This window comes from Littorina saxatilis, linkage group LG12 (assembly GCF_037325665.1).
Source record: "Littorina saxatilis isolate snail1 linkage group LG12, US_GU_Lsax_2.0, whole genome shotgun sequence".
NCBI classification, from domain to species: Eukaryota; Metazoa; Mollusca; class Gastropoda; order Littorinimorpha; family Littorinidae; genus Littorina; species Littorina saxatilis.
Window position 1 is genome coordinate 54,941,287 of NC_090256.1, and position 67,204 is coordinate 55,008,490.

Sequence of the window (67,204 nt, forward strand, 5' to 3'; positions counted from 1 at the left end):
GGCTCCTAATATGGACCGGCTCCTAATATGAACCACCTTCTGTTCTGACAAACTAACGGCGCTAGAGCGCTCAAAACAATTTCATTCGCTTTATTCACCCTCTCTGGATAAGTTGCACATGTCAAAACTGTTGCAGAAATACAACCCCCAAAACTGTTAGGCTTTTTCGTTTTTTTTCACTTTTGGCAGCGTTCACTCTAAATTTGCCGTCTAAAACGGACTCGTTTCTGTCCACAGTCAAAGCTTTTATCACACAAAAAAGGCTATATATGACAGCTAAGACCGTATTTGTTACATTATAGCAGTGTTTACCCCGAGTTTCTCCTGCAAAGAAAAAATAATAGCTAAACCTCAAAGTATGTGTGAGTCCCCTAATATGGACCACCTTCAACAAATCGAAGAAAATAAAAGCTAAAGGCAATTTTAATTAATTCATTAAGAAGCTTGCTGAAAATAACCTATAACTAGCCCTCGAGATTTCAAAAAAATATAACAAATAGTCTTTTTTTGTGGAAGTTGATAATTTCACTTATTTTCACTCTGTTTTTGGATAAGCTTCTTCAGTTTGCTGGTGTACTTCAAATAATGCTCTCATCAACCCGAAACAGATAAATCTAAAGCATATTTGAATTAGTCTGACTTACACACTAAGTTGTAACATGTTATTTTGAAGTATAGAGGGCTTTTTACAGTGATTCGTGAAGGCCGCTTCACTGGTCCATATTAGGCGCCCAGGCTCCTAATATGGACCATTTGTGATTTTTTTCTGTATTTAATTTTTGCAGAATGTCTATCAAAGCTATTTCACTCTAATTAGGCCTAACGGTTAACCTAAGAGAGAAGGACTACCAAACACAAAATAAAACTTCTTCGCAAGAAAACAAGCTAGTTATCAGCATAAAACAAAAAGTGGTCCATATTAGGGGCCCTTCCCCTACAAATAAGTCAACTACATGCAACACACAAAACTGAACCAAAGTTCAGCAACGGCAGCGTTTCCTAACACCTTGCCAGACAAGGAAACTCAAGGCATCCTGTCAGGGAGAGAATGAGCCGAACTCATTTTGACCTGAGTTCAGGATGCTCTGTGTGTGTGCGCGTGCGGCGTAACAACGTGTGTGTGTGTGTGTGTGTGTGTGTGTGTGTGTATTTACGCTGTGTAATGCGTTTAAGCCTCGTGCTTGGAATGTGCTTGCGTTCGTTTGAGTATAGATTTGAATGTACTTGAATCCGACGTTTTTTGTCTGTCTCGGCTAATGTGTAGGCCTAACCACATATTTGAAATAGACGAATTCCAAAAATGACTGTCGGGTTTGTATGGGCTGTGAAAGCCCTTGTTTTTACGGAGACAAACAATCCACGGGCCAATCATTAGCGAAGGATGTGTCTGAAACACGTGGACAAGGAGCACGTGTAAATTATTATTCTTGCAAAACCAAGGCCAAGTGTATTCACTCTATCACAACCTTTACAAACCCGACAGAGTTATTTCCGAACATTGTCTATTCCACCTGCCTGGTGAAGACTTTGCAACGTGAAATTGTCAAAGGTAACAAAATATTGTTTGAGAAAATAGCTCCCACAAAATTAGCACAACACTTTCATTGAACAGTTCTGACAGCTTTTGTGTCATGAAAGCACACACACACACACACACACACACACACATGATCACGCGCACACACACTCACGCGCACACACACTCACGCGCATACACACACACACGCGACTGTAACGCACACACACACACACACACACGCTCAATTGCACTAACAAGCCTGTGGCGGAATTCTGAAAGAGAAGGTATAACATTTCGACAGAAATTTTTATTGGAAATCCTTTTAAATTAGCAAAGGCAAAATTCTACCTTATTATATACTGACGTCCAAAAGAAACGCGAAAAATATGATTTATTTTACAAATTTTTTTTTTCTGGATTAACAAAAGTTGCGTTATTTTTGGCAGCCAGTATATCAAGACCGATGTCTGAGGAAGGTGTATTGTGAATTTTACCGCATCAGCGCACTTGCAATCCACGTAAAGCCCGAGTTAGCTGAGACATTTTTCTTGTGCAGTTCAGCTGCACGTGCAAGAAAAGCACAAAAGCTGATCAGTGAGTGGTGTTCACTGTCACTAGAGGATAATAAAAAAACGCTCGCGCTGGACCCGAGTACTCTTCAGACTGGCTCGCTCAATAAATATAAATGTTTGGAATGTCTGTGGTGTGAATGTTGGTTTCTGACCAGAAATGCAGATCTATCTCAGGCCGATTCATAGATTCAACCTACAAACTGCGACCTCATCTGTGATCAGATATGTTTCGACAAGCATTAAACGGATGAAATTAACCACATGCAGTTTATTCTTCAGAAAAATGCACACAAAAAATGTGCATCCCATCCTGTTCTCTTCAACTCCTTTTTCCCCCGAACACTGCGTCAGTGGAACAAGCTCGACCCTAAGACCACAGTTGCTCCTTCACTGGAGTCCTTCCAAGCTGGTCTGGGTCGTACCCACGGACTTGCCTCGCTGACACAGTAACCCTGCAGCTCTTCGTGTAAATAGTTTTATACTTTTAACCATCTTCTCGGAGTTATTGGGTCACCCACCACCAGTAACCAATTACTCAGTACTCCGCCGCTGGACTACAGACGTTCGGATGAACCCAGCCCACATCAAGAAAGAAGAAGAAGAAGAAATGGGTTGGGTTCGGTGATTTGTACATAAACGTCTTCCTCGCGATAGATTTGCTAAGCTTATTATTTTGTCTTATGAAGCCGTCATCAACACGAACACAATGATTGCAGAAGCAAACTCTGTACCTACACGACCGAGACACAAGACTGATTATTTCACAGCTGCAATGAGAATAGAGAACAAAGACGTTTTGGGTAAGCTTAGTTACTCACGTCAGGTCTTCACTGACAAGCTAGGAACAGACGGAAAATTCCGAACAAAAGTAAATGACGTCAAAGTCTCTTTCGCTTTGCGTGTAACTTTGTCATGACGTATTTTTCTGTGACGCGTTCGGCTGTTCTATCAGGTCAATGGCTGCGTGTTGCCCCGCCGGTGTGAACTCCTCCTACGGCCAAGTCGTTTTTGTGGTTTATTTCGCATTTAAGTCCCAGGTAACATTATGAAGTTTTAATACGATCAATCGGACCTATTATCAAGTTAGTGTATCAACTTTTGAACGAACTGCGCCCAGTAGTTTCCCAGCAATAAGCTGTTAAGTGGAGAAAGACACACAGACACACACACACATACACAGACACACAATTAAAGTCTGCTGAGCCCTTGTACTAGCGTACTCGGGGAAAATGGCACAAAGTTACAGGTTTCATCAGTCCCTCATTCGACGCTATCACCATGCCAAGACTCACTTCTGCTGAACGCGAGACAGCCTTTGGACGTCTGGAGGCTGGGGACACGCCGGAAGCCGTGGCTGCGACTTTCCAATGTCACATATCCACCATTTATCGTCTCCTGCAGCGGTTTGTGATAACTGGCTCTACTGCTGATGCCGAGCGAAGCGGCAGACCCCGAGTGACGACGCCAAGGCAAGATCGGCACATTTTCCGCAGCCATGTTGCACATCCCTTCAGAACAGCTGCAGAAACAGCCAGAACTGTTATAGGGACACACCAGGCACCCATTTCTAGGCAAACGGCCAGCCGGCGACTGCGCTTCAGGGGGCTGAGGAACTGCCGTCCAGCCAGGGGACCCGTCCTCACCGAGCGCCATAGACAGGCACGCCTGCATTGGGCGCAAGGCCACCTCAATTAGAACAATGTTCGCTGGCAGAACGTGCTTTTCAGCTATGAAAGCCGTTTCTGCATTGACCATGCCGACGGGCGTATTCGGGTATGGAGAAGAAGTGGTTACCGCTATGCTGACAACTGTGTCGTGGAGAACAACGCCTGGGGTGGGCCCAGCCTCATGTTGTGGGGCGCCATCGGCCACAACCAGGTGCTAGATCCCGTCATCTTCCAAGGCCTGGGTCCTGGACCCGGCAACGGCGTAACAGCGCAGCGCTATATGGACCAAGTGCTGCACCCTCATGTGCTGCCATTTTTTCAAGCCCATGGAAACTGGGTTTTCCAGCACGACAACGCGCGCCCCCACACCGTCAGGGCCACTCAGGATCTCCTGCACCGCTCAGGCATCCAGGTGATGCCTTGGCCAGCGTTATCTCCTGACATGAACCCTATTGAGCAATTTTGGGACTTGCTCCAGACACAGCTCAACAGGGTGGTCCCAAGGCCCACAACTGTCGCTGATCTTGATCGGGCCGTCCGGCAGGCCTGGACCAACATTCCCAGGCAGGCCAGCAACACGTTGGTCCGCTCAATGCACCGCCGATGCCAGGCCGTCATCGATGCTAATGGGGGCCACACACGCTATTGACTGTTCTGTTAAGCGCTAATAACGCATCGTTTCCGCAACCTTACTGTGTTGTGGACCATAAGTCAGTGTTCTACTCTACCAAACATTGGACATTAATAATGAAATTTGAATTTTTGTACGATTTTTTTATTAGGCAATAAATGTCACTAGACACTGTTTTTCGCGTTTCTTTTGGACGTCAAAGAACAAGAACAAGAAAAACAACAACTAGCGTGAAGATGAAACTGATCAAGATGAGGAGCGGTCAGTCAATCGCTGCTCCGTGGCTATAGTCTGTGCTTGCGAAAAGTTGGCTGTTTGAATTGGATAAACACGGTAATTGAGACCCCGAATGCAAGGACCTCGGCACTTCTTGTGATGTAATGTTTCGCATGGACAATCAAATCGTCTATTAGCCCCCATATACTCATATTGCACTGTGGTAACAACAACGTGGGACAGTCCCTCCTTGCCCTCCCCTACCCCCCCCCCCCCTCGCCAGTAAGGTAAGTATAGTGGGAATTCGAATAATATGGAGAGCTCATTTTGTAGTTTTGGTATCTGCAGGTTGAAATGCATGCAGCTTGTCTGTTCACTGACACGCGTGCTCTTGCTGAACAGCTGTGTGTTCATGTTCAGAGTTGTATGTTCCTTAAAGGCTACTTACAGGAGAGGTGAATGGATTAGGATATTAAGAATTCATGGATTCACTAGCATGAACTAACTTTAAGTTGCCCTCTCCCCTCCTCTCCCCTCCCCCCTCCCCCCCCCCCCCCCCCCCCCCCCCCCCCCCGCCGTCAGCAGGCAACTTTGGAAGTTGTAACAAAAGGTCTCTCCTGCAAGCTTTTGCCTAGAGTGGCCTGTGGTTCAATTCACACACCCGGCATTTCATCGGGAATTGGGGATTCCGAGTGAGCAAAAGGCGATCTTCAAGGCGATAGTGTGACAATTTTTTCCACCAGTGTCTTCAGATTTGTTCCTTACAGTAACAAAAGGGACGTAAATGCGGCAGTAAATCTTGAATGCAGGCTGGTTGGGAGCCGTACTTGTTGATTCTGCTCAGCTCCTTGCTGTTTATTCGGAGGGTACCGGAAGTGACATCATGATAACAAATGGCTTCAAAATGTCCTCCCCCTGGTTGCGTGATGAAAGACACCTGGAAATACGAAATCCCTTTCCGACAAGACATTCCATCGAAGCGACCAAAATCGTTTTTATTGTACTGGTTCCAGTACTTCAGAATCTTGTCCTGTGCCCGGCTGTCCTCTTCTGTGCAGACATAACGGCTGCCTCTGGTGATATTTAATACGGTCAACTCTACACATTTTCCGCGCTGTTTTTGTGTCAGCTCGTTGATCGTAGCAAGGGCTGCTCGGGCCGCTTCCACCACGAGACGGTCTGACTGACTGACATTCTCCCAGTCTAAACAGGCGCACCAGTGAGGTGTCACCTCGGCGTCAACGCACGTGCGATCTTTGGAAATTTCCTTGAAGATACTGACGCCTCTGTGTCTGATGTCTGCCTGTCCAGAGCCGGTGTAGTTGAGGACTTCGAGGAAGGTCTCATGTACGTCGAAGGGCGTGGTCAGTCGGTGGACGTTGGTCTCCAGGCTCCGCATGATGTCGGGATGTTGGCGGCGAAACCAAGGGGGGAACCGGAAGGAAAAGTAGGGCATGCGCTCTTCTAGCTTCCCCTGGGCAGTTGCCCGGATATGGCCGAATCTAGCCCCGTGGTCGGACATGAGAATGAGTAGTGTAGAGTTGAGGTGCCCGCTCTCCTCTAAGCCTTCTAGGAAGCTCTTGACGTCTTCGTCTTGCGCCTGCATCTCGTTGTTGCCGTCGTGGCTTAGTTCTGTGTGGAAACCGAAGAAGAACTTGGGATAGTTCCTGTATGTGTCGAACAAATTGCGAAACCAACGCATGAAGTTGACGTGTCGAGGTGTGGAGCCCAAACACAACTTTTCATTTTTGCTGTACTCTTTCTCTGCGGCGAGGTAAAAGGGTCTCATGTAGTGATCGGTGGGCGGCTCCTTGAAACCAAGCATCCTGTAATGAAAGGTTCCTTCTTTCGACATATCCTCTGCCCAGGCCGTGACGTAGCCGTGGCGAGAAAAGTCCTTCCAGACCCAGGGGTGACCGTCCACCGTTGTGACCCCAGGGAAGCCCCTCCTAGCCTCCGGAAGTTCTTCCTCCATCTTGCCGGTCAGGATGGGGAGGAGGGCGGCGGGGGTTCCGTCCCCCACGATGTTGTATCCCTCCAGCTCCACCCCTCCCAGCGTGTGCACCAAATAGTCACGGGTCTGTGGCAAGTTTCGCAACCACGCCATGCGTGACATGGAGTCAAAGCCGTACATGAAGACGCTCAGGCCCAGGCCTTGGCTTGAAGTCTTCTTCCTGTCAGCGGCGTGCTTGTCAAGGCGTTCCTGCACGGCCTTGTACCGGGCCACAGCTGAATGAACGTTCTCATAATTCTTCCCGCTCTCTGTCTTGCAGCTGATGCTGAAGAAGTCGGCTTGCAAGGGTTGGCCATCTTGCATGACGCCTGGCACAGGATCACGGCGAACAGCAAAATCGCCGTCGCGAACGATGGGCTTGTAGGTACAGCTGATTTTTCCGTGCCGTTTTTGTGCACGGAGCGATATGTGGATCGAACCGTTGGTGACGTAGACCCAGTCCTCCCGGTCGGAGGGACACTTTATGGGTCCGACTTTCACCTGATACTCCATCATTTCTGGATCGTAGGGATTAAGGATGGGATGCAGGCATTTTCGGGGTTTTGGTGTTCGCCATAGCATTTTTGATGATCCTCCACGAACCTGAAACTCGAAATAGTTCTTCGCAATTGTATGACGAAGTGGAGTTGATGAATAAGGGAAGAGGTAGAGCAGGAGAAGGAGGAAGACGTACAAGTGAAACAAACCAAACAGGAGCGCAAACCAACGTCTTGGAATACGGTGGCAAGGAGACGTCTTGAGGACAATATCCGCTCTGGTAATATCGACTTTCCCCATTGATGTCTTTTGGCCTGGCATTCCTGTAAACGTGAGCGCACGTTGAGAAATCATCAATAAAAAAAATAAAAATCAGCAATTCCCTCTTTACCTGTCTAAGGCTTTCAATGCCACCCTGTCTCTCGTTCTGCTCTCGTCTCTCTTTTTCTATCTCTCTCACACACACACACACACACACACACCCACGTCCCGTGCAACAACGTCAACGATTATAACATTTTATACAACTCCTGTAATGCAACCGAGGAGTCGATTAAATCTAGTTGATTATTTGTAGACAAGTGAGAAATTAGAACGAACTACTTTACACCCAAAAATCACACGTGGATTATTCGAAGTTTGAATAAAGAGGGCTAAAAAATAATACTAGAATTTTTTTATTTTTTATTTTTTTATTTTTTTATCTTAGTTGCATGCAAGGCTGCTTCAACCCATCTTTTTTGCCTCTTTCGTCTTTTTTTTGTTTTTTTTGTTTGTTTGTTTGTTTTGGGCGGTGAGCATATCCTTCTTCATTGGCCTTTTTTTCTTCTTTTTTTTCAATGAAATTTTAATTTTGTTTTCTTTTACATTACAGGTTACATTTCCATTAAATTACTTTTTAATTCAACAACAATCTAACTAAGGACAATGGGAATAAACCTTTCGTAGCGCAAGTTCTTGTTGAAATACAATTTTCAATGGAATATGCGATTTAGTTTTCTTAGCTTTGCTAATGCACATTTTTGCTATCAATAAAACATGGTTAATTAACGCTGATTCCTTTTTTTTCTTTACATTTTTAAATCAACAGCCTAAATACCCGGTTGAAAAAAACAAAACCAAAAAAAAACACTTAAATTTACTTCTTTTGCCCTAATCTTTTCACCTCTATCATGGACAAATACCAATAATGGACAATTGTATTAAAATATTTTACAATTACCATTATTTTCAGTCTATATGTGTCGCAAATCTAACTCTGAATTAAACATGCACACAATTTCTATTGGTTTCCCGTATTTGAATTTTCCCACACACATTTTTGCCACAATAATAAGTACATTGATATAATTTACTAAATTGTTTGACATACCAGGTGTTTTCATGTATCCTAACAGTGCTGTTAGAACATCAATTTTTATAATAACATTATACTGCTGAAATACCTTATTGGTAATTCTTTCCCAAATTGGATGTATAGCAGAACATTCATAAAAGAAATGTTCCACAAATTCAATCTTATCAGGACAGAATGAGCATTTGTTATTCATTCTAATTCCCATTTTACACAGCAAAATATTAGTCGGATATATGTTATGCAGTATCTTCCAGTGCAATTCTCTCAGTCTTGATTCTTTAGATACATTCCTTACGATGAGCCAATGCCATTTAGTTATTTCTATATTAAACTTATGCATCCAGAAATTCAGACAACAAGGGTTGTGTTCAGTTTTACTTATTAAATGTAATCTATAAGAACGTGCTGTAAATAACTCTTTATGGTCGAAAAGCAGAACATTGTTTTCATTGGATTGCATGAGCATAATACGCCGGATATCTTTTCATAAACGAGGTAACAGCAGTCTTTACAACGTTATACTCTAACATCAGTGAAGGATAAGTACCCACTTTTACTTTAATCTGTTCTATGGATAACAGCCTGTTATTAACACATGTATCACCAACTAATGCGATCCCACATTTAGTCCATTTCTTAAAAAATAACACATTATTTCGATACATAATGTTTTTATTATTCCAGACTGTTACCAACAGTGGGTTCTCTATTTCTGTGTGGGTGTTATTCTCTGTCCAGACTTTTAGGGCCTCCTCCCAAAAAGGGGCTAAATTAACATGTTCTTTTTATATTTAGTCAAGTTTTGACTAAATATTTTAACATCGAGGGGGAATCGAAACGAGGGTCGTGGTGTATGTGTGTGTGTGTGTGTGTGTGTGCGTGTGTGTGTGTGTGTAGAGCGATTCAGACTAAACTACTGGACCAATCTTTATAAAATTTTACATGAGAGTTCCTGGGAATGATATCCCCGGACTTTTCTTTTCTTTTTTTCGATAAATGTCTTTGATGACGTCATATCCGGCTTTTTGTAAAAGTTGAGGCGGCACTGTCACACCCTTATTTTTCGATCAAATTGATTGAAATTTTGGCCAAGCAATCTTCGACGAAGGCCGGACTTCGGTATTGCATTTCAGCTTGGTGGCTTAAAAATTAATTAATGACTTTGGTCATCAAAAATCTGAAAATTGTAAAAAAAAATTTTTTTTAATAAAACGATCCAAATTTACGTTCATCTTATTCTTTATCATGTTCTGATTCCAAAAACATATACATATGTTATATTTGGATTAAAAACAAGCTCTGAAAATTAAAAATATAAAAATTATGATCAAAATTAAATTTCCGAAATCGTTTTAAAAACTATTTCATCTTATTCCTTGTCGGTTCCTGATTCCAAAAACATATTCATAGATATGATATGTTTGGATTAAAAACACGCTCAGAAAGTTAAAACGAAGAGAGGCACAGTAAAGCGTGCTATGAAGCACAGCGCAATCGCTATCGAGCCAAACAGGCTCGTCACTTTCACTGCCTTTTGCACTAGCGGCGGACTACGTTCAGTTTCCTTCTGTGAGTTCCACAGCTTGACTAAATGTAGTAATTTCGCCTTACGCGACTTGTTTAAATTGCTTCCATTTTACTTTGGCTTGAAAACAAGTCAGATCTCTACCCAGTTGAGAAAACTGCGCTATTGGAATGAATGACCATTTTTCCGTATCAGTAGCCGTATGCAGCTTTCTTATCCATTCCAGCAGAAACGATTGCTGCATAATGTTAATGTCGGGCATACACAACCCTCCTTTTTCAAAATTAGATTTTAACACACACCTTTTAACTTTTTCAAATGCTTTTTTGTTGGTAGTTTTTCTTTTCCGCAAAAAGTGGTACAACATTGTGGTAACTCTGTTTAACACCTTCTCTGATAAATTAATTACTCTCATTACGTAAACTAATTGTGGAACGAGAAAACTATTTATAATACAAATTTTGCCTAAATATCCAAGATTCCTTCTATGCCACGTGCTTATGACGCGGCTCATGTTTTCAATACGGCTTTCCCAATTTTCTGAGAGGTTTGATGCGGGTACATTATTACAGAAAAATATACCCAATAGCTTTATTTTGTTTTTTCAATTCAAGTCAAAGCATAACTCACCCCTCGCTATGCTCGATCCCAACCACATTGCTTCTGTCTTTCTTGTATTTATCTCAAGACCGGAGATACTTGCAAACTGTTTTAAAATGTCTAAAGCAAGTTTAATATCGTCTCTGTCTCGTAAAAACAGTGTCACGTCATCCGCATAGAGCGCTATTTTCAACAATGCATAGATATCTTCACTTTTATTAATTGGTATACCATGAACTCCGTTTTTCCCTCTCATTTTAATGGCTAATAATTCAATACCGAGTATGAAGGCAAAAGGAGAAAAACAGCATCCCTGTCTAATCCCGCCTTCTATCCTAATGTCTTCGCTAAGCCACCCACCGTATCCAATGCAGCTCCAGCTTTCTTTCATTAATATCTCTACCTATCTGACAAATTCGTTGCCAAACCCAAACTTGGAAAACACATACGTCATGTACTCTTGCGATATCGAATCAAAAGCTTTCTTAAAATCAACAGCAAGCATGGCTCCAGGTATATCATTTTGTTGAGCACTGTGTACCACGTCGTCAACCATTCTCAGTAGGGACGCTATGTCCCGCCCCTTTAAAAAAGCAACCTGGTCAGGCTGTATGATGCTGTCAACTACACTTTGCATTCTTAACGCTGAACATTTAGCCAACACTTTATAGTCAGCATTTGTTAACGTGATTGGCCTCCAGTTATTCAAATTTTCTCTTGGGAGTTCTTTTCCTTTGTGTATTAAGGTTATTACTCCTGCAGATTGAGAATATGATAGGTTCCCTTTCTGAAATGCATAATTATACGAATTCACAATAACATATTTCAATTTCACCCCAAAACATTTATAAAATTCCACCGTTAATCCATCTAATCCTGGCTCCGCACACTCGTGAATTACCAAGCAGCTGCAAATACCCACTCGTGGTTTATTTTTCAGTAATCAACTCGTGGTCATTGTTTAAGCTCTATATTAACAGCTATTGTGTTTTCAGCGTGACTGAGCACATGGGTATGTTTTTAGTTTCTTTCCTTACTCTGAATACTCTGCATAAAGAAATCACTGTTTCTGAATGTCAGTCTAATTCTAAAGGACTGTAAATCCAGTTACCATGCGCAGCACTACTTTAGGCCCCGTGGCCATAGACTTTCACGCCTCACGCCTCACGTGATAGAAAAATGAACCAACGTTATTTTTGTCGTGACGCGCCATACGACTTCACGCTTCATGCTTCACGCCTCACGTATCACGCGTGGAGAGGAAAGTAGGAAGGTTCATTTTTTTCAAGACGTGATATGAGGATGGAGATCTTATTGAGCTGGTTAGAGCGAGGCAACTACTTTGGGATCCTAGGCATCCTGATTATAAGGATGGAGATCTTATTGAGCTGGTTAGAGCGAGGCAACTACTGTGGGATCCTAGGCATCCTGATTATAAGGATGGAGATCTTATTGAGCTGGTTAGAGCGAGGCAACTACTTTGGGATCCTAGGCATCCTGATTATAAGGATAAGGATCTGACAACAAAACCAGGTGTGGGAAGATCTACATCAACTACTTCGACCGCCAAAAGGTTATTAGTTTTGATTGATTTTTGTTAATGAAAATCCAACAGACACAGACGTGGCAAACAAAATAGGCTATGGCCGAGAGCATACACTGATAATCGTCCAGACAAAAAATATGTAGTTATAACTTGACTTGTTTGCTCAGTTTAGTACTTTTTTCAATATAAATTCTGGTCGGGATATCTACACACGGTACTGTTTTCAGAAGAAACAAGTTCTCCCAGATCTGTTCCGACGCAAATCTACGGATACGGAGTAAACTTATCAAGTTATGTGTCACTGTGTGTATGTGCCGTTGTGTGTGTGTGTGTGTGTGTGTGTTTGTGTACGTGTGTGTGTGTGTGTGTGCGGGTCATTTCAATGACTAATGATGTCTCTTTCATGAGATTTTAAGTTAGTTTCCCATATCAATCAGCACAGTAGAACGGGATATGAGAATTAGACCTAAAAAAATCGAAGACTATAATCAACACAAGACCTTAAAAACTTGAGAAAACGATAGAGACATTTAAATGATACTAGCGGAGATTAAAAAAAAAATCCAAATACAAAGAGACTGCCGACGTTCCAAAATTCAGAATAAAAAAACAAGAAAGGTAGGCTGTTGGAATGTATTGTTTTGTCAATAACAAACGTTCCAACAACCTACAGACCTGGGAACCCCTGTTTTGCACTTGTACCGTAAAATCCCTAGCATAGGCCCACCCCCCCTGTGCACAGATTTAGGGCAAAATTGGGGGGTGGGCGTTTGCTAGGGATAGACCCCTTTGCACAAAGTAAGTTTTGTGCTCAATCGTGTAATTGAGTGAATACAAACCCCGAAAGCATGTAAGTTAGGTCGTGTGAGTAGAAGTGAAGGAAAAAAGAAAGAAAAATGACTTTGAGGCAAAGAAGGCCAACCGAGAGAGAGAGAGAGAGAGAGAGAGAGAGAGAGAGAGAGAGAGAGAGAGAGAGAGAGAGAGAGAGAGAGAGAGAGAGAGAAAAGGACTGGCTCTTCTGAAAACAACCCAAGCATAGTCATTCATATAAATTTATAAAGTAAAAAGAAAATCACCAGACCTTTGCAAGGACAAACAATAACAACACAATTCCGGGAAAAAGAAACTTGATGAAATGTCGAAATGTCAACACCAATGAAGCCCTTTCTTTCTGTACAGGGAAGAAATTACACGATCGTCTTTGGAAATGAAACGTTAACTGAACTTGGATTTTGTCTTCAAAAGGCCCAATCTTTCTGAGAAAGAAAAACCCACAAACTTAGGGAAAAAAAGAGAAGAGAAACTCGAAAAAACATGAACGATGGGTGGGAGTGAGGAGAGGGGACAAAGAATAAGAAAAAAGGAAAGAAACACGAAAAGGTAAAGAAGGGGAAAAAGATGACTTTTAGAACAGGCTGCACAAATCCTAGTGAAAGTGAGCCTATAGTCTCTTTGAAAAAAGCAGGGTGGGCGTTTGCTAGGTAGTTACCCCTGTGCACAACTTTTGGCCCAAAGTGGGGGGTGGGCGTTTGCTAGATGGTGGGCTTATGCTAGGGATTTTACGGTACAAGTTGTAGATCTAGCATTCTCAAAGAAACTTGGCGTATTTTCAGAAAAATTAGTGTACTCCACACATCATTCAAACCTCCCAAATACTGGATTGGTTTAAGTAAAGTTACGATTGTGAAGAAAAGTAGTCTATGAATTTGTTTGATCGTATTTATTTTCCACCGACCGTACTGATCGTATTTTAGACAATCAAGCGTAAAAAATACGCCGAAATCGTATGGGTTCCCAGGTCTGAACCTACCTTTCTTGTTAGCGGAGATAAAGCTTTAAAATAGGAATTTGCTTGTTTTTGATCATTTTTTACATTATCATTCCAAACAGAGCTTACACTTCTACAGGCATATCGTTACTTTCCGCGATTTTTTCCTTCGCCAGGAGTTCAGAAAATATACAAGGACAGCAGCTAAGGAGAAAGTTTAGATGAGGCACCAACAATATGACTATGTTTATGTGAGGGGCTCAGGGAGATTCCAAAAGTCGGCATTACCCAAAGACTGTAAAGCTTTACCTCTTCCTTGCAGAAAAATGGCCGGTACGCAGGGATTTCTGTACAATAATAATATTCCGCTGAAATCTTGAAGATGCGAAGACTGACGTCAGAATGTAGACTTTACGTAACAAAATGGTATGAACAGTCTTGGTTTACCAAACCATAACGGATGACGTACGGAATTGCCTCATACTCTATTCAAGTCTCTGATTGCCTCTGGGCTGGCAGAGAGTTCTTCCCATACCGTGTGTGTGTGTGTGTGTGTGTGTGTGTCACAGGAGCTTGTATCCAATCGCCGGTCGATCATTATTTACTCCTTATTCCATATATTTACTCCTTATACCATACAGTCTCCTTACTACTACTATTTTACTAATAAATAGTAGTAGTAAGGGTAAGCATGCAGCAGTAAATAATAAGCATGCAGGAGTAAATAATTATCGACCGGTGGTTGGATACAAGCTCCCGTGGTGTGTGTGTGTGTGTGTGTGACACACAGTGTGTGTGTGTGTATGTGTGTGAATAATTTAATGTAGAGCTAGTTCAATTTTCAGAGTTGAGTTTCGGGACGTTATACAGTGGAACCTGTCTAAAGAGACCACTAAAGGGACTGAGCAAAAGTGGTGTCTTTACGGACAGCTGGTGGTCTTTTTGGACAGGATCGCCATTTGGCAAACACCTCACTTCCCAAGAACACAAACACTTGTGTCTATAATAAATAATGCATTCTATAATAAACAATGCATTCTATAATAAATGATTTTTATAATAAAGAATGCATTATCTAATAAATAATGCATTATAAATAAAGAATGCATTATTTAATCAATAATGCATTTCATAATAACGATTGCATTATTTAAGTAAATAATCAATTGTTTAACAAATAAAAGATTTATATAATTAGAAAAATCCGATTTTCTACATTTGTGTAAAGAATGCATTATTTACTAAAATAAAGCATTTAAATTAAATAATGCATTATTTCGCTAAATAATGATTTTTTTTACTGAAATAATTCATTATTTAGATCAAACCAAAACAAAATAATTTCTTTACAAACGGATTGCCATAAACTACCCGTCATAAAAAAAGGAAACTTGCAGACACTAAAATACACAAAAAATCGAAATAAGCAAGATCAGAGTGATCCCGTTTTTGATCTCAACTGCATGGAAGAACAACTCATTTTCTACCCATACAAATGTATTTGGTTCAGCTGCTGTTTTGCCATTTTGAAGAAGACTGGTGTCAGCCTCGTCAGAAGCCTTGGTTTGGCGTCATTTTTGTGGGCTATGTGGGTAAAAACCCTGTACTTGTGTAATGGCTCGTTGTATTGCTTTTAAATTTGACATGAGTATTGTTAACATACTGAAAACAGTAACTATTGCAGTTAAATAAAACTTTTCGAAACAGTTTCAGTACATCCACAAAACTCAAAACGCCATGTTATTATTATTATATATGAAGTCTTATATCGCACGCGTATCTCCAGACTCGGACTTAAGGCGCAGGGATCTATTTATGCCGTGTGAGATGGAATTTTTTACACAATACATCACGAATTCACATCGACCAGCAGATCGCAGTCATTTCGGCGCAATATCCTACTTTTCACGGCCTATTATTCCAAGTCACACGGGTATTTTGGTGGACATTTTTTATCTATGCCCATACAATTTTGCCAGGAAAGACCCTTTTGTCAATCGTGGGATCTTTAACGTGCACACCCCAATATGTAGTGTACACTAAGGGACCTCGGTTTTTCGTCTCATCCGAAAGACTAGCACTTCACTTGAACCCACCACCTAGGTTAGGAAAGGGGGGAGAAAATTGCTAACGCCCTGACCCAGGGTCGAACTCGCAACCTCTCGCTTCCGAGCGCAAGTGCGTTACCACTCGGCCACCCATATCCGTTATGTTATTTTACACTCTTGCAATTGTGTTACCAATACTCAGAGAGAGAGAGAGAGAGAGAGAGAGAGAGAGAGAGAGAGAGTGTGTGTGTGTGTATGTGTGCAGGCACATTTACCGTAACGTAACTTGTAAACGCAGCCAAGTATGGAGCAACTACCCGCCCCCTAGTTCGCGCCAGAGACGCTGGTAGCTAGAGTGCACAGGAGCGAGACACACAGCCCCAAAATCGAAGCTGGAAGCCGTTGTAGATTGAATGGTTTCGACCCCCCCCCCCCCCCAACAAAAAAAACCACCAAAAAACCACCACCATCATTGCAATACCACTACCACCACCACCAACAACAACAACAATATTTACAACCATGTTTTGCTTATAAATGAACAAATAGGAAAAATGGAAAACGAACCAAGACCCGGGCCATACATTCAAACACGGCCATGTTCTACGGCGCATTGATTAAACGGACGAGTCCAAAACAAAAACTTAAGACCAAGCATTTGCTCTTTTATCTTTTTTTCTTTAACCTTATTATTTTGTTAATAGACTATTTCCAGACACAACTCTGTCAGTGTGTTTAGAGGGCTTTCGAACAGTTGTGCCCCTTCCCAACAGTCAGGTCAAACATCAAGTTGCGACTGATCAGAGGAAGCAAGCTTACTAAAAAAAAAATTAAAAATAGAATTGGTAATTATGGGGAAATAGTCCCGCTGGAAGTACTCAATAATTACGCAACTTTTGGATTATTTAGATTAATTACATCATCCAAAATGTTTGGAATGAAGAAAATGAATAAAATACAAGAATTACGAGTTTAGAATTTTTTTTTTAGAAAATTGCCATCGAAGAGGATCGAACCCGGGACCACAAAAGTAAGGAACAGCGCATGCTCGGGCGCTTTACCAACTGAGGCGAGAGAGATTTTAACTTCAAATATTACACTTAAGTTCTCGAGGGTGGCGACGACTCGAGTTTCTGAGTCTCTCCGTTCGTATTTGTGTACAGTATAGACCGGATGTATAAAACACCGGATGTATGAAAGTCTGGATGTATGAAAGGGGTAGGCAGGGTCCCGGCAGAAGCTACTCTTTGTTATTACTTAGAATTTTCCGGTTGTATGAAAATCGGATGTATAAAAGTCCGGTTGTATGAAAGCAAATCTCTGGTCCCGAGCAGCACAAAATGCGTTGTTGCAAGACCGGTTGTAAAAAAACGAAAGTAGACCCAAGTCACCAAAGTGTGGTAAGAGTAATTTCCCTTCCATAGCGACTCGAAAAATTTGCAAAATGGCGGACCGCAAAGCGAAAGCTACAGGCAAACGTAGAGTGTTGACATTGTCTGGGCGCCTTAAAATCATAAAGGCAGTAGAGGACAGTCCACACAAATCCCGAACACAGATGGCCATTGATTTAGGTGTCCCCCTGCCAACGCTGTCGAACATAATGAAAGACAAGAACAAATATCTTGCCGTCAGGCAAGAAGCGGCGATACTGTGACGACGAGCAAGCGGGCACGGAGCTCTCAGCTGCCGTCTGTGGACAAAGCGCTGCTGGACTGGACTGAAGAGCCATAATAGCCCAGGAAGGCATTTTTTGGTACAATTAGAACCAGAGGCATTGGTCGTGGGTGTGACTCAGGTTTTTTTTTTATGTTGTTGTTGTTGTTTTAATCCATTAAACTGGTTTTAAGTTTAACTCACTTTTTATATTTAGTCAAGTGTTGACTAAATATTTTAACGTAGAGGGGGGAATCGAGACGAGTGTCGTGGTGTATGTGTGTGTGTGTGTGTGTCTGTCTGTGTGTCTGTCTGTGTGTGTAGAGCGATTCAGACTAAACTACTGGACCGATCTTTATGAAATTTGACATGAGAGTTCCTGGGTATGAAATCCCCATACGTTTTTTTCATTTTTTTGATAAATGTCTTTGATGACGTCATATCCGGCTTTTCGTGAAAGTTGAGGCGGCACTGTCACGCTCTCATTTTTCAACCAAATTGATTGAAATTTTGGTCAAGTAATCTTCGACGAAGGCCGGGGTTTGGTATTGCATTTCAGCTTGGTGGCTTAAAAACTAATGAGTGAGTTTGGTCATTAAAAATCTGAAAATTGTAAAAAAAAAAATTTTTTATAAAACGATCCAAATTTACGTACATCTTATTCTTTATCCTTTTCTGATTCCAAAAATATATAAATATGTTATATTTTGATTAAAAACAAGCTCTGAAAATTAAAAATATAAAAATTATTATCAAAATTAAATTGTCCAAATCAATTTAAAAACACCTTCATCTTATTCGTTGTCGGTTCCTGATTCCAAAAACATATAGATATGATATGTTTGGATTAAAAACACGCTCAGAAAGTTAAAACGAAGAGAGGTAAAGAAAAGCCTGCTATCCTTCTCAGCGCAAGTACTACCCCGCTCTTCTTGTCAATTTCACTGCCTTTGCCGTGCGCGGTGGACTGACGATGCTACGAGTATACGGTCTTGCTGCGTTGCATTGCGTTCAGTTTCATTCTGTGAGTTCGACAGCTACTTGACTAAATGTTGTATTTTCGCCTTACGCGACTTTTAACATAGAGGGGGGAATCGAGACGAGGGTCGTGGTGTGTGTGTGTGTGTGTGTGTGTGTGTGTGTGTGTGTGTGTGTGTGTGTGTGTGTGTGTCGTGTGTGTGTAGAGCAATTCAGACTAAACTACTGGGCCGATCATTATGAAATTTGACATGAGAGTTGCTGGGTATGATATCCCCGGACGTTTTTTTCATTTTTTCGATAAATACCTTTGATGACGTCATATCCGGCTTTTTGTAAAAGTTGAGGCGGCACTGTCACACCCTCATTTTTCAATCAAATTGATTGAAATTTTGGCAAAGCAATCTTCGACGAAGCCCGGCGTTTGGTATTGCATTTCAGCTTGGTGGCTTAAAAACGAATGAGTGAGTTTGGTCATTAAAAATCGGAAACTTGTAATTAAAATTATTTTTTTATTAAACGATCCAAAAACAATTTCATCTTATTCGTCGTCATTTTCTGATTCCAAAAACATATACATATGTTATATTTGGATTAAAAACAAGCTCTGAAAATTAAAAATATAAAAATTATGATCAAAATTAAATTTCCGAAATCGTTTTAAAAACTATTTCATCTTATTCCTTGTCGGTTCCTGATTCCAAAAACATATAGATATGATATGTTTGGATTAAAAACACGCTCAGAAAGTTAAAACGAAGAGAGGTACAGTAAAGCGTGCAATGAAGCACAGCGCAATCGCTACCGCACCAAACAGGCTCGTCACTTTCACTGCCTTTAGCACTAGCGGCGGACTACGTTCAGTTTCATTCTGTGAGTTCCACAGCTTGACTAAATGTAGTAATTTCGCCTTACGCGACTTGTTTGTATTCAGTGCGCGCGCGTGTGTGTGTGTGTGTGTTATAAATGTGTGCGTTTTGAAGAGAGAGAGAGAGAGAGAGAGAGAGAGAGAGAGAGAGAGAGAGGGAGAGAGAGAACTCAGAAAATGTTATTTGCTACGCCAACGGTCATTACAAAGCTTCCACGACCAAAAACATTGTCAAAAGCGCAAAAGGGTTGTGGAGGGAACACACACAATACAGTTGAGCCACACACACACACACACACGTGCGCGCGAGCGCACGCACGTACGCGCACACACACACAGAGGGACGGGGGGGGGGGGGGGGGGGGGCGGAGAGTGCACGGCCTTATGTAAAGCAGAACAGTTCCTTACACAAACAGTTGCTCTTTCTCAGTATCGGTTGTCCTGACTGTGTCAGTGTATGTAAGTACATGCACTTTTCCACTTGTTATTCACAAACCTTTTCTTCTAACAAGGATATGTATCAAAACATTTAAACATAAAAAAAACAAATAAATGCAAAAATGATATGAAAAAAACCCTACTTTTATCAAGTAACAGACGCGTGGCCGGATGTATGAAAGTCAATCCACAATATTTTCATACATCCGGTTAACCGGATTTAGTAAAGACCGGATGTATGAAAGACAAAAAGTGGGTCCCGACGACTTTCTTACATCCGGTCTCGACTGTACTGTTCTTTTTATCTCCCTGTTTGAGGCAAGTTTAGTTAATAACTGACCCTATGCTCCCGTTCACTTCGTATACGTTTGGAAAGCATATCAAGTAGCGATAATTTCAAGCGTGACCAATTATGTTGTGGTCTGGCTTCGAAATGCATTTACCAATTAATCGCCAAAAGGTGCTGACGTCATTGCATGAAAGGATTTCCCTACCCGAACTCCTCTATTCTTGATGACATACAAAGAAATATGTTCGGGAGGACGACGATCTATGGACGGTTTATCATATATAAAGCCTGGAAGCAAGCGGTCAAAAACGGGCGTCGATAAAGCCAATGAACAGTGATGTGAACTTGTAGTATTTTTTTATCCACTTGTGGTGTCACCAAATGCAAAACATATAATTTTGTGCAATATTTTTGTTAAGCCAGATCTGTAAAACTTTACATACTTCTATGGTCTTATATACCCCAAGTTTGGTTCACCCTGGTCCAATTTCAAAGTCATATATATAGCAGGGTCAAGTTTAGGTCCAACAATTTACCGACGGGCGCAGTGGCGTGGTGGTAAGACGTCGGCCTCCTAATCGGCAGGTCGTGAGTTCGAATCCCGGTCGCTGCCGCCTGGTAGGTTTAGAGTGGAGATTTTTCCGATCTCCCAGGTCAACTTATGTGCAGACCTGCTAGTGACTTAACTCCCTTCATGTGTACACGCAAGCACAAGACCAAGTGCGCACGGAAAAGATCATGTATATATCAGAGTTCGGTGGGTTATAGAAACACGAAAATACCCAGCATGCCTCCCCTGAAATCGGCGTATGCTGCCTGAACGGTCATACACGTAAACATCCACTCGTTAGTGAGCGTGGGAGTCTAAGCCCATGAACGAAGAAGAAGAAGGTCCAACAATTTGAAAATACATCTTTTTTTTGTTTGGACAGTTTCGAAGCTGGAGCTTTGAAACTTCAAACACTTCCAGCCTGGTTTGATGACTTCCAGAGATGAGGTAAACTTGGTTGTTCCTGGTACTAATATGTCACAGCTGGGTCATGTTGGATAACAACATAGCAAAGTCTCATTTTCTCTGCTTGGTAAATTAGAGCTTTGAAACTTCTCACACGTCCATGGTTTAATCAAATCCAGATATGATGGTCATCAAATTTCAAGGTTACAGGGAGGTCCAAAAACGAAGAAATCATTATTTTGCTTGAACAGTTTGGAAGTGATCGATGGCTTCTAACCTTCACACACTTTTAGAGTTTGGTGACCTTGAGACATGAACCAAGTCTGCCTGATCCTGGTCAAATGTTAAGGTCACAGTGGGTTCAATAAGTACGAAATTATCATTTGCTTTAACTTTTATGGAGTTAGAGCAGTATAGTTTATCTGCTTAATTATGATTTATATTATGTACAACAAAGGTAAGTGAGTCGTACATGTATGAGCAATTGATCTTGTTTTCATAAGAAAAGGTCATTTTGGCCACCAACTGTCAGTTTAATTCAAACCACATGACAATTTATTTAGGATCATTTTGTACAGCACATTGTCCCGCTGTCAACATCCCTGTCACACCACCTTGTATATAAACCACAAGCATTCTCAGTTTTTCACAATTACAGAAAATAGGAATATAGACCAATATCTTGTCTTCATTATGCATGAAAACCTCACAGACTATTCTGTAAAGTACTAACCATCAAGTATTAAGTATCATCAAAACATAAAATCATCACAGATCAATTCATGCCTTTAATTATGTGATAAAAGCAGCCTTCCGATCCATTCAAACACTCATTCAACACTGGATCATTACTGTAAAGGATTAAAAGTAATCCGTAATACTATATTATCTACAAATGCCCCTCAAAGACTTTTTTGTCTGCTTAGTTATATATAATTCAGCAATATTCTCACATAGCAATAGCTGTCTCACACCTAATATTGTTAATGAGTGTATAACAAGATTTAAATTCATCCCAATCTCAAGTTTCACAATACAGGCAAATCCGGATAAGACGAAATTGAAGGGACCGAATTGTTATTGTGTCCTATCCGAAATTTCGACTTGGTCATAGTACCGTGAACTACGAAAAAAATCAAAGAGACCGCTTGAGTATCAGTCAAACAACTTGTGATAATGCATGTTTCTACTAGGTACTGCCCTGCCTTTGATCTGGCCCACACACAGATTTCCACTCTGTTAAACTCGGTCACTGACCGGTCACTGACCCCCATGCAGGAAGTGTTTCCTCTCTCAGATATGACAGGGGAACCACCTCTCATGGCAAAAACTGGGTCATTGACCCCTGGGAAGAAGGTCGTGTCTGTAAACAAGGCCACCCAATGCCTTTGATCTGGCCGCACACACAGAGCACACAAGACTGAACAAAGACTGAATGAGAGGCAACCCACAATTTGAATTCTTCTTCTTCCGTATAGTAACCACGTGGTTCACCCGTGAACACACACAAACACACACTGTGAGTACCACTCGCCTCTCCTTACTCCTCGCCCCCTCCTAACTTCACTTCATACTTTATTGCGTGCCGATGCTCACACACACACACAGAGAGTTATACAGCATGTAGACACACACACACAAACACACAGAGAGTTATACAGCATGTACACACACACACACACACACACACAGAGTTATACAGCATGTACACACACAGAGTTATACAGCACAAACACACATCAAGTACAAAAAATTAAACAAACCAGAAATTAGTCTCCATCAAAACCAGACACATGCATAATTATATAGAGAATACTACATGGCTTGCTATGTCATACCAGATTTACACGAGTTGCGTTTTTAAATATTGAACTTCGATCGAAAGCGAGCTTTTCAATATTTGAAAAAGCAGCGAGTGTAAATCACAGCAAGCCATGTATAGTATTCTGTTTATCCTACACACTGTTCTTACGTGTATTTTACTTAAAACGTCCCACAGTCCGAATTGAAGATGCTTCTTTTGGAACCTCGATTTCTTCCAAAGCCTTGTGCAATCTTTTTTGTCAAAGCAAATAAACGTCACTCTAGAAAGTGTAGCATGATGTGTTAGTTCTCAAACTCCTCCATAATGACGTTTGTCTTGGTGACTATGGCATCATAAGCAGTGAAAAAGCAGGTCCCTGCCAGACTAGTTTGACACGACCTCATTTACATGATATAAACACGTGTGGTTTGAACGATAGTGTTATCTCATGATCTTTCTCATGTATGTAGGATAAAATTATATATCCTCATATAATGCCAACTTAGTCCTTACAAAATTTTCCATTTAAGCACAAAAAAGACTTCCTAACAATCATACCCGTACACATTATATTAGCACTGGAGTTTTTAACAACAAAACATTCACACTGGGGTAAGGACCTGCTCCTCTATATACAGCCAATAAAAGGCCACACAGAATTGTCAATTTAATAGGGGGCCCGGGTAGCTCAGGTGGTAGAGCACTGGACTTGTGATCGAAAGGTCGCTGGTTCGAATTCGGGCCGGGACGGACACGGGTCAACTTTATGTGCAGACCCAGAGACGGTATCCATCTCCCACCCCCGTGTCACCACAATGGCACGTTAAAGATCTTGGTCATTCTACCATAAGTGCAGATGGCTGATACCACCTAAACACGCATACATCAAAAGCCGTGAGGGCGTAAAAACTCGAATCGTATAAACCAATTCATGTCCAATATAGGCAATTAAGACCTGACGGACAATAAGCCCCTTAAAATTTACTTTTTTTTTTTACTCAATTTAATGGTAACACTCTCAATTGTCAATACTTTATCTTCAAAAGGAGAACCTCTGGTCCCATGTTGTATTTGGAGAGCTGTTGTAAGTTGCCAGGAGCAAAACATTCTTGCATTTACCTTGATTGGCAATGAGCAAATGAATTTTGCTAATTATGTCAATATCTCAACTCTGGGCATGATCGATGTATGGCACATGAAGATGCATGGTCACCATATCTTGGGGGGCCCGGCCGGTAGCTCAGTTGGTAGAGCACTGGAGTTGTGATCCTAAGGTCGCATGTTCCAATCCGGGCCGAGACGGACACGGGTCAACTTTATGTGCAGACTGATAGACGGTATCCATGTTCCACCTCCGTGTCACCACTGTGGCACGTAAAAGATGTCGGTCATTCTGCCATAAATGCAGGTGGCTGATTACACCTAAACATGCATACACCTGGGTAGCGCGACGGACTGTTGCTGCTAGCTTTCCACTGGGGGGAAGTGACCCGAATTTCTCAGCGATGGGACAACAAAGTAATGAAAATAAAAATGATAATTTTGTTTTTTTACGGCCTACAAGGTAATAAAGGGCATCAATCATTTGTGTAACTAAACTGTAGTTCAGTCATGATGTTTGAGATGCATGCAACTAATAAGCTGCACATAAGGCAACACAAAAATAATTGCTTTACCCGGTAACGTGACCAAAAAAAATAGGGTCGGTTGGTCGGCTTTTTATGTTTTTTTGTTTTATAAATTTAGTTGAGTTCAAAGGAGGTTACTTCCCTTAGTCTCGGTATGGTTTGCAAAATGTGCCAAAAGTTTTTAGGTTTTTTTAGAAAGGAAAAAAAAGTGTTAGGGTTGGCAGGAAAAAAATAGGGTCGGTTGGGTTACCCTAAACCAACATATTTTTTTGGGGGGGGGCCTAACATAGCAGAAATAATCTGCATAATTCCATTCAGTCCTCAACGTTTTTACCTGTTGAATTCTGCATGTGTACAACTGTCCAACATGACTTCCTTTGAGTAGTTCAGGCATGTTTGTCATGTATATATAAGCTACACGAGATCACCATGTCCAACCAGTAAGTTCAGTTTCAACGCTGATGTGGAACTGATGTTATCCCCCCACTAAATGGTGTAGTTCTGCAACAGAAAAGGCGCTAGCGGCAGGGGTCAGACTGCACTGGAGCAAAGCACTGATCGATGCGTACAGTCCGGAAAATATGGTACTAAGCCCATTGTCAAAGTTTCTGGAATGATTTTGAGCAAGGCACACCTACATCCATTTGTGTCTCTCAGCTGTGTGGGTCTGTAGCATCACTGTTATTCATATTGACCGGCATGAGATCAGCACGACAGAATTCCCCAGTGTCCAGATTTTTTGCCATGAGCTGGTTAGGCACTGCATTCGGAATGGCGTGGTTTGCAAACAGACGTGTGATACAGCAATCCTGCGAAAAATGAAAACACATTTGATTCACCTGAAATGTGATGCTCACTTGGTTGAATTTCAACACCAGATAAACAAAGAGGAAAAAAGGACGGGGGAAAATTGTCAAGAAAATATTGTTTAGCAGAAAAAAATCAACCGACCAACCCAAGACAGCAATATTCTTTACACATACACACACATCCAGCAACATACCGTTACAGCATAGATAACGCCCCCCCCCCCCCCCCCCCCCCCCCAAAAAAAAATCAAAAAAAATCCAGGTAGGTCAGCATTTTATTCTCCATTTTTGTCTTGTCACCGAGGCATATGTGGCTTTTATTATTCAGAACCCATTTGAGTTGTGTTCCCTAAATGTTAGAGAAGAGTAGCTTCCTTTGTGAAGTCTGCGGATAAAAAAAAATTGACAGTCAGATTAGTCCTACTACGCGTTAACATTTTTGGATGGTTGACCCGCGCCAGGCGCCTGAGCAATGCGTCAGATGAAAAAAGTATGTGTCAGCGACCAAAAAACAGAACTTTATAGGCCTGACAACAACACTGCAAAACTATCAGTTATATACTCACACAGAGATACCGCACAGCAGCTGGTGTGATTTGTGCGCAACCGTTGAGATAGATTTCCTCCAGCTCCGGCCGACTGTTGGCGAGAGCAAAGATACACTTGTCGGTCAAACCGTGAATACCGGACAAGACCAAGCTTTTGATTGGACACTGGCGCACCAGCTCACACACAGCTCTATCTGTAATCTGTCAACAAAATCAATGAGAACACGATTATCTTAACCTTTTCCCTTATAAATTAAGCCTAAAAGTTTCAAGTTTAAACCATATAAAACGCGGACAAAAATTGATGTTTTTAGAGGTTCCAGGTAAAAATGAAAGAGTATGCAGAAAATCAACTAAGAGCGTTCACACAGACCTAGACAAAAAGAGACAGACACGCAGAAAGACAAACAGACACACAAATTACCCCATGTATACATCTACAGGCTCACACACATAACACACACACACACACACACACACACACACACACACACACACACACACATACACACACACACATACACACACATAATTGCAATGCATCAGCTATATGAGCAAGAGGTCCAAAATTATACCCAAACACAATTATCAAACTAAGTACATGTAATACTAATAGCATACAACGTAGAAAGACAGCAGCTAGAGGTTGGGCTCAGAAAGAGCAATAACAATTAAGATCACCCTTTAGGTTCAAACCTCATGAAGCTGAACATTAAATTAAACATGCTGCAGAAGACTAATAAAAAGATATATTTAAATAGCGCTCTGCCTCATTTGTTTAAGATTCTCACAGAAACTTTCCAGGCAACCCTGTAACAATGTTTGTGTTTGTTCTGTTAAAACCAGTCTTGGAGTATGTTGGGTCAGGGCTGGTTCTTGTGTATGACTGTGTACGCAAGCGTTACCTGAGAGAATGAGGAACATATATTTATATGCACTTGCGGCGACCATCCTTTTTGATAATGAAAGTGGCTTGTTGATTTTAATGCTTGTTATTCTCTCAGGTGCCAGCCAGGAGACTTGTTCCGCATAACTCTCACTCACTCTATAACCACACATCGTATGCATTTTAGAGCGCTTACTTCCCTTTGTTGATCAGATCATGCAGGAAGCTAATCAAACAGAAAACCTCTACACACCTGTCTGCAGCCTTTGATGCCCAGGTGAGTGAGTTTAGGACAGTTGTCAGCCAGCTGAAAGAGCAAGTCATCCGTGGCGGCCGTGATGCCAGAGATCTCCAGCAAGGTCAGCTCATGGCAGCACAACGACACCTGGGATAGGACCGACACATCCAGCTGCAACAACAACACACTGTGACCTACCATGAAACCTTGAACGAAGTAGCAATAAAAACATTATAGTGGAACACCCCCCACCCCCCCCCATCTCAGGTCTTAAAAAGGAGGGAGTCTTAAAAAGGAGGGAGTCTTAAAAAGGAGGGAGTCTTAAAAAGGAGGGAGTCTTAAAAAGGAGGTAAACTAACAGAGGTTATGAGTAGAAAGTCTAAGAAAACAAGGTCCTAGATGGGAGAAAGTCTTAAATTGGGGGGTCTTAAATAGGGGGGTTCAATTCATCAATTGTAACAATAAAAACATCATCGTTAAAGAGGACACATAATCACAGGAATACGAACGCGTTTCAACAACAAAATCTTCAGCAAAAGGACAATTTCAATATGTTGGGTTCTCATACTTTTTCTTTCGGCTATTTTCTGTTTTTTGGCACTTGATTTTCCTTTTTTTTGGCTTGTTTATTGCTGAAGAAGACTTTTTGTCCAAAATACGCACACACACACATCACCTCATGTATACAAGTACAAGCTCACACTCATAAAACACACACAGCAATGAATGAAAAAAGGACAAGTACAATGTTGGGTCCTCATACCTTTTCGTTTTGGCTTTTTTTTCTTTCTTTCTCTCTTTCCACAACTTAATTTTTCTTTTTTTTGCTTGTTTGTTGCTGAAGAAGACTTTTTGTCCCAACCGATTCATAATCTGGTATGTGTTTCTAAATCTGGTGTGTGTAATTCTATTAACTCTTGGTGATAATATTTCTGCATGAATTGTTAATTTATTTTAGTCCTTCTTACTCAAGTCTCATTTCATATCAAAGACAATGAAATCTCTGTTTTAGGACTCTCTGACTTACGAGCTTCTCCCTTTCACTATTTTGTTTTCTCAGACTCTCTCTCTGTGAAGGTGTAAAAAGAACTTAATTAATCAAGGCATCGTCACTCCCACTTTTCCAGAAACAACTCCACTCATATTGCTCATATTAACCTAATACCTCCCACAATTCATCTTTTGTTGTTTATAAAGACGCAGGTTGTAAAGAAGTATCAAGAATTTTAAGAAAACTGTTCAGTAGAAGTCATCCGATTTTTTTTATGCGCAAATATGTATATCTTCTTTTTTTTTCCTATTCTTTTTTGCTTGGCAATATATATTAGGCAGTATGTGATACATAGAGTAATTGGTCAAAGCAAAAGCAAGAACCTTTTGACCTACCTCTCTGCAGCTGAGGTAAAGTTTGCGGAAATTGTTCGCTCGTTTAGGATCTTGAAAGATTGGAGACAGCGTGACTCCAGTGACTTGCGTGAGAAGGCTCAGGCACATTTCCTGCAGCTGCCGACAATGCTTGGTTATAGCTCGAAGCCCCTCATCGGTAAGAGTCTTGGTGAAACCACCACTGATGTCTAGTGTTTCCAAATTAGAACCCACGTGTTCCAAAATCTGCAACGACAATTGAGATACAGTATATGAATGGGGAATGCGAAAGTAACAGATAAATAACTGAAAAATCATACCTAACCAATCAATGAAAAATGAGCAATCACCAGACCAACGCATGATGAACGAGTCAACATGTACTGAACTAAAATGCAAACCGCAATAGCAACAACTGAATAATCTAAAACATACAAAAAACACACACCCATACAACACATCGGACTAACAGACATAATTGGTCGCACTGTACATTAAGTTTACCAATATGTTTAAAACAAATTCTTCTTTCAGTATTTTACCGACAAAAACTATAATCATGTGTCAAAATACTGTATCGGATTCGGGATGCGGTTGTGAAGAAAAGAAGTGTAGGATTTTTTCTCGTCGGATTTTTTTCCACTGACCGTACTAATCGTTATTTAGATAATCATGCTTACATTTTTAATACAGCTAAATCGTATGGGTTCCCAGGTCTGTTTACCTTTCTCAATGTGGTGTCATTGAGGGCAGACACACCACACAAACGCAAAGAGGTCAGTGAGCGCAGACGCTGCAAGGCTTCCACAAAGACCTGCTGATCCTCCAGCTGAATTCCACACAGTGACAGCTCCTTTAGTGTCTGCGGTAACGTCCACAGCGCTTGGCACTCACTGTTCTTTGCCAGGCGGCTGCAGTATGACAGATCTAGGCTTTGAAGTCTTGTGCACCCCTGGAACAGCTGTGGGGAGAAATGAGGTTAAGAGAATGCATTATTAGGGTCATGGAATACTACAGGTGAAGGCTTTTTAATGCCATATTGTACAATTTTGCTAAACATCTGTTGGAAAACAGATTTGGAGGTCATGAAGAATTTAGAATTGATGGCCATTAAATCAGAACATAAACACAAGCATGTACACACACAAACTAACCTGTAGTACAATAAAAAGGATAAATTATTATGCATTCATGCACATTTCTTTCTCTTCTTCCTTGTTCATTCGTTAAAACAAAAGAAAGGTTGACAAGAAAGATACACACCTTTATTAAGGCTTCTTTTCCCACAGCTTTTGCTCCTGTAAGATTCAACCTGTAACGCAGAACATCCTTTTCATACGTAACATTTGTTGTTTGATCTGGAGCACACACAGAGATGAGACAATTAAGACAGACACCCACTCACCCCTTTGCACGCTACTCAGCTACAAATTTCATACACGCCATAGCATAGGTATACATGCAGCCACACCCAACAATGATAACAGCAGGATACACACTAACTGCATAAACAAGAAAAACTTACTGACGAATGGGATCTTATGACTAACGGCGTAAAAACATCTGTATCTTTTTGCATAAATCATCATCGGTTCATTAGAGAATCATACCAAGGTTTATTAACCATACTACGTACAAGCACAAACTGAAGCATGGGTAGGCATGTTAGGTTTGTTCTGTTCAAGCATCTGTTCATCTCGAGACGCAGACGATTCAGCTCTTGCTAATTGTGGAGTTAACATTAAGGGTTTTCTACTGACTTTAAATGCGGTTGAGTAATCTTCCAGGGAATGTACATCGGATCCAAATACCATTTATAGTGTGTGTGTGTGTGTGTGTGTGTGTGTGTGTGTGTGTGTGTATGTGTGTGTGTGTGTGTATGTGTGTGTGTGTGTGTGTGTGCGCAATAACATCTTCTGTAAAGGATCACAGCAAAGAAGTGTTTTTTGTTGCTTTCTTTTTCTCTTTTCCCCCCTCGATCATCATTATGATACTCACTTTTTCAAGTTTGAACAATGCCGCGATAACTGAACCAGCTCTTCATCAGTTACACCTGGAATCCCCAGATCCAGCTCCTCCTGAAAAATCAATGTCATTAGTGGTATATTCCAAGTAACACGCATATTGAATTCCCACTGGTTTCCCAGTGGTGAATGAGTGGGAAGAGGATGGGAGAGTGGGCCCACTCCCATCCCACAGAACTCCCACAGTCAAAGCTATGGGAAGAAAGTGGTATAGACCTGGGCCGTCCCTTGGTCTCTGGGAAACAAGCTTGCACTTCGACAGAAATGGGATAAAAGTGGGAATTCCCTCTTGTTCCCACACAGCGTGCCAGGAAAATGTTCCGACGCAGCGAGCTACAATTGCCGGAGAATAGACTGTGAATACATTCCGTGAGCGCGAGTATTGCATGTGCAAGGATCAAAGATTTCATCTGAAGAACACAGAGTGATATAATGACGGCTTCATATTCAACAAAGCGAAGACGATTAGTGAGATTACTGTCAAACTCAAAGGTTGATGAACGCATGAACACGGCTTTCCCACATGGCCGCGCGCGCGCTCGTAATCCAGCGTCAACTTGATTTGAGTGATTAAAAACCAGTGTGTGTGCTTGAATACGTATCTGTGTGTATGAGTTGTTCTTGTTGTTTTTATATACATTGATGATTTTTTAAATCGCTCATCCCTATGCTTCATGATTTATGGCACCGAGTCGCAAAGTTTGTTCCAGCATTATGTTATGCAATCATTTTAACACTCATTTCTCACTGTAGTCCCACACGTTTCCGATTTGAACCCCACTTGTTTCCCACCTGAATCCCACTCGTTTCCCACCCGTGAATCCCACTCGTGTCCCACCCTGATCCCACCCGTGTCCCACCCTGATCCCACCCGTGTCCCACCCTGATCCCACTCGTGTCCCACCCTGATCCCACCCGTGTCCCACCCTGATCCCACCCGTGTCCCACCTTGATCCCATTGGTGTCCCACCCGTTTCCCACTCGTGTCCCATTTACTCCCCACTGGGCTCCCACTGCCCACAACGTCACCATGTGGGATCCTACTCGGGGCCCACATGGGATCCATGTGGGAAGGTTACTTGGGATGTTTGTCCTGAATTTTTTGTCTTTTGAAGCTGCATCCCTGTAGGAATCACAAAATAATCAATGGGGTCAAACACATCCTTGTGGTGGATCCATAAGGCGGAAAGACCATAATACATACATATTCAATGATAGTTTTCTTTTCTAAAATCTTGATGAATAACATAGAAAGCTTGGTATTAGTTAGTACAATAAAGCAACATGTGGCACAGTGTTGCAATATTCACACTCCAACTTACCAAGACATCACCTAAGGCTGCTGCCACACATCCATATGTCCGTCTCTCAAGTGTAGGGCAGTGCGCTATCCGCAACACTTTTATCCCTTGACACTCATTTGCTAAGGCTGTAACACCTGGAACACAGGATACAAGATAAAATAATCTCGTTATTCAAATGGGCAATATGGCAATTACAAGCAACACACACAAAGTCATTGTACATAGCTGTTATACGTCAAACTCACTAAAGAGAAGTCAATTTAACTAATTTTGTTTCAGAGATGACTCTTTGTAAATATACTTTTGCACTGAGCTACACGTACAGTGGAATCCAGCTATATAGCTATTCTGATGGACACGTGGGGGAATTCGGGGGCTGTGATTGGATGGTCTCTTCCGATCATCAAAGCATAATGCTATGGAAGTCGGCCATTTTTGCCAATATCCAAAAGCATATTGGCAATAACAATGATGCATGGTTCCGGTTTACCCATCTGTACCACACGATGTTTCAATCGATGACAGCATACACTGACAACTTGAAATTCTTCTCGGGAATGTTTTACAGCTTTACAAATGTCGATAGCATACCCTTTTCTCCTAACTTCCCGAATAAACAGGACTAAACCAATTATTTTCTGTCCCTAAACACCACAAAATGCCCAAAGTCGAAAGATGTAGTACAAACAGGGGAGTAAAACGGAACAGCCGTTTTTGTGTGCCTGTGTGAGCTCAGTTGCCGACTAACACAAACTTTCGCATTCGGCTTTTCTTATTTCGTAACTCCACACTAAATACCCCACTTCCCCTCTGAAGTATTGATGTACAACCCATGGCACTAACATTCATGTAGTCGTTCATAATTTTTTTAACTGAGGTTGAAAAATTCGCTTCATGACGAGACAAGTATAAACGCCATTCACCCAAACTGAAAACTCCGCTGCCGTCTGCTCGCGTTGTACGGATTAGCTGTTCTCTTCTCCTCCCCTTGTTGCATCCTAGTTCTTCAGTTGTTTCTAGTTTTCCGTTGATGTTGTGTTTTGGTCTTCTTCATAAGTAGTCTTGTTCAAAATTAAAAAAAACTCAAACTTCTTTTTGTTGTATACGAAAGAACTAATAAAAAGCTGTTTAACAGCTGTGTTGTCAAATCGAGTTTTTTTCCAAAGTCAGTGTGGCGCCTGCGCAAAACTAATGCGCATAAGAAACGGCGTCTGCTATCAAAACCTGAGATCAACGCATCGACGCAAAAACTGTCATTTTGTAAATTTGGAACAACAAATCAAGGTCAGAACAGCTATATAATCGCTATTGTATTTTCAGCGTAGCAATAGGGTCCGATATTTAGACTCGAACAAGTATAATGCGACTCGTCTTCGACTCGTCGGCATTACTTGTCTCGTCTAAATATCGGACCCTATTGCTACGCTGAAAACACAATAGCTGTTAATAACGAACCTGGGTATAAAGAAATCCCTCTTTTAACAAACTGCCATTGATTTCCCGGCAGACAGCCTTCTATTTCTTACTTGTTACTTTCCGGCTACATCGAACCTTTTGAACTCATTTGCATAACGAACCCCTCTTTTAACAAACACGTTTTCATCGCCCCAGAGCCGTTTTGTCTCTAAAAGTCACAAGGCTACAACGAACTGATGTCAATAATTGTCTCCAAAAACAAAAATACACAAACACAAGTGCACATCGCGTGATGAGCGAGCTCTGAACAAACAGCGGGAGGTGCACGGAACAGCCAGTGAAAGCGGTGAAGACGATGACCCAGAACCGCTCCCAACACCAACTGCCACAGAAGCACGTGTTGCTGCCAATACCCTACGTCGCTACTTGCAGGCAAAGTGCAGCGATGTCTGTGACTTTGATATGATCTCCAAATTGGAGTGTACAGTGGAGAAGTGTGCCAGTTCTGAGCAGCGTCAGACAAACATTCTGGACTTTTTCAAAACAGCTTTTTACGTGTGTCGCGGCAGTGTCAGTGTGTGCAGTGTCTTTTTTGACGGACACGGAGATTGATCAGAATGTACATGTACATGCTTTTACACGGCTTTTTAAATTTTACTTCAAAAATTGTGACAGTAAAGTGAACATTTGAACTATGCCTCTCTCTATGGATTATATTATGAAGCTGTTGAAAACATGCAGAGAGATCGATGGGACGATCATTTGAAGGTGAGTAGGAAAACTTGTCTTAAGGCCATTTAGGGTTGAAAACTCTACAGCGAATTGCTGATATAACAAACTAAAATGTATCTCCCTTGAGATTCGTTGTACCCGGACTCCACTGTACATGTTTTCCTTTTGTATCATATATATACCTTTTACAGCCATGGAAGGAAAGGTCTTCTGGACCTATCGGCAACTGTTTGCAGCCCAAACATCTTTTTTTGCCCCGTTTTATTTTCTAAATATCATTAGAATTCTTTGCACTGAATGTAAGAAGCAGAATTGTAAGTCAGCCCAACCACACATACAGAAAGACAGGAATAACATGCGACAATTTTCTATGATCTTTTGGAGAAAAAGAAGAATATTCAACCCTTCTCCGGCACAGATGTTCTTGTACCTCGATCATGAGTGCAAAACAACTGCTGTCAGTCTCTTGCATATAGTCTGCCCTCCCTTAGTTCTACCTTTTAAACTCACCCTCGCATGTGATAAGCGGACACTTCTTCATCTCAACCTTCCAAAGCGCAGGGGAGTGAATTGCAGCCAGACCAAGGGAGGTAAGGCGAGGCAGTTTCTTCAGCTCCAGTACACACAGTTTTTCTTGCCCTGCTGTGATCTCTTTTACGCCAGCATCTTGAAAAAAAGAAGAAATGTTTGAAATCTTTTCAGATTTTTGTTTAGATTCAATTAAACAATGTGACGTGGGCTTGAGAAACACATCTTCTACGTACATCAGCTTCACCACTGTATACTCGACCACAATCGATAACTATTATTATCATCTTCGTCCTGCTTCTCGTTTTCAAAATCAGCCTTTCAAACAGCACAATTACAAACCAACCATAAATGATCATGATAGTCATTACTAGTGGCATGGATAATGTAATACCCTTCCAAGGCAAGGCAAGGCAATATTTATTTTTTTTAAACCCACGGTTACATGAATTTGAAAGAAAAAAATTACAATAACTTTTTTTTTTAAATGTACTAATGGAAAACTTCATAATGAATAACCAGAAATAGGTCAAACTGGATTAATAACTATTTAATTCCAATGAGAGCACATCTCTGATCACAGGACATCTTCTGCTCTCCCTTGGTTTATAACAAAAGTTTTCAAGCCATAAAGTGGGTTGAAAATATGTATGCCAAGAGCCGATCTGATTTTCTCGTCCATTGATCAATTTCATCACCTTCAGCCTCATCCTCATTACAAGAATACAGTTGTTTTGAAGAAGAAGAAAACCATTGAACCAAGGTGTGAATTTTTTCCTTCCTTAATTTTCAGCATCATTGTCAATTAACCTTTCTTAATCCAATTCATTAGGAATGAAACTTTAAATTGGGTTGGGTAAAGATATTATTAAGAAAAAATAAAACCATAAATTGAAAAGCGATTTTTTTCCCCAGCAATGATCGATTGGTCGGTGTAGCCCCAGTTGACCGTATCTCGTTTCTCCGTTTCCTATTTCATCGTATGCATTCACTGGAACGTACTAATAGTGCCGTTTGACCGTATAGAGTACTCGCTCTTGTTTGTTTGTTTTTCATTTGAGAATGCCGATCACAGACACACACTTTGAAAAAAACTATGCAAAAACACTTTTCTCCCTTTTGTTTATTAGCAGGTGTAACACACATGCACACACACACACATAATGTGTTTGCCAATTAAGAAAAGCAATATAAGGCCCCCCAAAAAAATAGGTCTGTTTACGGTAACATAGGCCAAAAAAATAGGGTCGGTAGGTCGGGATTTTTTTTATTTTAATTTTTTTTTTCTCCCAAAAAACATATTTTTACGTTATTTTGCCAAAAAAACAAGATTTTTTTTTTCTTCTTCCCCAAATGCCAAAAAAAAGTCTAGGGTCGCGCGAAAAAACTAGGGTCGGTCGGGTTACCGTAAACAGACCTATTTTTTTTTGGGCCTAAAAGTACATCTTTTCGTATATTATGCCATGCTAGGCATTGCAATGTCACACACATGAATTAAAACAGAAATGTTCAAATAAAAATGAAAAATATAAAAGTTGTTCTGAAGATAATTACTCTGAACAGCAGTTGAGACTGAGTAAGATTCGTTGGCGTTCGATTACCTCATATCATGCTAACAACGGATGAACAGGCATCAATATAACTTTTGAGATATCTTTTTCCTGCGTCCAGCTCTTGTTTCGGGGTTGAAGTTGCTTTGATGCGGTGACGTATCTTCTTTTGCGCGGCTGTGGTGAAAGCATACGGTCAAACGACACTTTGCAATACAGTCAAACGATACAACGCTTCCGATACTGTCACGTTTAACTGGACAGCGGCTACATCAATAGTACGAAAAAACGAGATAAGGTGAACTGGACCCAAACCGATTGGTCATCATTGTTAACTTCTTGATCTCCATCAGTGTTGTCAACTTACCTGTAACAGCGGTGCAACCGTGAATAACCAGCACCTCTATCTCGCACTTGCTGGCCGCCAGCAAAGTGAGAAAATGGTCGTCCACCTGGTGGCACTTGTAGAGTTTGATATGGCGCAATGCTGAGCACATGAGGTTGTAGCTGACGTGTGGCAGGTAGTCCTTGTGCAGCATGTCATGGTAGGCTAGCCGCTCAAGGAGTCGCTCCTTGTAGAGCGTGGGCAGGTTGCTGCACAGCTGGGGGATGGAGCTCAGGTTGTTCTGGATGAAGCCCAGGCAGATGTCACCCAGCTCCTTCACCATGGCGGCAGTCTAGATTCTGCTTACTCTGCTGTCTGCTCTGCTTCTCTTTACTTCCGTAACAAAACAAGAATTACAATGGTTAATACAATAAAAAGACAATGTTCGGAAATCTTGTATTTTCTAATGTCATGATTTGTATATATATATATATCGTGTGTGTGTGTTTGTGTATGCGCGTGTGTGAGGTGTTTATCGGAATAGTAAAGCGCTTGGAGCTTTGAATCGGGACTTGTGCTATTAAAAAATGATTTATTATCATTATTATTATTATTTAAATAACTCTGTCCAGATTTGTAAGTGGTGTGGTACATTAAGACTAGGAGCCCCTTTTACATGTAAGCTTTTCAAAACGAGATGGAGCAAGTACCATACTGCCGATCGGCTTTAACCTACCATCGGGACGAACGCCTAACGATGATGTTTATATTATTCAGTGTGTGTTCAATATGATACCCTTTTCTTTTGAAAATATACTCAGATGTCCTTGATGCTTTAGGTTACTTCCATGGCGAAGTAAAAATATAAACGTTCGTCTCGTAATTATGGCAGACATACATGATACAAAACAGATACTGAGATAGACATGTCAACATTCCAAAATAAAAAATAACAACAAAGTAAGGTCATATACTGATATAGTTATTGGAATGTTTACTCTTTGACAAAACGAAATATTCACAAGTTAAAATGTTGACCTAATGGGACAGACATACAAATAATTATGTACAAATTAAAAAGACTTAAACTTAGCTCATTATATGTGAGCCTGCATGGGAAAACCTGGCTAAAGACGCAGCGAGCTATTTTCGGCTACAATGGTAACAGGTCAGAAGGGATAAAATTATCAATCTTCAGATTTACTGCTAAATCGCTTTATTGATCATCCGCCGGTAATGTTGAACTTTAGCGTGTTAAATTCATAGCTCAGAATCCAGGGGCATTCTTTACTTATTTTTGATCCATGTCCCTGTAATCAAGCCAAAGAACATTTGTCGTGAAATTGATTGACGGATTGAGCTCCAAACTTAAGAATAATTAATCAATTTGGTTGTTTGATCGACGAAAATGAAGCGGAAATGCCTACGTTTTCAACCAAGGGACATCACTTACACGACAGAGTTGCCTCCCTTGTCGGCGTACACGGACAATTTCTTCTTTGATGCATGTAAACGAAATGCATTCGTACAGTTCGTTCGGTGACTTTAATATTTTCAAAGAGATCCTAAATGACTTACAAGTGCAGTTTCTGCAAATTTGGAAGCTTAATGATCTGTATTACGAGCTATGAATTTAACACGCTAAAGTTCAACATTACCCATTGGGAAGACCTCTATTTAATTAACCTGTCCCTCTCTAATTTGACTTTTTAACATCGTCCACAATTGCTACTAAATCATTAAATGTCGTTGGTTTTCATTCATGCTACTAGTCTCATTCCGAAATAGAAAGTTGATGTCCTCCGTACAACATAAGGAAGTATTACAACTTCCCCCCGTCTACAACCATCCACAATCTTTAAAATCTATCATACTAGAAGTACATGTATCTGCAATTGTAACCAAGATTTTAAATGAACAATCAATAGTTATAAACGCACGAGTCAGGTGACTGCATGACTACCTCGATCGTTCACCTGAAGCTGCCAGACGACCCGGAAATAAACAAATACGGTCATTCCTGACTTTTATGAAAAAGAACGGCAGTTTAAATTTAGAGCTTCTATAATTAGAAACTTAGTGACAGTGGTATTTGTAGTACTACAATTTGTAAAATCATAGGAACGAAGACGATTGATTTACAAAATAAATATAACCTCGGCAACGCTTGGTTTTGATTATACTGATGAGGGGGAAGTTCCCTTGTTGTTTTTGAGGGATTCAATGACTGTCACGTGTTTGGTGAAATGAATCATTTACATCTCAACCAGTGTCAGAATAATGTGACTGGGCATAGATATCCCTTGGATATCTATGGACTGGGTGAGACATGAAGCCTGTGCTGCGACTTCTGTCTTGTGTGTGGCGCACGTTATATGTCAAAGCAGCACCGCCCTGATATATGGCCCTTCGTAGTCGGCTGCAAACAAACAAACAAACAAACGGCATATTTCCGATGTGGTAGTTTGTGATTTTTAAACGGAATTAAATGGCATTTTTGTGTAAGACTCTTTTACATCATCTGTTTTAAATTATAACAGCGAGAGATGTGTATGCAGGTGTTTTAGTTGAGAACAATGTTATTAATTAGTACATGTATTTAAATATATAATATCAATGTCACGTGTAGTCTTTCGTTTGTCTTTATGTTACATGCACCACCATTGTAATTTCTCTATGTGAGATAATAAAGTTAATTTGATTTGATTTGATTTGATGTCCAAAGCAAAACGGATATAAAACCGGCTTACTGGACTGGCTATATATATATATATGTTATTTTGCTACCCGCTGTCAGCTGGCTCGTTGGTCTAGGGGTATGATTCTCGCTTAGGGTGCGAGAGGTCCCGGGTTCAAATCCCGGACGAGCCCGATTTTTTTTTTTTGCTCCAGCATCGCACAATATATATATTTTTTTCACAACATGTCTTACTTATAGAAATTTTAATTTATCTTGGTACTCGGTTTTTCGTATCTGTTTTCCAACATTTTTGTTCAGTCTTTTTTTGTCTATAGATCTTTTTTCGTTTGTTTACTAAGCGGACAAACTGATACCCTTTTATAAATGAAGTAATTGCTCGTGAAAGCATATTAATTAGGTCTTCATAAAGACTATTAGTATTAGTATTACATTTTAACAGTAGCAAAACCTTCCCTTTATCAAGCCCGACAAACGTCACCCTGGAAACAGTTTTGCACTTGCTGTTTCCCCTGGAATAATGTTGAGACCTTACACGTCACGCTAATACTTTCTAGAGTGACGTCTCTTCGTTTTGACGTGAAAGATTTCACGAGGCCGGCTTTGGAACACTTTTAATTTTTGCGCTAGACGCTTGACGTTTATTGTCTCGGTGGTGAACAGTGGAAAATTAGGTCCCTGTCAGACTGGAATAATATATTGACGAGTGAGTGAATGGTTTAGTTATGTCATATGGGTGGTCTTTCTCACGTATGTAGGATAAACACACATCTGGCGCCTGTGACTACGACGTCCTTGACAGAAAGAGCATAAGAGGCTAATGCGAAACGGGCCCCGAAGCTCTGCTGCTGATTCTCAGTGAGGGAAGAACCGGCCTGTGCATTTTGCAGAATTTAATCAACGGTAAGTCATAATGATACTTTATAGCATTTTAAAGCTTCAGCGGCTATTAACTAACTCGTCAAAGTCATGTTCTGATGAGGTGCATCAAGGGTCGGAGTTTCGGTTGTATGGGTTGAAACATTGCGCTTATACTAGTGTCACGACAGACCGTGGTATCACTGAGCTGCATGCATTGTGATTTATCATGGCGGTCGATCCGGTTAAAAACTGGGTACACAACTGCATAGTCGGTATGCGAGGCCACAGTCATGCAGGAGCTTGTATCCAACCGCCCGTCGATCATTATTTACAACTGCATGCTTATTATTTACTGCTGCATGCTTACCCTTACTACTACTATTTAAAAAAAAAACTTAGGCAGATGCAGAAGAATGATTCCTCTTAATAAAATCAACAAACAAACAAAATTAGAACAGCTAAATCTGAACAAGTTTTCTTTGTCAGTACAAAAAAACAACAAAAAAAAACACCACCCAATCAATTGTCTATCGTAAACGGTTTTGTTCTCTTATCCCGTCTCAGGCGAAATATCTAGCAACATTTCTTAATAGCAGTACTGCGAGGGCCAAAACGAGGACTATGGCTCAGAATAGCGCGCTGCATTTTACCGTTCGGAATGACGATGCAATGCACGGGTAACCAGTATACAAATGCTGATTTATGGTTTAAGTGTAAGCTAGCCGCGGAGAACGAGAAAGAGAGAGAGAGACACACACACACACACACTCACACACACACACACACACACACACCGGCGCACGCACGAACACACATACATTCAGACACTGACTGCACTGCACTGCAGTCTTTTCCAGCTGCACCATATCCACCCTTTTAAAGCTCGTTTACGTAACTTGACAAGCCCACAGGCTTTGAAAGCTATGAACCGTCCGACTTAAAAGTACCCCTTCCCCATGGCCTTCATTTCAAGCTTCAACTGAGTTTCAGCTTCACTGTCAGTCTTCCTGACACTGTGCGGGGATATAGCTCAGTTGGTAGCGCGCTGGATTTGTATTCAGTTGGCCGCTGTCAGCGTGAGTTCGATCCCAGGTTCGGCGGAAATTTATTTCAGAGTCAACTTTGTGTGCAGACTCTCTTCGGTGTCCGAAGCCTCCCCCCGTGTACACTACATTGGGTGTGCACGTTAAAGATCCCACGATTGACAAAAGGGTCTTTCCTGGCAAAATTGCTTAGGCACAGTTAATAATTGTCTACCTATACCCGTGTGACTTGGAATAATAGGCCGTGAAAGGTAAATATGCGCCGAAATGGCTGCAATCTACTGGCCGTATAAAATTTCATCTCACACGGCATCACTGCAGAGCGCCTAGAACTGTACCCACGGAATATGCGCGATATAAGCGTCATTGATTGATTGATTGATTGATTATCATTGTGCATGCATTCTTCGGCTTGTTTGTGTTACGGTGAGCTATGTTTCTTTCTGTGTTGACAACGTAGTGTCAAAAAAGACAGTGAAGGTTTATAGTAATAATAAACCTTGGGTTACAAAAGACATAAAGCAGGTTCTGAATAAGAAGAAGAGGGTGTTTAAATACAAGAGCAGTGGAGATGTGAAGGAGGTTCAGAGGGAGGTTCACAGTGTGATTAGGAAGGGGAAGAAAGAGTACAGAAAACAATATGAAGAAAGCGTGGGAGGGGTTGACCATCATGAGTGGCTATAAGGGGAAGAAGGGGGGTAGTGGAGGAAAAAACAGCGCTGTGCAGACAGATGTAAACGCTCTCAAACAGTTTTATGCACGCTTTGATAAGCATGACTTCAGCGATGAAAGGGAGACAATTAGAGAGAAATTGACTAGTGACAGTGGGCCTATGGAAGGGGAACCCCCTATCGTAGTGACAGAGGAGCAGGTGATGAGGGGGTTGAGGAAGGTGAATGCTAGCAAAGCGGGGGGATCAGACGGGATGAAGCCTAGAGTACTCAAACATTGTGCAGAGCAACTTAGTTACATTCTTTCTGTTATTTTTAATTTATCTCTCAGTGTTAGTAAAGTACCAGCACTGTGGAAAACTTCATGCATTGTGCCTGTTCCAAAGAAAAAATCTGTACAGATCATGAACGACCTGAGGCCTGTAGCACTGACTTCTGTGTGCATGAAGGTTTTTGAAAGAATTGTCCTGTTTAGGCTTAGTGACTTTGTGAAAGATTTTATTGACCCATGTCAGTTTGCTTATATACTGTTCAAAAAAAGAAACGCATAGCTTGTAATATTTGGTTAATTTAGTTATATGGCTACAAGGATATCCACCAAACTGCAGAAAATGTTTATCTGGTCGTCGACCTTTCGTCCATTGCCACAAGTGAGCTCTGCACGTGACGCATGCGTTATCAGTGGCTACAATGTCAAAATTGCTCATTTGGCATGACCACTCGTCATGCTTCAGTGTAATCTCGTGAAACTCGGGGAATATTGAGCTCTCACCATGTCTTCCAAAACCCATAAAAGCGGATTGTTCGCCACAAAGAAATCAGACGACAATTCAGCGACGAAAGATGGCCCGATTGAGCAGAGAAGACCGCCAAATTGCATTGGGTCGTTTACAAGCAGGCCAAAGTCAAAGTGCAATCGCCAGGCACTTCCACGTGTCCCAGAGCACCATCAGTAGACTGTGGGTCAGGTTTCAAGCCACTGGCTCCGTTGCTGACTTGCCACGAGCGGGAAGACCAAGGGCGACAACTGCTGCTCACGACCGCTTCATACGGCTCCGCCACCTCCGGAATCGTTTCCTGTCGGCCTCATCTTCTGTCCAGGCTCTCCCCGGGCCACACCAATTATCTGACCAGACCGTGCGGAACCGCCTGCATGAAGCTGGTTTGAGAGCTCGCAGACCTCACAGAGGAGCTGTCCTCACCCGCCGCCATCGCCAGAACCGAGTGCAGTGGGGCAACCAGCACCTTCGCTGGACCGTCCGGAATCACTGGAGACACGTGTGGTTCAGCGACGAGTCCTACTTCCTGCTCCAGCGACATGATGGTCGGAGGAGGGTCTACCGGAGAGTAAACGAACGTTACGCGCCCAACTGTGTGGATGAGGCACCCGTTCAAGGTGGTGGAGGCGTCATGGTGTGGGGGGCGATCAATACCGCTGGAAGGAGCACCCTGGTGCACGTCCAAGGGCGCATAACTGCCCAGCGATACGTGGAGGAAATTCTGCGCCCACACGCCCTTCCTCTTCTGGCTGACCAGGATGCCATATTCCAGCAGGACAACGCTCGCCCGCACACAGCACGACTCACCACCCAGTTCCTCACCGACCACCATGTCCAGGTGCTTCCCTGGCCATCCATGTCGCCAGACATGAACCCGATAGAACACCTCTGGGATGAATTGGACAGACGTGTGCGCAGGCGAGAAGAAGCGCCGGCAAATCACCGCGATCTATTGCAGGCACTTCAGGAGGAGTGGGACACCATCCCACAGCAAGATATTCGGCATCTGATCCAGTCCATGCCCAGAAGGTGCCGGGCAGTTGTTGCTGCTCAAGGCAGTCACACCCCCTACTGACTTGACAGCCTCGGCACCCAATCGTATTGATTGACTGATTGATTTGAAGATGCAAATGAACTGTGTGTGCATTCAACTGTGTCCATACCAAATTTCAAACAAATAATTTAAATATTGGATTTTCTGTTAATTTTTTCGAAAAATAAAACAAATTTGGCAAGTAGCAACTATGCGTTTCTTTTTTTGAACAGTATAGAAGAAACACCGGGAATGTTGATGATGCAGTGGTGTATGTTCTTTATGATAAGATGTATTCTCATTTAGACAAGCCGGGTTCTTACATTCGTTTGATGTTTTTTGACTTCTCCAGTGCTTTTAATACCATTCAGCCACATTTAATGGCAGACAAGCTTTGTAAGATGAATGTTCCAGCTTCCACCATTCTCTGGATCATGGACTATTTGACGAAGAGGCCTCAGTTTGTGAAAATGGGAGATAACCTAGTGTCTGACACTGTGTGCACGAACACAGGCGCCCCACAGGGCACAGTTCTCTCTCCTTTTCTTTTTTCTTTGTATACAGCTGATTTTAGTACTTCTGGCGACTCATGCCCCATGGCAAAGTTTGCCGATGACACTGGACTGGTTGGACTAATGACTGACGATGACGACTCTGACTACAGGCGGGAGGTAGATAAGTTTGTTGGTTGGTGTGATGATAATTATTTAGAACTTAATGTAGGCAAGACCAAGGAAATGATTATGGACAATAGGAGGAAGGAACATGTACATGGGGATATAGTGATTAAGGGGGAGGTTGTAGAGAAAGTAGAGCAGTATAAGTATTTGGGAATAATCATAGATAATAAGTTGACATGGAAGCCCAATATTGATGCTATTGTGAAGAAGCTCCACTCCCGCCTGTACTTTTTGAGAAAACTCAGATCTTTTAATGTTAGACAAGAGATTCTCCAGATGTTTTATACTTCAACCTGCAATAGTGTGCTGTACTTTGGATCCGTGTGTTGGAGTGGCAGCATCAGCAAGCAGGACAGGGATAGATTAGAGAAGTTCATTAAGAAAGCAGGTGGGGTAGTTGGGAGGAAGCAGGACACTTTTGCATCAACGCAGGAACGACGACTGACTGACAGGCTACAGAAGATTTTGACCGATGACACGCACCCACTCAGACCTGAACTTGACAGCAGACGGATAGACAGAAGCTTAAGATTTAGACAGCCATACACAAGAACCACACGCTACAGAAACTCATTCATTCCATCTGCAATTCACATCTTCAACTCTCAGGTGGGGCGCTAGGTGCTGGTGCTGTCGCTCTGACAACGGCATAATCTTTACATCCTTTTATCAGTTGTTTTTTCTCTGTTGTTAGTTATATTGACTTATAGGATACAAATGTGAGAAGATAATGTGGTTAAAGTGTGATAATGCAGGGATATCGTTAGGCGTCGGACATCGGACATATAACGATGAAAATCCCCAAATGTCCGATTAAATTACATATTATTACCCAACTCACATATAGCAATTAACTCTAGTTCAGTGCTGGTAACGCTGTACGCGTTCCCCTTGGTAACAAGGGAGACCACCCTAAAAAAGAGTGATCCATCCCATAATATCAGACCGATGCCCGGTCCAACATCCGTATGCGTGCGCATACGCCGCCATTTGTATCATTCTCTCTCAGCGGTTCAACTGGGTAGGACGCTCCTGATGTACGCTCCTGCTGTCTTCAGCTTTTCGCCAGAGTCTTTTGCTTTGGCTTCTCCCCTTGGTCGCCGCCTTTACTTTTCACCTGTACCTATGCTGTGTGGTGAGATCTTTCCGTTTTTGTTGTAACTTTAGCGACGTTTTTGTCGCTCGTGTGTACTTGTGAAATTTTTCTGAAATTGTTTTCTGTGAAATTTTTCGTGAGTTGTTTGCTATGGCGGAGGCTGCGCTTGTTGATAGCGCTAAACGGAAGCCTAGTTCGAGGCAGGTAGCTGACGTTACGCCTCCGAAAAGAAGCTCAAGGAGAGATAAGGGCGCAGGGAAGTCCTCGTCTGTGTCATCTGAGTCAACTTCTGTTAAGTCTCCCGTGTTAGCAGACGTACGAACAATCTTCCGGTCAGACTTGTTTACTTTCTGACAAGAGTAGTCGTTCTGGTGTAGCTTCTTCTGCTTCTGTTTCGCCTGGCTGCCCTGGGTTAGCGCCAGCCGACGTTGCTTCTTTATTGTTGACGCTGAGCTCTCAAGTTTTCGTCATTAGCGTCTGGATTATCTTCCACTCGGGAGGAATTGTGTGCGCTTCCGTCGGGTGTTTCTGATGTTTTTTCCTTAGCCAAGATCCGGCGGTCGCCTGCAGTTCCGGCTTCGACTTCCGCTAAGCCTTCGGCGACTGTGACTCGGGCGGATGTCCATGCTTCGCAGGATGGGGGTACCGACTTGGTGTCTCTCCCGAATGTGACACCAGTACAAGGTATGTCTACACCGCTTGCCGGTGTGCGAGCTCAGGGGGCTCTCTCGTGCGTTGGAGGCCGTGAGAGTTCTTATGAGCAGCGAAAGGACGAACGCCTCCGTACGTCTCTTAATGAGAATATCGGGGACCGTTTTAGTCCTCTTCCGCCCAGGGGACAGGAAGTGGTCGGTTCTGCCGACGATAAACTGTCTGATGTTCTGCCTCCTGGCTCTGAGCTTGATCTCGAGTCGGAGGGTAGGGCGGATGACGGGGATGCCTCAGTGGTAGAGGATTCCCAGCCTTGAGAGACGGACCGCGGGTGTCCGTCTGTAGGTCAACCTCCTGCGTCTGGTTTCCAGCAGGGCGGTGTGACTGAATAGGCCGCGGTGGCCTACCTGACTCGATGGCGAGCAGGAAGGCTAACGACACCCAGCTTTCTTGCCGTTTTAGTTGTCCAGCGCAGTGACGTGGGCTAACGGAAATGGCATTTAAGTTATTGGTGACTCTGGGGCTGACCATGGGTGTCATTCTGGGGTCACCTACCTGACTACGATGGCGAGCAGGAAGGTTAACGAGGGTGCGTCCATGGGATGGACGACACCCAGCTTAACTTGCCGTTCAAGTTGTCCAGCGCAGTGACGTGGTCGGCGGAAAACGGCATTTAAGTTTTGACCGGAAGGGGTGGTTGAGAGCAGGGCGTAACTGACTCCACCTCTTTCCGGTTCCGACTTCTGGAAGTTCGGAGGAACAGGATGTTCTCTTCAGCTTTCGGGGATCGTTGTCCATTGCCCTGGAGTTGGCATATGGCCACGTGTAGCCGGGTTCTCCGGTGAAAGTGGTGTACGTTCGCGCGAGGAATGTAACACGCATTTTCGTGGCTGGGCAACGTAAGCTTCCGCCCTGGGGGCAGGAAGTTGTTGGGCTGGGTGATTCTTGGATTGGCCATGCGAGTCTCTCTGGGGGTCACCTTCCTGACTTTGACACCGAGTAGGAAGGTGATGTTTGGAGAGGTGTCCACGGTGGTGGATGTCACCCAGCTTAACTTGCCGTTCAAGGTGTCCAGCGCAGTGATGTGCGCAGTGATAAACGGCATTTAGGACTTGATAAGAAGGAGTGGCTGAGGAATATTTTTGCCTCGTCCACCCCTGCCTTTGTTCGACGACTTCCGGAGTTCGGAGGAACAGTAAGTTCACTTCCGCGGCCGGGAATCGTCGTTCATTGCCCTGAAGATGGCATATGTCTTGTAGTTTTGACTTCCGCTTCCTCCCGGGGGGCAGGAAGCGAGCAGTAAGGCTGGTTCCTTGTTGGATAATTTGAGTCAAACAGGAAGGCAGCTTCCGGATTGCACGGTTGTGCTTGACGGCTGTTCAGATGTAGGTGCTTCCGCATTAACGATTAGCACTGTATTCAGGTTCCATTTCAAGTTAGCAAGGGCAGTGGCGCTCGCAGCTGTAATGGGTCGAGGTTCTATGGAATCTTCCGGTGTGTTTCTATACAACCGGTTGGTTCTCATGTTTACTAATCCACGGCCGGTTTCGCTTCCGCTTTTGCGGCTGCGTCTTCCGGTTACAGGATGGGACAGCCTTCTACAGTTAACACTGCGTTGGTAGTCGGCACTTTTCAGCTTTTGGCTTCCGGTTCCGTTACTGCGGTTCCTTTGCTGTTATACAGGCTGTATCCACTTCCCCTTCCAGTCTTCCAGCTGGCATGGGACAGGTGGATGGAGATCTGGTCATGGAGTTCTGGCGTTTGAAATTTTTTTGTTTTTTTTCGAAACTTTTCCGATGTTGGCAAGTTTCGCCTTATCGGGATGGGTGTCTGGGTCTCATCTTTTCGATGATCATTATAATGCTTTTGAACAGGAGGGAGGCTCTTACTTCACTTGTGTCGCTGTTCGCGGCAGTTCGTAGTTGTTTTGAGCTTTCCGAGGAGAATCTTTGAGTGTCAAGCCCTTAGATCCTCCGTCGGGATCCTTTGTGCTTGTGGAAGTTTTCACAAGCGAGTCTTCTTTGTCACCACTTGGCTCTTCCTTGGTGGACAACGCTTGACTTTATACCTGCGGCGAGGGTGCTTTGGCTTGTGTTGCACGCTCAAGTAGCGTGTCACTCACGGAGCGCTTTCTGTAGGCTTCGGTTAACTCCAAGCCTAAGAACTTAGGTTCTCTTTTTGCGTTCTACGGAACCGCCCTCGGGTTTGGCAAACATCCATCGGGTTTTTGATAGCAAGGAGAAACTGTCTGTAAGATCAAGATCTCCTAGCTCGGGTAGATTGTCTCATCTTTTCTTTTTGATGGGCTCTTTTGTACTTGTTTTTATTTTCTCTCGCCTGGGCGGTTACGTTCTGAATGGCTATCTTTGTGGTCCTACAGGACGCAGATACAAAGGATGTTGCTTTGCCGTCTTTTACCTAGGAGTAAGCCTCTGCCTTTAAAGTTTTGTTCTTTTGGCGTGACTTTAATCTCTTTCTCGTTTGAAAGTTATCTCTTTGAATCCGCTGCTATGCACGCGGGGTTTTTCCTTCTAAGAGAAGCTCATGGTAAAAGGGAAAGCGTTAGGCAGGCCTTGGCGGTTTTTTGTTTCCAAACGAAAAGCTTCAGGCTGGCTGTTGTCTATTTTAGCTTTGGCTTGACACCCTCGCTTTCACAGGGCTCTTTTATAGAGCTGTTCGGCGACCCTTTCGGTCTCACAGACGGGTCTTTGCAGTCTTGGTGTCCAGACCTCTTAAGGCTGGCAAGAAGGCTTTTTTGCTTTCTCACATTCGAATTGCACGGATGTCTACTGTAGGGGTATCCTTGAGATACTCAGGGGCTTCCGCCTCAACTCTGGATTTGGTTCAGAGTCTTTATAGGGTTTTTTTGTGTTTTGTTCACTTGCCACTTGTCTGGCGTGGTTCAAAGTGCTTATTTTCTTACGGAAAGAACTCCTCGTCGTTCCGTGTATTGCAGGTGGCTATCCACCTTCCTTTTTGGGTTTCCCTTTTGTCTTCCATGTCTTATTCTAAGACTTTATGAGATTTTTGTCACATTGGTACAGCTCGGTGCAGCTTTGCTTTAACCCTTTTTAACGGCTAGCCTGACTGTTTAACACGGGAAACGGCCAAGCTTACTCTAGTAGCTGCTGCGAGAAGTGGGAGTAAGCGTGCTTTCTGGCTATTTTGAATAAAGACAGCCTTTTTAAGAAAGATAGATCTATGACTTGTGGGTTTCTTTTAAGTTTTCCGGCAGTTAAGCGGAAAATGGGGAAACAAGCTTCGAATTACGCTTTCAATTCATGAGGTAAGAGTTTGGCTTCTTTAGAGTTACGTTTAGCCAATTAAACTTTTCGGTTTTCGAAGATTTTTCTGACTCGCACGGAGCTTGTTAGTTCTTTGTATCTAAAGGTCGCTTGCCTTATCTTTCTTCTCTGTCGTGATTTAACCTCGGCATTTAAGCGATAAATGGGGTCAACCAGCTTCCATTTTGCTTTTCAATTCTTGAAGCAAGAAGTTGGCTTCTTTTGAGTCACGTTTAGCCAGTTTAACTTTTTGAGTTTCAAAGATTTTTCTGACTTTCACGGATCTTGTTAGATCATTGAATCAAAGGGCATTTGCTTTATCTTCTTCTCCGTCGTGATTTAACCTTGAACGGTTGAAAACGACGTTAAACACTGATTTTAGGAGGGAAGTAGGTCTATCTACTCTGGTAGAGGTATGACGTTTGGTAGTCAACCTTACCTAGATGGACTGCTACACTGGTTTCTTGCTCCTGGGGAGCTTGATGTGGTTGTCTGTCCCGTGAGGACGCTCAGAAGGTACCTGTCACGGACTTGGCATTGGTCAGAAAGTCGGAAGGTTTTATGATATCACTTAACACAGCGGGTGTAAGGATATTGCGAAAGGGACTTTAACCAAGTGAGTCTCCATGTTGATCACACGGGGGTTTACCTGTTGACAAACACAGTCTGGAGACGTTAGGGCAGTTTTGCCTTTCACTATAGCTAGAACGTATGAGGCTAGGGCATGGGCCTTCTCTTTGGCAGTCCTCCGGTCGGGCCTTGTTTTGGGCTGAAGTTCTGGAGTCGGCTTACTGGCGGTCTGAGGAGGTTTTTATTAACTTCTACCTCAGAGACGTCTTGATACAGGACGGCAGTTCCGCGTTACCTGTTATGGTAGTCGCAGGACAGGTTCTAATATCATAATTTCGCTATGTACCCACCACCTATAGTAGCAATCTGCTATATGTGAGTTGGGTAATAATATGTAATTTAATCCAAAATTTTAATAATAAATTTTCATTTAATTAATATACTTACCCAACTCACATCGTTTAAACCCTCCCGCCTCCCCGCTGTGGTGGTATTGGGTTCTAAAAAAGTAGTGAGTTGGGCTTCGTTCGAATGATACAAATGGCGGCGTATGCGCACGCATACGGATGTTGGACCGGGCATCGGTCTGATATTATGGGATGGATCACTCTTTTTTAGGGTGGTCTCCCTTGTTACCAAGGGGAACGCGTACAGCGTTACCAGCACTGAACTAGAGTTAATTGCTATATGTGAGTTGGGTAAGTATATTAATTAAATGAAAATTTATTATTAAAATTTTGGATTCACATTGCCGCATGTCGGTCAGATGTCCTATCGTTTTAGCCTGAGCGTGGTCATTGTCCGATATGTACTCCATTCCTTCGGACAGCGCGATATTCGTTAATTTTCATTTCAAGATACAAATCTTCTAAAAGACCGAACGCTCTCGTGTTCAGCTGACACTGAAGTTGTCAGTGCCGCGTGCGGATCTTTTCTTTTGTCGATATTCCCGAACCGTTTGCGGTATGCGCCGTTTGGGTATAACCGTCTCGGTGCAGCGCACTGATCTAAAAATAGTGGATTCTTTTTAGATCAGTGCATGCTACAGGAGTACGGGAGACAACTCCAACTGACTAAATTTGTAGTCTGCTTTTGTTTTCGATACGAGACGAAGCACTGAATTATGCCGCTGAAAAAAAAACTAAAGCCTGCAAAAGATCAGCATTAGATCAAACCGATCATTTTGTTTGTCAACTTTTATCCAAATCATGCAGTATTTAATCAAAGTACGAGCTCTGAAGTTGTTCATGTTGGTTTCTTTTTTGTGGTTTCTTTGAAACTAAACAAATACAACATTATACGCACACTGTGTTGATGTATTTACTATATTATGTGTGTGTTCTACAGCGCGCGCGCGTGGGTGTGTGTGTGTGCGTGTGTGTGTGGGCGCATGACTTTGGAACAATTCCATGGAATGTGTTATAAGCTGTTTGGCGCAAATTCATAATGTCCTATTACACTTTCTGAAAGCGGTCAAATGTCCTATTGATGCTGAAGAACTCAGGACATTTGTCCTATAGGTATGAATTTGTAGCAACATCCCTGTAATGTGATATAATTTATAAACAGGCAATGCATTGCTTCTATTTGTAGGCTTATTTTAGTAAGTGTGTGGGTACAATGTTTGCGTGTAACGATATGATGTGAATATGCGATGTGAATGTTACTACATGCATGGTTGATTGATTAATTAATTGATTGATTTTACAGACACACAGTCAAGCTTGTAATTTCTCTTTTAGAGATGAATAAAGATTATTGTATTGTATTGTATTGTATTGGTTGTTGTGTAAACTCTGTTCAATTATTTCTCTGTGTGGGTGTGTGCGTACGTGTGCGCGTACGCATGTGTGTTAGTGTGTGTTAGTGTGTGTGTGTGTGTGTGTGTGTGTGTGTGTGTGTGTGTGTGTGTGTGTGTGTGTGTGTGTGTGTGTGTAATACTTCATCATCACTTTTTTGATCGCAGAAAGAGAAAACTCAACTAACTTCAAAAACCACACCCAACCCAAAATGTCGGAAGAAGCGTGGAAGTTGTACTACCACTCCCTGGAGAGGCTGCAGGGGTCGTACGGGAGGGCAGAGTTCGTACGCCTGGTGCTGGAGGAGGCTGGGGTATCGTACAAGATGGTGCACGACAACATCGCCCAGCTCTTCAAGGGTGGCGAGTGGCAGGGCTACCCTGCTTTTGCTCCTCCGCTCATCCAGAGAGGTAGGCATATGTCTGTGTAGATGATACGCTCAACGGCAAGAAAACAACAACACACACTCAAAAAGACTCACACACAAACTGCTGAGACACACAGACACACACGCACGCACGCACGCACGCACGCACCCACGCACACACACACGCACGCACGCACGCACGCAACCAGACACACACACACACACACACACACATAGAAAAAATAGTGATTGTTGTTTAAATGCTGTTGCGAGTGCGTTCCATCAGGTTAGTATTGCAGTTTAGTGGAAAGATGTCATCGTTTTGTGAACCTCCTATTAGGCCGAATGGGGTTTTACGTTTACCTTTCGAAAAAAATAGAGTGCATACAGCTATTTAACTATTTTTTCAGGTCTCCATTTTATATGTAGTTAGTCTATGGCTTCGTTACACAAAACAACGAGTGTTGCGTCGAAACAGGTAATAGCAACTTATTATCCAGATTTACGTGGAGATTGACAGGCTGGCAGTAGCAGCCACCAGTTGGTACAAGTTACATTTTTCATATCAACAGCCACTGCAGATTGTAGCTTTTTTGCACTCTATTGACCAGTAGGGTCTATAACAAGGCAAGGCAAGCAGACCTGTTTACACTACACATTGAGCGTAGTAAACTACGATTTTGGTCCCCAAACTACGCAACTACGCATGTTTGTCTTATACTACGCAAACGTTTCGTTTCGACTACACATTTTGAATACGCAAAAACGCGAGCGAGTTCCGATCCATAATTTGTACTAACCGGTTGTGTACTGCGTGCAAAACATGCCCGGCGCCCGCGAGAGTAGCGTAGTCAGTTGGTCTTGCTGCTGTTATTACAACTATCGCGGGCGTTTCAGCACATACTTTTCTGAACGCGGTCACTTCCTAGCTCATTCTTTCTGGAGGGAAAAAAATGGCTACAGCGACGAACACGGATTCAGAAGACTTTGGCGATCAACCGCCACGGAGCAAAAAAAAGAAGCTTGGTCAAACTCCCAGCAAGGCTTTTCTGCCAAAGTACTATGAGTATGAGGAGCATCCATGCCTAGTTTCGTGGAGAAAAGGGAAGCATTTTGCCCACTGCACTGTGTGCAACACGGCTTTTTCAAAGAAGCACAGTGGGCTTTACGACCGTGTAACCGCCACAAGAAAAGCACTTCTCATGAGGATTTCGAGAAATCCCGACCAAAGCAGAGGAAAAATTGGACTGTTTTGTGAAGAAACCCGTGCCAGGGAAAGAAGACCAAGACAAGCTCACTTTTGAGAGATCGGTAACCAGAGCAGAGGCAATGACCTGCCATATTATTATTATTGCCGACGCAAACCTGTTCTGTTTATATGCAAATTTGCCTTCATGTTGATACACATACTCCCAGTCCCAACTTTTTGTGACTTGATGTTCTCAGATTGTCACAGGTCTTGAATAGGGGGTCCCACTGTATATGAACTGCATACCCCTCAACATAGCTTTTTTTTTAACAAATGCATGGGTGAAACTGGTCAAATAAAGAATTCCTTATTTTGAAAATCTGTTAAAAAAAAACATTTTTTCTTCTTTTTTTTTCGCCGGCGATCCGATCTGTATTTTCTCTAACACAGTTACCGGACATCGCTGAATCTTTGTTTCCCTGAGCGCGCGAATTATTGGACTACAGCTTGGCATTTGTTATCATTGTTTACTGTGCAAATTTGTGTGTTTGAGACACCAGGAAAGGCCTACTTTTACCCTTAAAAAGCCTGATTTTTCGTTTTCTTCCGGGGGGCTTCGCCCCCCTGGGCCCCCTAAGAGGGCGTTGCCCCTGCACCCCACCAGGGCGTGGGCGGCCCCTGGACCCCGGCCTCATTTTCCTTATTTTTAATTCTGATCAGTTTCACCCATGCAAATGTTCCAAACTAGTTAATAATTTTTTTCTTTGCAAATAAACTTAATGCTTGGCTTGTATTTTTGTGGGGAGTATTGTTCACATTGTAATAGTTTTGTTTGGAGTGTTGAGTGTTTGTTTTAGTACGGTATAAGTAACTGTTCTGTTTTGCGGTTTGGGTTGATCAAATTGAAATACTACACATTCACCTGCCAAACTACACATTTGCCTTATTTTCACACCCAAAACTACACATGGTACATTTCAGGGGTAGGCAGGTCTGGGCAAGGCACGATTTATTTCAGAAACATGTTACTTACATGCATTATTTTGAAGAAAATTACTATAAAAACAACAATAAAATAAATTTAATAATTTGACACAATACAGTACTTCGTAATTAATAACCATAAAGAAGTCAAACGGATTTAATAATTACATATGTTACTGAATCTAAAAGATAACATCAACTGTTGGATCAGTCGTTTTACATTGAAGATTGATTTTGGGGGGTTATTCAGTCATTTTGAGCTTGGAAACAAAATTCACTTTTGCTTTTACAACACTCTTTAATTCAAGTTTGGACACGCCACTTTCCTTCCAAGTAGTCTTCGTAAAGCCTGGGAATAATTGGGCAAAGTCGACTTAGCGGAGTCTACTCATTAACGGAGCTCGCTGAACGAAGCTTTGGCACTGATTTATTTGCTAAAAAGACGTCGCGATGTTAACTCAGTCCAGGCTCAGTCCAAGGTGTTTTGACGCTTATATTGGTCAGCACTGCGGACACTACTTCTGCACCAAACGGCATTCTTTCACTCAAATAGCAGCATGGAATTCCTTTCAGCCCTAGCTAAAAGGGGAGCCTTTGTAGCATCCATGACTGTGTACTGTGTGTGTGCAGGTGACTTTAGCCTGTCTCAGACGGGTGTGATCTGCAAGTTCCTGGGCAAGAAGTACGGCCTCTACCCTACTACAGAGGAGGACGAGTGGCACGCTGACCAGCTCAACACCACCGTACACGACTACATCGCAGAAGGTAAGACTATATTTCGTCTCCTTCTTAGTCTGCGTACGTGGGCTGCTACTCCTGCGCGACTCGCGTTTTCCTCAGTGAGCTCAATATAACGTGCATGTATGGCTGTCCCCCGCCCCCCCTCCCGCCATTTATGCAGTCATACTTCGTTATTGTGATTCTGAAATAACCAATATTCATAAATCTGATTTGGGTCTTTTGTGTATGTTGTTGGTTTTGTGCTTGGGTGTGCACAGGAAGGCAGATACGGCACAAGCACGTAATTTGACAAATGAGATCTCCACCCTTATCCCGCCAGGCTCAGCCGGAATTTGAACCCAAGACCTTCCAGTTTGGAGACCGTCGTTTTAACACCAGCCCAGTGTGCCAATCTGCCTATTCAGTCTAAGGGCGAGAGAGGAGACTAAGAGTTTTACTTATTTAACGACAACAACTGTAACAGTTTTTTGACATTCGCTGAATGACTCTTGATTATTCCAGGATTTGTAGTTCTTAAGGTCTATTTAAAGAAAAAGCATGTTGCATCTAGAGCAGAAACAATGGAATAGACGGCGCAAAAGAAAAAAAAAACCTTGTCGACCAGGCTAATACATACTTTTTTTTGCCCTCGAGTGTTTAAAAGAATGTTAACATGCAGCGCAATACATATTGTAAATATTCAAGCAGAATGACATTGTAATGTTGTTGTTTTCAATTGCTGCATAATGTTAGTTTGGTTTGATCAGGTCGCCTATCATTTCACGGGAAGGAATGGGCCAGTTCTTACTTGGAACAGGTGGAAGAAACCAAACCCTACCAAGAGTATTTCATCAAGGAACGCATGCCCAAATTCTTGCAACACTTTGAAAAGGCACTAACCGCAAATAATGGAGGCAAAGGGTGAGTCAGCTAAGGAAAAGATGGCTAGCTAGTTTCATCTCTGTCTATCTGTCTGTCTGTCTACCTGTCTCTGCCTGGCTGCCTTCCTCTCTGCCTGTCCTTATTTATATGTTTATGTATGTGAATACTTTATCAATAAATGCATGTCGGTATTTATGTAACACCTCGCGAACGCTGCCACCCGGAAATGACGGGGGCATAGGGCAGGCAAGCGAATAATAACAACACACACACACACACACACACACACACACACACACACACACACACACACACACACACACACACACACACTCAAATGATATATATATATGTGTGTGTGTGTGGGGGGGGTCAGTTTGCCAGTCAATCGTTCTGTCTATAAGTGCGTGCGTGCTTGTATGCTGACATTCTTTCAGTCTTCATGCACATGCATGTCTACTTTGCCCAGTTCTGCTACCAATCTGTGGCCATTTTCTCTCGGAAACTGAGGTCGCCAAGGCGTGAGCTGTGACGCAATATGCATGCACCGCGAAGGTTAAAACGCAGCTAGGCGATTAACACGAGGTGGGCGGGGCCTGTGGGTTGGAGGACGTGCTCTCAAAGACTAAGCTTACTACCATAAGTACGGTGTAGGTATGTGCAGGAGAGAGAAGACCTTTCGTCACCCTAACCGTGAGACATCCAACATACAAGCCCCGCCCACCATGTGGTTAAAAGAGCGGTTTTCTCAGTTTGTCACTTTATCACTGAGTCTCCGTCTTGATCACGATGACTTGCATTCCGTTAGGTTCTTAGTGGGGAACAGTGTGACCTACGTGGACCTTGCCTTGCTTCACGTGCTCCGCGCCACAGAGGCACAGTTCCCTGCAGAGTGGGGCGCGCTGACCTCCGTGCCGCTGCTCAAGGCGTACCAGCAACGACTGCAGCAGCGACCCAGGCTGCAGGAGTACTTCAACTCCGACAGGTGGAGGCCTTTCTCTGGGAACAGCATGATGTAGTCTTGAAGGCCTTTAGTTGCTCACCTCCCCTGTCATACACCTACGCAAGACAGCTAGCTGCTGAAAGGAAGAAGAGAACACACACACACCAGGGGCGGAGCAGTTAAGCCCGAGGGGGGAGGGGGGGGGTACAACCAGGGGTCGGTAGAGGGGGGTCCTGGGGTCGATGGGGGTATCTGGGGGGCAAAGCCCCCCTGAAGCTGTAGAAGTTTTAGCTATTTTATAAACAATTTGTGGCTTATCCTTGATTTTAAACACGATCAACTGGTGTCAGCAGCCACTCATTATTTCTTTTAAAGTTAGTATTAAATAATGGCAATTTACAGACAGAAAATGTTGGGCGGTTTTTTCACAGACAGAAAAAAATCCTTTTTTCTTTGTTTTGGACAGCCGTGGGGGGGGGGGGGGTCCGGAACCCCTGTAAGACCCCCCCCCCCCCCCCTAATTTGTCCCTGCACACACGCGTACGCACGCACTCACGCATGTACACGCTCGCACACACACACACACACACACACACACACACACACACGGATGTGCGACAAAAGGTCGAGCTTTACAAGGTCGAGGCATAAAAGGTCGAGGACATTTGGTCAAGAGTCAAAAGGTCGAGGGCGACAAAAGGTCGAAGGTGACAAAAGGTCAACAGCAAAACGTCTAAGGGACAAAAGGTCGAGGATTGAAAAAGGTCGAGGATTAAAAAAGGTCGAGGATTAAAAAACTGTCGGCATAATTTTCTGTTAACCATAATTTTCTGTTAACGTGTGTGTTAATTTTTTTTTTTTATTGCTTGGAGAAAACGCTGCTTTGTGTGCATTTATAAATGTTGTGTTATTTGTTTAGTTATTCAAAACAGTGTTCGTAAAAAGGGTGCCTTGAGTGTTCTTTCCCATATTTAAACTTTGAAAGCATTTGCAAACGAAGAGAGAGTTACGTTCGGACAGGGACACAGACACAGCATGGAGCTCGTCAAATCACACAAAGGAAACGACAAGGCGGTACACTGCTGTCGTTTTGTCTTACATCCAAAATTGTGAAAACATATACTACGAATGTGTCTGTTCGTGTGCGCGCGTTCGAGCGTTAGTGTGTGTGTGTGTGTGTGTGTGTGTGTGTGTGTGTGTGTGTGTGTGTATGTGTGTGTGTGTGTGATCATATTCACAAATCACCCCTGTGATACGCACAATAGGCACTCGAAGCAGAATTTTCATCACGAATGGACACAAAATTAAATCAAAATGTTTAATCCTCGACCTTTTTTTAAGGGGTTACTTGTGTGTTCAAATCGCTCGTCAGAAACATTACACATTTTGTGCACAGGTTCCTCTAAGCAATATGGACACATCTGTGCAAAGAAAAAAGGGGGTCGACGTATTAACTTTTTTTTTAGAATTTTTTTACTGGGGGTTGTCAAGTACGATTTTGCGAAAAACACTGCGATTTTTAACATGATCCCAACTGACATATTTAGCTCTACAAATAATAAATGAGACATTAGTTTGTGTATATAAATGAATGGAGAGTATAACTTTATCATAAAACGGTACTTATCAACGTGCATTTTCAGAAAATGATCGAGGTTTCTCGAGGGCGTACACATAAAATTATCACTCCTTTAGTAGTAAAAACGTATTTAAAAAAAATTCGCGTGTGAGAAACATTACACATTTTGTGCACAGGTTCCTCTAAGCAATATGGACACATCTGTGCAAAGAAAAAAGGGGGTCGACGTATTAATTTTTTTTTTAGAATTTTTTTACCGGGGGTTGTCAAGTACGATTTTGCGAAAAACACTGCGATTCTTAAGGGGTTACTTGTGTGTTCAAATCGCGTGAAAGAAACATTACACATTTTGTGCACAGGTTCCTCTAAGCAATATGGACACATCTGTGCAAAGAAAAAAAGAGGTTGACGTATTAACTTTTTTTTAGAATTTTTTTACTGGGGGTTGTCAAGTACGATTTTGCGAAAAACACTGCGATTCTTAACATGATCCCAACTGACATATTTAGCTCTACAAATAATAAATGAAACATTAGTTTGTGTATATAAATGAATGGAGAGTATAACTTTATCATAAAACGGTACTTATCAACGTGCATTTTCAGAAAATGATCGAGGTTTCTCGAGGGCGTACACATAAAATTATCACTCCTTTAGTAGTAAAAACGTATTTTAAAAAAAATTCGCACGTCAGAAACATTACACATTTTGTGCACAGGTTCCTCTAAGTAATATGGACACATCTGTGCAAGGTAAAAAGGTGGTCGACGTATTAATTTTTTTTTAGAATTTTTTTACCGGGGGTTGTCAAGTACGATTTTGCGAAAAACACTGCGATTCTTAACATGATCCCAACTGACATATTTAGCTCTACAAATAATAAATGAAACATTAGTTTGTGTATATAAATGAATGGAGAGTATAACTTTATCATAACACGGTACTTATCAACGTGCATTTTCAGAAAATGATAGAGGTTTCTCGAGCGCGTACACATAAAATTATCACTCCTTTAGTAGTAAAAACTTATTTAAAAAAAATAAAGATCTGTCCAGTAAATTTCTATGAATCGCACACCACACACACACACACACACACACACACACACATATATATGTATAGGTTACAACACGAGTGGTTTTTTATATGGCTTGTATTTCAGTCAAGACCCAGCGGATGAATATCATCGGGAGACACGAGCCTCTGGCGAGTGGCTCTCGATTGATATTCCCGCTGGGTCTTGACTGAAATACAAGCCATATAAAAAACCACGAGTGTTGTAATCTGTATATCCCATTCTACCATCAAACACAAAGTGTAGACTACTAGCGGCACTGTTGCGATATGTGCAGGGTAAAACTGTTGCCAGCGAGACTTAGCCCTTTTGCAACCTTAAACTAAGTGACCGTCGCTGAAAAAATAAAACGAATGAGTGCATCGATAAGTTCGCGGTAACACTACTTTCAGACCATTTAAAAGCTTTAAGTAAAGGTTCATAAGTTGCAAGAAAGTAATGAAGTCGAATAGAAATTAATTTAGTTGAAGCGCACAATTCTTTTGTTTTGCGTTTCAGGTCGGCAGAACGGGCGAAACGGGTTTGGGACCCATTTGGCTTACTCGATTCAGAATCGATTCCACGTTGTTTTTCTCGAACGAGTGTAATTAGGCTTATTGACAGAGAAGCAAATTTTAGGGAACAAATATGTAGGTTTAGATTTAACCATTTGCTCCCTATTTGAAATGTATCTACGTGATAAACTGTTTTGCGAGTGTGTTTGCATGGATGAACTTAAACTGGTATGGGTGTGAGGAAAACGCGACCGACACGTCTCAGTGTCACCGCCGATTGATTGCATTTTGAAGGAATATGACTGGATTACGGAAAAATATGTGGACTTACTGCAGAGCCAGGCAAAAGAGTAGACTTGCTCGCAAAACACGTGAAACAGCCGATGTTTGATAGCTGAAGGCGCACACCAAAACACACTACCGACAGATTCTCAAAAGTCGTCTGCTAACGATGCAAGGGGAGGGTACTCGTGTTTTTGTTTTGGTTCGCTAGCATCTGGTTATCTTGTAAGTTGAATGTTCGTTTTTTTCGACCTGCATTGCTTTCATAATGAAAGAAACTTTTGCTTATTGCATCTCATACATCAGATCAGTTCTGAGATTCATTTTTGCGTGCAACTGATATGGTTTTCTGAGCCGTGCAATACGATTTTAGAACTTCATACAAATGTGTCACATTGTTCGGCGCGAGGTCAAAGGTCGGGAGGAAAGTAGTCCTTTGCCCAAATCGGAATCTGCACTATCATATATTTTTTGGAGTCCATGATGTATTTATTGAGCTATAAAAATACAACATATATACCCATACTGAAGTAACAGAGACAAAGAAGGGAGGTCATGGGATATATATATATATATACTAGATAAGTACCGGTAGCAAGTAGAGCCGAATACCCGGCTTGAGTGGCGCACCGTACGCCGGCTTCGCCGGGTCCGAACCATGGACCCGCCAAGCTTAGGTCCCTCCCAGATTCGTGGAATGGGAACGCCAAGCTTAGGTCCCTCCCAGATTCGTGGAATGGGAACAGCACGAAAATGATTCAGTGGCCATAATGCCATTCCTGATCATTATCATGTCGAGTCCCATACTTGTCGACGCCGCCCAATGTAACCGAGTGCCGAAAGACCACAATCACCTTTGGAGGCGAAGTCCACTCAAACAGGATTGAGAAATTTAGAGCTTATCTCTAAGCCCTTTTCATTCTGTGATGGCTTCTCAGAGGAAGGCCAGAACGTACAGACTCAGAAAAGCAGCCATACCACATCACAAACAGAACTCTACAATCCACAGGTGTTTTCTACAGACACACACAAACACACACACGCACACACACACAGAGAAGCCGTATATATATATATATCTATGTGTATAAATATATAGAGATAGATGACAGTGTATTTTTCGCGTGGCTATAAATTGATTCGACCTTTGCACTTTTACAGTGAGGACAACTTACGGGTCAAAGGAAAGCGTTCTGGACACTGCGGTGACCTTCTAAAAATAGTAACAGAACGGGAATATCCGAAGATGCCCCTCATACCGTAGTGCATCATACGAAGGAAGGGAGGTAAACGCTGAAAACATGGAGAAGATAAGGAAAAGTTACTGGTAGTTGATCCCGAAAAAGAAAAAAAATCGGTTTGTGCTGCGCGCTGAGAGCACGTATTGAAATATCTCATCGACCAGATTGTGTCCCGGGTGAACGTGAATATGGCCACCAAATTTGAAACAGATCCATCGAGAACTTTGGCCGCGCATCGAACACAAAGAACAGACACACACACAGACAGACACAAGTCGTATATATATATATATATATATAGATAAACCAGGGTAGATCCGTTTGTAAGGGGGATGTTTTTAGAATTCAAGAGTGTAAATCGAGGTCGCAGAGCGCCCGAGACTGATCAAGGGGCATACACCACCCCCCCCCCCCCCCCCTCACCCCACCAACCCCACCCCCTCTCCTCAACCCAAGAAAAAAAAATCGCACGTGAAATCCATTACACATTTTGAGCACATGTTTCTCTAAGCTATATGTCCACAACTGCAGACAGACAAAAAACGTTGTTTTCTTATTCATTTTTTTTATAAGAGTTTTGTCAGTTTTGGGGGGTACCGGGTGGACACATATGACCTTACAGAAAACACTGTAATTCGTAACGTCATCGTAACTGACATTTTTATCTTTAGAAAAGATCAATAAAACATTACTTTGTGTAGTTAAAAGAATGGAGAGTATTACTTTATTATAATACGGTAATTATCAATGTGCATGCCGAAAATTATCCAGGATTGGCGAGAGCGTACACAACAATTATCACTCAAAAACGCTGTAACACAAAATTGGCTCCACAGATCATAAACAAATTTGAACACAGCTAACTTCACTATATACCGTTGCAATACCTAAGAAAACCATAACGTGTTTCCTTATTGCTTACTCCACAATTATCCCCGCACCACCCCCATCCCCATATCTTGACTGACAAAAATTGATGAAAACATTCCGTCATCAAGCAACACGCAGTCAATCACTACCTCTTTGCAGACGACACACAACTCCAACAAGCATGCAAGCCTACAGAAATCCAAGCGGTGACGCACACTCTCCAAAACTGCACTTCAGATATTAAATCATGGATGACAAACAATATGCTCAAGTTAAATGATGACAAGACTGAATTTCTTCTTTTCTCTGGAGCTTCCTCTTCGACCACTTCCCTTCCAGCCTCCATCACAGTAGGTTCTAGTGACATTTCTCTCTCTGATAGTGCTAGGAATCTTGGGTTCATCATGGACTCCCACCTCTCAATGAAACAACACATCAAAAAAGTCTGTCAGACATGTTACTTTGAGATCAGAAGAATAGGTTCCACAAGAAAATTTCTCACTGTTGATGCCACTAAAACTCTCGTTACATCCTGCATTCTGTCCAGATTAGATTACTGCAACTCCCTTCTCATAGGCTGCCCTGACTCCACTCTCCAACCCTTGCAAAAAGTACAACACTCTGCTGCACGTCTCATTTTCAGAGCACAGCATCGACAACCCTGCACTCCTCTCATGAAAGAACTTCACTGGCTTCCTGTATCTGAACGTATTAGGTATAAAGCTGCCTGCTTCTGCTACAATATCATCTCTGAATCGGCACCTGCCTATCTTTCTGAACTGGTCTCTCTCTACACTCCCTCTCGCACCCTTCGTTCTTCTGATGATGCTCGACTTCTCCGTCAAGGTCGCTTTAAACGCAAGGCTCATGGCTTCCGCACGTTTTCGTATTATGGACCTCAGTTATGGAATTCACTCCCCTTTCAATTACGTTACTCTCCATCCATTTCATCTTTTAAGTCCAATTTGAAAACTCACTTGTTCCAACAACACTACGGATAGTTCCTTAGTATAGAGTCTGGGGATGTGAGATGTGCATGATGTGTTGTTTGAATCTGACAGTGATTGTATGATTTTTGTATACATGTATTGTTGTCACGCGCTTTGAACTTCTGATAAGGCGCTTTATAAATGCCCGTTATTATTATTATTATTATTATTATTATTTGGGAGCCCAGTAGGTCAGGTGGTAGGGAGAAGTGTGCAGAGTTTCATAAAAATCTGTATAGTAGTTTTCTCTGAATCGCAATACAAACACAAACACCCAAACACTTGGTGCCTTTAGTGCACCGATACCCCCTGCCAACCCCTGCCCACCCCCCCCCCCCCCCCCCCCCCGATCCAATACCAATGAAGATTTTTCCTTCTTACAAGACAATGTGTGATTTGGCACATTTTGCCTCAGTCTTTATCAAGAGCATGTCTAACCCACTTTGAAGCTGTTTGAGACTGCAGTAGTGTACCTTACATCAAGGCGAGTGCACAGTGGTGCATTTCTACCCCCCCCCCCCCCCCCCCCCGTAATGTTCACTTTAATATCAATCAATCAATAGATATTCAGTCACAGTTTAACTAACTCATTCACCCTCATCACTCACTCATCCAACACTGTTTGATGCACAAACTGCCTGCCTTCCGCACTGGGAAGCCGCTTCGCTTCGCAACAACAACAACAACAACACTGAAAACTCGCCGGGAAATACCCCCACCACACGTGTGCTTGTTTCTTCCGACTAATATCAATTTTGGGAAAAAAGGACAAAACTGGATGAAAAATTCTACGGCCCCAGCAATCTCATTACTCTGAAATGGGAACCCGAAGTGGCTGGTCCTCAGGTTTCGAAGTTGACCGATATTCCCGCTAAAGTGACCAAGATCCAAAGCCAGCCATCCATTAGAATGTAGGTCCGTGATTTATCTGTCACTATTTCTCAAAACTTCGCTTTCTCGCACTCAAGACGACATGCACAGACACACGGGCACACACACGCCCGTCCGCCTGCACGCACTCACACAACAAACAACACACACACACACACACACACACATGAGGAAGGGATAATCACACATAGTGCGCCAGTGAGGTTAGAATGGTGAGGTGGGGTCTGAGGCTGGTAAGGGATTTGGGGGTAGGACCGACGAGAGGGCACGGATTCGGCGGTTCGCCGTGTCGAGTCAACTTCATATAGATCTGTGTAGGCGATCAACAGCCCCAGCCGATCTGGATCTGTTCAAGTCAAAAGTAAAGTCAAGGATACGAAGAAGTTTACCGAAAAACATCGATCCCAAGGACTCATGTTATAACTTTTCAAAGCAGTTACATTCAATCAAAGCTCCATCCACATTAAACCGAACGGGAATCGTCGAAGATCCACGCAACTTCACTGCAATGTCGAAAACGAACTCATAATGTCACCGCAGATCTATAGTTGGTTTTGGTTTTGTGTCGCAGCAAAGAAACGAAGCAAATCTCCGGCTTTTATTTCACACTAAAAAACGTTCATTTAGCGGGTTATTAAAATATATTTCTTTGAGGTTGCAAGGCAATGGCATCGCTGAGATGTACTCCTTCACACACGACACAGGTTAGAAATTTACTGCATTTGGGCGCTTTTTACGGCCAAAACAGAGTGAGCTTTTTGACGGGTTTATGGAAAAATCACTTCGGGGGCAGGTCTAAAATCCCGTGTACAGTGCCAAATCATACATCATTCAAAAGAGCAAAGTATGTTCTTTCTTCTAACATATGGGCTAAGGTAAGTCATAGATATAAATAGACAGTATCTGTCTATTATATCTGTAGGCAAGTGTATTCCATTCCTTCGATAGTCTCGTCATCTACACTTGCGTGAAAAATGCAATTTTGAGTCTGTTTTGCATAAAAGACCTGCGAGATGTGTAGAAGTCAAAACAACAACTTACAGTCCAGCCTCTCAACTTTCGTTCCATGCAATTTGTTTGTCTGTACGTATAGACTGAGGGGTGCCCCGAAATGATTTGTAATCACAACATTCACAGACTTCAAATACGCCATTGAAAAACTCGTCCACGTGCGTTGTAGATATATTTACTTGGGTGACTAAAACTGTCGTACCTACCAAAGGCCGCTTCGCGTAACAAAATGACTACCAGAGTCGCAAGGCTCGGGATATTTTTTACAAGAAAGATATATTTCGTTGTTCCGGTCCGAATGAATATGAAGATATGGCGAGTTGAAAACGCCGATTCTTTCGCCAGAAACACGTCTGCTTCCATACCGGAAAGAAGGAATGGACTGAGAGCTACTAGAAGCACGGCGCCGTGCGTACAATCGACCGAATGATGTTATTCACACAATACCATTAGGCGATCTCTAAAAAATCATTTAAAAACAAACTAGTTGACATGTAATGAAACTATTTACTGAAATCAAGAAGTATCTTAGTTCTAGCCGTGCATATTGGGCACCCCCTGTCGAATGCACACTGGACCGTGCGTATACGCCCTCTCAATCAAGGCAAGTAACTCAGTGAGTGAAAACATTAGCAAGAACCGCAACTTGAACACACTCGTAACACCACCAACCCAGGCGGGTTATCCAGATCCAGATCCAGATCCAAGGGAAGTAACTCAGTGAGTATAAACATTAGCAAGAACCGCAACCCGAACACACTCGTAACACCTTAATCCTCGACCTTTTTTAATCCTCGACCTTTTGTCCCGTAGACGTTTTGCTGTTGACCTTTTGTCACCCTCGACCTTTTGTCGCACTCGACCTTTTGACTCTTGACCAAATGTCCTCGACCCTTTGTGCCTCGACCTTTTGACTCTCGACTTTTTGGTTCTCACCCCCCCCCCCCCCCACACACACACACACACACACACTCGCGCGCACGCAATCACGCACACACTTCGCACGCGCACGCTCACTCGTACGTACAAGCACGCGCACTGGAATTACTCAATAATTATACGCTTTGATATATTTCATCTTCACTGCATCGCTCAAAACCTTTCGAATGAATTAAAATGAATAAGATACAAGAATAAGAAGTTCAGAAGAAAAAAAGTTCTAGACAGCTAAGAAATTTAAAAGCGTGTCCACCAACGCAACGACTTGGCTGTCGGGCGGTCTACCGATTGAGCTATCCGGTGTAGGATCCGGTCCGGTCCCCCCTCTGAAGTAGTCCCCCGGGGGACCAATTCGTGGCAAAAACTGCTCTATAATGGTCCCCCCTTAGACATCCAGCCTCGTTTTCGACTGGTCCCCCTGGGCGATTTTGGTCCCCCCCTCGCATCCAAAATAGGCCCCCTCTCGAACTGGTCCGGGATCCCCCTCTTTTCTAACCAATGTAGAGCTATGTCAGTATTTATTTTTAACTTTATTGTTACAAAATTTTATTGTCCCCACAGGGCCATAGGAACTTTTTTTTTAAATATTTTTTTTATCTCTGGAACCTGGCTCCTCTTTGCTACGAGGATTCCGTCGTGGTAGAGCACATCGTCTCGAATTGTGTATTTTGCAGCAGTCTTTCTCAACTGTCTCTTTTTAACTTTAGTCACATCACGGTTTTCCCCTTTCGCGGTCAGAGGGTAAGTGCCATTTTTCAAATAGTTCAACACGTTGTCATACAGAGTGTCGTCCATGATGATAGTCAATGAAAAACGAAGACTGGCTGACGGAATGAATTGTCGTGTACTTATAATTATAGGCATGTTTGACACGAGTCACGTGACGTGTCAAGAAGCGTGGCGACCGTTTTCTCATTCCACAAAAAAAAAGAAAAGAGAAAATAAAAAACAAAAGTATAGGCTACATAGAACGGCAAATCTACGAAGTTAAATCACTTTTAAAAGTTTAGATTTGACACTGTAACCTTCACCCAGTTCAAGATCATCTTGAATAAATTCTCTGTACAAAAATGAAAATAATTATACATATAACGAAAGAGGTGTGTGTGTGTGTGTGTGTTTGCGTGCGTGCGTGCGTGAGTGAGTGTGCACGCGTGCGTGCGTGCGTGCGTGCGTGCGTGCGTGCGTGCGTGCGTGCGTGCGTGCATAATGCGTGTGTGTGTGTTTGAGAGATGGGGGGAGGAGAGAAAGTGTGGGGGGCGAGACAGAGAGAGAGAGAGAGTGAGAGAGATCCAGAGTCACGTT

At 42.5% G+C, this 67,204-nt stretch overlaps 3 protein-coding genes and 1 non-coding gene across 5 annotated transcripts; 2 read left to right on the forward strand and 2 right to left on the reverse strand.

The window, feature by feature from the left end:
* Window positions 1–5,223: 5,223 nt before the first annotated feature.
* On the reverse strand, window positions 5,224–7,870 carry LOC138982271 (uncharacterized). Its single transcript, XM_070355515.1, has one exon. It carries the CDS (start codon window positions 7,448–7,450, stop codon window positions 5,354–5,356), a length of 2,097 nt encoding a protein of 698 aa, XP_070211616.1. The 5' UTR covers window positions 7,451–7,870; the 3' UTR covers window positions 5,224–5,353.
* A 14,024-nt stretch (window positions 7,871–21,894) lies between these two features.
* On the reverse strand, window positions 21,895–38,349 carry LOC138982272 (F-box/LRR-repeat protein 2-like). The gene is made up of 11 exons (XM_070355516.1): window positions 38,242–38,349; window positions 36,321–36,671; window positions 34,386–34,541; window positions 31,746–31,861; window positions 30,398–30,477; window positions 29,663–29,711; window positions 29,124–29,360; window positions 28,421–28,645; window positions 27,050–27,205; window positions 25,929–26,111; window positions 21,895–25,362 (listed from the first exon to the last, which is right to left on the reverse strand). The coding sequence occupies exons 2-11, from the start codon at window positions 36,619–36,621 to the stop codon at window positions 25,207–25,209; spliced, it is 1,659 nt and encodes a 552-aa protein (XP_070211617.1). The 5' UTR covers window positions 36,622–36,671; window positions 38,242–38,349; the 3' UTR covers window positions 21,895–25,206.
* A 728-nt stretch (window positions 38,350–39,077) lies between these two features.
* Window positions 39,078–39,149, forward strand: Trnap-agg (transfer RNA proline (anticodon AGG)). Its single transcript has one exon. It is a non-coding gene; the product is annotated as a tRNA-Pro (tRNA).
* Window positions 39,150–39,640: 491 nt separating this feature from the next.
* On the forward strand, window positions 39,641–56,723 carry LOC138983334 (glutathione S-transferase P 1-like). Of its 2 annotated transcripts, none has more exons than XM_070356739.1 (5): window positions 39,641–39,879; window positions 51,611–51,853; window positions 54,614–54,748; window positions 55,471–55,624; window positions 56,394–56,723. In XM_070356739.1, exons 2-5 carry the CDS (start codon window positions 51,655–51,657, stop codon window positions 56,602–56,604), a joined length of 699 nt encoding a protein of 232 aa, XP_070212840.1. In that variant the 5' UTR covers window positions 39,641–39,879; window positions 51,611–51,654; the 3' UTR covers window positions 56,605–56,723. The 2 variants fall into 2 exon arrangements, with proteins under 2 accessions (XP_070212840.1, XP_070212839.1); XM_070356738.1 differs by lacking the exon at window positions 39,641–39,879 and adding an exon at window positions 41,274–41,306.
* The last annotated feature ends 10,481 nt before the right edge of the window (window positions 56,724–67,204 follow it).

What these genes read in the sequence shown, in the direction of transcription:
- LOC138982271 (XM_070355515.1), bottom strand. Translation starts at nt 7,450, where the DNA reads ATGATTTCTCAACGTGCGCTCACGTTTACAGGAATGCCAGGCCAAAAG.
- LOC138982272 (XM_070355516.1), bottom strand. Translation starts at nt 36,621, where the DNA reads ATGGTGAAGGAGCTGGGTGACATCTGCCTGGGCTTCATCCAGAACAAC. An exon ending in CGGTTGCACCGCTGTTACAG is followed by an intron (nt 34,542 to 36,320) that starts GTAAGTTGACAA and finishes CTTTTTTTCAAG; the next exon opens with ATGCTGGCGTAAAAGAGATC. An exon ending in CATTGTTCAAACTTGAAAAA is followed by an intron (nt 29,712 to 30,397) that starts GTGAGTATCATA and finishes TCTGCGTTACAG; the next exon opens with GTTGAATCTTACAGGAGCAA.
- LOC138983334 (XM_070356738.1), top strand. Translation starts at nt 41,279, where the DNA reads ATGCATTCTTCGGCTTGTTTGTGTTACG. An exon ending in ACACGACTACATCGCAGAAG is followed by an intron (nt 54,749 to 55,470) that starts GTAAGACTATAT and finishes TGGTTTGATCAG; the next exon opens with GTCGCCTATCATTTCACGGG. An exon ending in GCAAATAATGGAGGCAAAGG is followed by an intron (nt 55,625 to 56,393) that starts GTGAGTCAGCTA and finishes GCATTCCGTTAG; the next exon opens with GTTCTTAGTGGGGAACAGTG.